This window comes from Squalius cephalus (assembly GCF_949319135.1).
Source record: "Squalius cephalus genome assembly, chromosome: 7".
NCBI classification, from domain to species: Eukaryota; Metazoa; Chordata; class Actinopteri; order Cypriniformes; family Leuciscidae; genus Squalius; species Squalius cephalus.
The window spans coordinates 35889894-35961982 of record NC_137128.1 but is presented as its reverse complement, the minus strand read 5'-3'; the positions used below and the strand labels follow the sequence as shown (position 1 = coordinate 35961982).

Genomic DNA, 72089 nt, shown 5'->3' with positions numbered 1-72089 from the left:
GCTGGAGTGTGAGGAAACAGGCTCAGAAGAATGCTGCTGATGAGAGTGATGCTGACCAGAGACATTATGAAGCGCATTTCAGACAGAGATGTTTGCTATGGCAGTGCAGGGCCTTATATATTTGTGAGTGATAAGATCTGCACGTGTATCGTAGAATCACAAATCAGATACAGGCTCCAAAATGGGGACGGCAACCACGGAAAACTAGGACAGGAAAGCCAATAATGCCGATATTACATTGCTTACAAAGCAAGTCCCAACCACAGATGTGCAGAGTGATCTGAGACTGTTTCCGCTTGGTATCTTGAGCAATTACGCATGTCCCATGTGAGAAGCTGCTGTGCAAATGTTAGTTTTTGTAATACATTTTACAGTATGACTGAATTTGTTGTGCCTGATGATGCTACTTAACATCATGTGTGTTGAATATCTAGGAAAAAAACACATAGTTTCTATTCTAATCTATTCTATTCTGTTAATTTTACATCTCCTTTATGGCTAACAATGAAATGCATGTTATCTCTCGTCATCTATTTTGAATCTTTTGTTAGCTCTTTGAGATTATTTATGTTATCTGATGGTATTACATGATTACATGTATGATTTAGAGTTAGACAATTTGAAATTGAAGACATCAATTTGAACCTTATCTTGAGCTACCAAATGTGTTTACTGGGGAAGTTGTTTATTATGCAATGTGAGGATTAGCTAAACCTCTTCTTTACCATGACCCATTTAGTGGTGAGAATTTTCCCCTCTGAGCAAAAGAACAAATTAACATGCACAGCTTCCGTGACCTAGAAAACATCTCAATACGGGAATCTAAACATCAACGGGGGAGAGTAAATGTAAAGATCATATATTTACTTCATCTTGCTTGTATGTGTGCCTTTGAGTGTGACACACTATTAATTGTGAAATATATCGAGGTTTTGTCATGTGAATCTGCATTCTGTGAATCTTAATGCTGCATATCTTTGATACAGTTGTGAGACATGGTGTGTATAATTTTAGAAAACATCTCATGCAAGGTGCAAGCTGTCTGTTGTGAGCAAGCTCTTTTTCTGTCGGCTGATAAATCATTTATCCTCTATATCCAGGAAATTGCAACCAGGCTTAATATCTAAGCAACCCTGTGGCTTTCAAGATGTTTTTTTTTTTTTTTTTGCTGTATTTTATCATACATTCCCTAACTGCACTCTCAACACCATGACAATGTGATTTTCTTTGTTAGTATTCTTTATTTAGTGAGAAGTTTTCATGGATAGATGAGACAGACAGACATGGATGGTTGAGTACAGTAGGTAGATAGATGGGTATGTATGTGGGTAGAAAGACAGGTAGATACACTTAGACAGATGGATCTGTAGAAAGATGAATGGATGGATTGATTTATGGACAGATGGATAGATAAATGTATGGATAAATGTAATGGATTAATATATGGACTCATAGATGACTAGTAGGATGGATGGATAGAAACACACATGCAGATACAGTGCTATGCATAAGTTTAGACACCCATGCTAAAGTTGACTAAAAAGAGGAATAAAAAATCATCTTTTGGAAATTGAACTTAATGCCTTAATTTAAAAAATTAGGAAAAATCCAACCTTTAAGGACACCAATTTTCTTTGTGAATGAATAATGTATCGTAAATAAATAAATGTTCTTCCTTAAAATACAGGGTGCATAAGTTTGGACACCCCGATGTTAAATTCCCATAGAGGCAGGCAGATTTTTATTTTTAAAGGCCAGTTACTTCATGGATCCAGGATACTATGCATCCTGATAAAGTTCCCTTGGCCTTTGGAATTAAAATAGCCCCACATCATCACACAGACTTCACCATACCTAGAGATTGGCATGGGGTACTTTCCATAAGATCATCTCTCAATGCAAATCAAACTAGCTATTAGGCTAACTGAAATAAAACCATGCCAATCTCTAGGTATGGTGAAGTCTGTGTGATGATGTGGGGCTATTTTAATTCCAAAGGCCAAGGAAACTTTATCAGGATGCATAGTATCCTAAAAAAAAATACTTAAAAATAAAAATCTGCCTGCCTCTATGGGAATTTAACATAGGGGTGTCCAAACTTATGCACCCTGTATTTTAAGGAAGAACATTTATTTACTTACGATACATTATTCATTCACAAAGAAAATTGGTGTCCTTAAAGGTTGGATTTTTCCTAATTTTAAAATTAAGGCATTAAGTTCAGTTTCCAAAAGATGATTTTTTATTCCTCTTTTTAGTCAACTTTAGTATGGGTGTCTAAACTTATGCATAGCACTGTAGATACAAATGGACAGATCGTTGGAAGGACAGACTTACAGACAGACACATGGATGGATAGACATATACATACATACATATATAGTCAAACCAAAATTTATTCAGACACCTTCAACATTTCTCATATAATCACAGTTTATTGCCTATAGTTTATAAAATGGTATAAAATATGACAAGAGTTATCAAATATGTTTTTGGCCATCCTTCTGTTAGATTGTCTCACAAATTAATTAGGTTGAATAGCTGTCAGCTGTCTAATTTAAGTACAGAATTAGATAAAACCATTTAGGTCAACCAATTACCAAGCAATGCTTAATTTTGTTCAGTCTGTGGTGTATAAAGATCGTATTAGCATTTATAGAAAAAAACACTTAAGCAAAACACTGTAGTATAGTCTCAAAGTGTCTGAATCATTTTTGGTCTCAAAGTTTTATAAATTTACCTGGTAGTCCACTATGTGAAGAATATTTGGGTAAAATATGTCACAGTTTACTTTATGTTGCTATCCTCACTTACATAATTTAACTAGTGCCCTGCACCCACTAGTAAAAATATACAACAAATGATATCTGGTGTCTGAATAATTTTTGCTTTGACTAGATGATTAGATTTGATGGATGGATGGATGGATGGAAACACATGCAGATAGATGGATACAGATGGAAAAAATTGGAAGGACATATAGACGGATGGATATGCATAGCCTATACATATAGATTATTGGATGGATGGATGGATGGATGACTAATCGATTTGATAGATAATTGAATGGATGGATGGAAGCACACATGCAGATAGATGGATACAGATGGACATATAATTTGATGGATAGATGTAGATGGATAGCACATTATGTCATCATACAGATGTGGTGCTTAAATGAAGGTAGATAATATTTAACTTGACTATAAAAACAATAACAGTTGTTCACTCATAGAAGGGATAAATGTGAATGAAGATGATGTCGATGTCCACTGAACATTGAGGTGTTCTGCATTAGTGTGTAAACTGACGCTGAGTAAACAGCAGTCTGGCTCCATCTGTACGCACAGCACAGTTGAGTTAATCATTGCTGCGACACCTTTACTCTCCCTCTCAATATCTCCACTTTTCTCTTTTTATTGAGACCTTTCTTTCTGTCTCTGTCTCCGCTCTCCCCCGCACTCTGCTCTGCAACACACGTGAATCATATTGTACGCCTGCTCTCGTCTGCCAGAGCGAGTGGGACTTTCTGCTCGTGCACTTCAATCTTTTCACATGTTTGCTCTCAGTCTGAATAATTACCGTACGTGGGTGGATGTAAGCTTCTCTCATTTTGATTCCTTCATAATGACCCAGTGGGAGGTTAACAAATTAATACCTCAAATGATGAATCTGGAGAGACGGAGAGAGGAGAAACCGACAAAAGACATGTCAGGTCACCAGCTCTCTCATTCATTGCTCTTCGGTGATAAATATTTGATGCTGAGATTAAAATTCATGGGGTAAATGTTACACCTGGGTCCTCTGAAGCCTGAAGACAGATAGATCACCTGTCAAAGTGAGTACGCTCAGGCCAGGCCTCGCATACGTTGATTGGAAATGCCTGTGAAATCGCGAGGTACAATAACTGGTTCGTATTTGACCTAGACTGACCTTGAGGTCAGAGGTGAGACAGTCATTTATCTTCGCTGTTTATTCAGAATATCTGACAATTTAAGAAAGGCAGATTCTGCATACTCGTTTTTTTTTCTCATAAAAAATGTTGTCCTTATCATTTATTTGTTCTTTTTAGCAGTGAACCTAGAAAAGTCTCATCTCTGAGACAAATATTGTTGGGTGTTTCTTTAACTATGAGGCACTTAATACTTTTTAAAGAAAAAATAGCACTTAATTAAAATGCAATAAAAAAAAAAGTTTTTGTTTAAAAAAATATATATTGAAAAGTCTTGGTCTGAGACTAAGTAATAAAATCCATGCATTTGACCAGTAGCAAAATTAAATAGTAATACAATTTAATTTAGACTTTATATATATAAATGACCTTCGTATGGAAGCCCATTTATGCCACATTAAAAAACAAACATGCTTTGGGTGAATTCAAATTATGGCGCAAATGTAAATGATGAGATCCCATCATATGAGATAAAGTGTCATAATTTCGACCTTTTTTTTATCTTAGAAGGCCTAGCTATTTCATAATTTCGATGATATCTCTTAATTATGACTTAAATATGTTTTACCATAGCACTGTATATGGACGCCCAATTCCACCCCATGGGGATATAAAAAAAAGTTTAACATTGACATTAAGTGTCCCAGCCAGCCATCTACAATTTTAAAAAGAAATCAGTCTAATAAAAGGCGTTTTCTTAATATCATTTTAAACTCCCTAAACACTCGTTGTATTGAAGTAATTTGAAATGTCAATATTTCCCTTCAGGGGGCGCCAGAGGATATGAAGATGGATATGTTTTTCCTTGTCTTGCTCTGAAGAATGAGGATATCGTTAAAACGATTGCTGTTGTTTTCAGAAAAAAAGTTCTGCATTCTGCTTACTTGGATACCATTTGTTACCAGGCTGAATAAAACTGTTTTAGTCATTTCCTGGTGGCATTTGTTCAGTTTTGTCATCTCATGAAAAACGAAAATGCTTTTAACATTAAAATCACCTCAAAGACTTTGGCCAAAAACCTGTCTGCTTAAGTAGGAGATTTGTCACAGAGGACAGACAGAGTGGACACAGAGCCATAAATATGAGAATAAATATCACAGCTGGCATAACGTTGTCAGTGACACTACATATACCTCCCCCTCGCGCTCAAATTTGGGCCGCGCTCCAACTTTAAAGTAATCAAATATTTCTCATTCTAGGGGTGATTTTTGTAGTTTGTGATAAATTCTGTCCAATAAAGCCGGCGAGATGACAGCTATGAAGGATGTAAAGGACACCGAAAAGAATGAATGATTATTTAAGGCCCCGCTTCCTGCAAGGAAGGCCCCGTGCCAGAGACAGCACAGTTCTAACTCTATAAAAGTGTCAGTGTAAAAGTCTTTTGCAGTCCTGCATTTGCAATGATTAGGAGTTCAAGACTGAAGAGTGAGCGAGTTTGTTTATCTAAAGCGGAACTGGAAGGCCCTGTCCCAAAAGGCAAACTTCTTGTTTGTGAGACCATGTGGTGTCCCATTTGTCATTTTAGGTTTCATAAGGGTGCTCGTGAGTTTCTGCCTACCTTTAGCAGCTGCTATGTTTCTTCAGCGTGCATTTTTGCTGATGTTGACAGATAGTTTATGTGTTACAATGTCATAATCAACCAACTTTCCTCATTTCCTTTTATTATTAGAGTTTGATAATCATTTTTAGGGTTAGGAAATGAAAGTCAATAGACCCTTTTCACTTTTTCCGGGTTTCTCAGAAGTTGTCATAGTTGGGTGAACTTCTATAGAGGTGAATGGAAACTACAGTTTGTGTTCCCATTTGCTCCAATTTATATGATTTTAAAAAAGAGGGAAAAAAATCTGATGTATTGATAACATTGGTCAGAAGATTTCAAATTTGCTGTCACTGCCTCAGCCGTTAACACTGCCTCAACACTCGCGCAGCAACATTAACCAGTTGCTGTTAATTGTAATTTAATGCCAAGGTATAAGTATAGTGTTATAATTGTACATTAAGTTTTTAAAAAATATATATATTGAAAATGTAAAAACGTTGCTAGTTTTACAATGTTAACTCTGAATCTCTTTAAACTCTGAAACTAATAAGCATCATCACAGTCCGTGAAAAGGGTCCATTTGGGGTCCAATGTTTTTTTGGACTCCATTGACTTTCATTGAATGGACGGATTTTTTATTTCAAAATACAGGTTTTGGAACGACATGAGGGTGAGGAAATGATGACAGATTTGTCATTTGGTGTGTGCAACTATCGCGTTAAATCTCCATACATCATGACAAAAAATGAATTGCTTTGAATTTTAATGAAGGACATGCACCCATCAACGCACACGCACTTTTATGTGTTGCTGCTGCTGAAGAGGTGTTTATGCAAACACTTTAGCGCTCTGTGCAGCATGCTAACATTTGCTCAACACTGTCCTCCTGTGCAACAGAAAACAAACATGCACTGCTGGCCCAGAGGAGCACGGGCCAGAGCGCCACAATAAATCAAAGTGCCAGCTCCGACACACAAACGCAGTATCTGTAGGCAGAATGCATCTTGACAAGAGCCTTCTCAGCGCGGGTGCGCAGTTTCGGTGTCGGGAGCAGAGGAGTTACACAGATAACAGATGGATTTATGACAGGGCTTAGGTAGGGATTAGGGCACCTCAGACCTAGATGATTGCACAGCTTATCATGTCACCTTTAGCTTTATCACAGACATACGCTTCTGAGAAGACCGCCAGAGAGAAAGGGTTCTAAGCCATGTGGGGCGTGTTAGACAAAGAAAGGAGAAATGCTACAGTATGTTAGCAATGGGATACTAGAGGAAATACAGTATGAATTTGACAATTGCTTTGCTAGCATTCAGTACAGTAAATGTGATTTCACCGCATGTTCCTGGATCAACATCTTTATTGATCCTGAAACAACATTCCAATCAAACAATCAGATTTGAGGGACAAGTTTACAGTTTATGTCAAGTTTAGGCTTACAACCAAGGTTAGGTGCTTCTACATCAGTGTTGTTCAACTATTATTTTCCTCTGATTTTAGGGATAAGTTATGGGTATGGTTATCGTAAGAGGTAAGGATAGTGTTATGACAAAATTTGACAGGAATGTTGTTCCAGGATCACTAAAATATTTTGATCCAGGAACATGTCTTATTTGGCAAAATCACGATGACCTACACACTTTCAGGAACGTTTGCGTAACATTTTTAATGGTGGGAGGAGTGACGGAGGAGGAAGATGGTGCATCTGATGAATGGGGGCATCTCGTCCAAAGAGCCAGAAAAATGAACAGTGGTTTGGAGGATGGTCAGAGAGGCCAAGAAATGATGCGATTATGTATTAGCCTCCTCCAAATGTGTGTGTTGAGGTTAATGCCCTTCATTTTCACATCACTGGCGTGTCTTTGTGGGCAATTATGAAATACATAAATTAGATATGCGCCGGGAGGTCGTTTACATATTTCTTTGGCTATCTTTGTGTTTTATTACTCAATGCTCTCAGCATGCGTGTGAATGCGCTATAACTTTATGTTGGTGTAGATTTATGACCGATTTACATTAACCCACAGAAACATTTCCCATGGACAGGATCGGATGTATTTTGTGGGCTTTTCCCACGTTTTCTCATCTTGATTTTGGGGGAAAATATCTGCAGAATTTTGCGCGGTGAGTTTAAACATGGTTAAAAGTGTTACATGCAGTACTATGCTCTGAAAGCATAATTATAAATATAGTAAGGGATAATGTACAGTCAGCCGGTCAATTCATTAAAAAAAAAAAAACCCAAAAAGGATGGCCAAGCCAGATTCACAAAAATTCTTAAAGGATTGCCTCCCAAAATATGTTTTGTGAATTTGAGTTGTTTCAAATATTAAGCATTGCAACTCTTGCTATATATAATTCATACTGTACTACTCAAAAGTTTGGAATAATTAAGATTTTTTAAATGGTTTGAAAGAAGTATCTTATGCTCACAAAGGTTGTGTTTATTTGATGTAAAACAGTAAAAACAGTAAAATATTATTACAATTTAAATTAACTGTTTAATATATTTCAAAATTAAATATTCATCTTGTGTTGGCAAAGCTGAATTTTCAGTATCATTACTCCAGTCTTCACTGTCACATTAAATGCTGAATGGCTCCTGAAAATCCAGCTTTGTAATCACAGGAATAAATTACATTTCAAAATATATTAAGTTATTTATTCACGCAAAACAATGTATGGTTTGGAACGACATGAGGGTGAGTAAATAATGATAGAATTTTCATTTTTGGGTGAACTATCCATTTAAGAATGTTATGGGAATCTGTCCTCAGGATCTTATGAGGTCCAGAAGAGGCATATTTCACGTTTAATGACCCTCTGACCGTACATACTGCATTGTGTACTGCATTGTGCATTGATTGATGATGAATTTATTATATTACAGTATGTGAACAGAAAGAAGACCTGGAGTGGAATAAATGGGTAGAACAGTTTAGAAGGTCAAATTCAGAATCAGAATCAGAATTTACAGTTCAGTCATCATTATACAAAGAAGGTTGCAATCGGCCAATCAAGTATGCTGTGTAAGAACCTAAAATATTTTATAAATTAACGCAATGTACAGTACAACTTTGTGATTGACAGGCGTTTGAAATCGTTAGTTTTCTCTGGGCTCAGATTCCATGTGGGTTTGCCCATAGGGAGGGTATACCACATTACATTGACTTTTTCTCCTCCAGAATACATGCTGGAAACTACTGAGGGTCCTGTCACTCTGTGAGAGTCCATGGGTGTTTATCATTGTGTGTGTATGGCAAAGAAACAAAAAGTGCATGCAAAGTGAGAGACACACAGCAGGAATTCCACAGTTAACTGTCACTTCCTCCCCCTTCTGCTCAGAGTGTGGGCGGCAACTCGAGATCTGTGTGTGTGTGTGTGTGTGTGTGTGTGTGTGTGTGTGTACGTGTATATATTGCTTATGTATGCAGGAAAGACGTTTTGTTCGTGTATAAAAGACCATGACAGAATGTATATTCTTTGATGCCGCTCGATCATGTGTTTGTGTCACTGAAGCTGGGAGAAAGAGACAGTAAGACAGTCAGAGAGCCCTGTATAAATAGAGGATGTCTCTCTGGTGTGTTCGCAGGCTGAAGTGTTTATAGGCTATTTGAAAGCCAGCACATTAGAAAGCTGTGCCTGGTTGAATGTGACAAAAACACGTTTGGGTTGTATTTCTTCGTAAAATCTGAAGAAAAATCTACAAATTGTATTTGTCAGAAAATGGACACATATTTATTTATTTATTTATTCAGCACAAAAAAGTCAATTGCCATAAAATTTTAGTTTTTATCCCCATGCAGTGGAATTTAATAAACTCAATTTATTATTTAATAAATAATTTATAAGAATTTAAATCCAAGTGTGTGTGTGAGTGTGTTTGTGAGTGAGTGTGTGTTATATATACTGTGTATATGTGTGTGTGTGTGTGTGTGTGTTATATATACTGTGTGTATATATATATATATATATATATATATATATATATATATATATATATATATATATATATAAATGAGAAATGCAAAAGAATAATAAATGTATAAATAAAGAAAGAAGACAATATATCAACTTTTGCCTGATTTTTGTCTTCATAGCAAAGTGGGCTTGTGCTAAACCTGAACAGTAAACCCCTTCTGCACAGAGACAGGAAATGACATTAAGGTGGTGTAGTTGCCATGCAATCTGTCTGTTTGTCAATAGGTCATCCTCTGAATAAGCACCGACCCACAAACCATAAACCTTAATGATATGCTTTAGGGTACATGGATGGACTGTGCCTGATGCTGATTACCCCAAGATTACGCAGGGTTTGAATAGGGATTGTAATCTGCTCGTAACTCATGTTTGCTCAGCGCAGATGTGCAGCCATTGTCATGAATGATGACAACTCTAAGAGACCACCCTGTATTCAAGAGCGCATGACAATCATCTGAAATGAAATGAGAGATTACAGTGGATTAATGGTCTGGGAAACGTGTAAATGAGAGACTAAATTTCCCTCGTTGATGGTGTGTGCATGCTCATGTCCTTTTGAGCACACTCAGAAACATGATCATTTCACTTCACATTTCAGGCCGAGGAGAAGAGCAGTCTAAATCTGCCATGACATTCTCAATACAATAGAAACATAAAAAGGGTTTCACATCACATCAAGTGTCTGTATACATGTGTGTGTGTGTGTGTGTGTGTGTGTGTGTGTGTGTGTGTGTGTGTGTGTGTGTGTGTGTGTGTGTGTGTGTGTGTGTTTGTGTAAAACTGTAATTGTGTTACATGTGAAATATATACTGTAGAAAATGTCTGTTAAAAATAATTAATAAAATCATATATTTAGTGAGCATTATGTTTAAAACAAAATCTGCCACTTGAAAATATAATAAGAAAATTAAAAAAGATTTAAGTTTTATTTATTGTATTTAAATGTATGTATGTACAGTATGTATGTATGTATGTACAGTATGTCCAGGTATTCATATCTTGTGGTGTGACTTGTTAAAATGCACAAATATTCCACATGGTCTCTCAATTTATTGTCATAAAAACTGCATGTATATATTCTAAAAAATATATTTCAAAAATAATTCGAAAAAACATTTTAAAGTAGATTAAAAAATAATGTTACGTAGCGCTTCACATTGTTTGACCTGTCATGTCAACTACACAGATGTGCTTTGAGTACACTAAAACTTCCTAAAAAAAACATGAAAGCCAAGATATTTTCTCAGGTAAATGTTTATCTAAGAGTAGTTTTTTTTTTGTTTTGTTTTTTGCAATACAGGGTTTGTAAAAGTACATTTATAATGCCTCTGTGTTTCCACGTCCGTTGTGTGTGTGTGTAACACATTTGAGTTTATTTTGGATCAGCACTGCTGTGGTTTGTGTGTTCCCCTCAGACCACATTCCAATTTTTCGACCGCTTGCCAGCTCTAGTCGAGATGGAAGTGGTTCTTGGTCTGAGTAGAAATACGGGGCTCAGACCAGGCCTGTGTTTGTGTGCATGTGTGTATGTTTTGGCTGAACACACCAACGTCTAGTGGCATCAGTGTTCGTTGTGCTTATAATTCAGCTCTATGACTGCGTGCGCTCTGGTCTGAGTGTTTGTGTGAGTGTGTGCCTGTGTTTGGGTCTCCATATGGAGATATTTACTCAGATGTCATGACACAACTGTGGAAAATTGGTCTGTAGATCTGAAAGCACAGATCCGTGCTGAGCCAAGCGCTGCCTCTCACAGGTACTCCCACGTCCTCCGAAGAGAACCGCAGGGGGGAGGCCGTTCTTTGTTACCCCCCCTCCCTTCAGGAAGAGCTGGGACAGGGAGTGGGAGGACAGCTGAAAAACCCCTATTTTCCCCCTTTTGGTAGCGAGTAAAGCTTTAAGCACTCTGTCCAGAACAAAACAACCCCACAGTGATCCTTCTATCTGGCTCTTTCACTCTTTCTGACTCCGTAGGAGCCTTCATACAATGTGAGATCAAGGTATCAGACTAGGGTGCGGATTGAATTGGAAGTACACACTGGAAAACACACACTGACCCCTAGACCACATCTCCCCATTCGCAGATTACAAGCCCCTCTGTGGCCAGGGCATGCCATCAACATTATTAATGGCTGCTAAAATGTGGCTACCTCAAGGTCCTGAGCAGAATAAATATCATTCATCACAGGCACAACTCAAACAAGCTAGACAGATGAGTGTTAAAGTACATTCTTTTAGCCAGTGGGGATGAATGCACAGTGTGTATATTTGGAAGGGAGATGTGTAACGAGAGAGGAAAAGTGAAATGTTTGACTTTAAGAGTAAAGAGTGCAAACACACTGCCATGGAGAATATTTAGCATTCGAGAATATATGTTCCAAATAGCCTATCACTACCTGGTTTATTCGCCACTCAAGATCCTTAGAGGTCTATAACAGCCTTAAATACGGCACTTTTTTCTCAAGCTTTGATTCACTAAAGGGTGTCCAACTGTTTTTGTACATCTGGAAGAGGCTAATTTAACTCTTATTTGGCTCTCACCTGTATGTACACCAAGACATCTATTCAGTATGTGCATGGTTTTCAGCAAGTTGCTATACGTTCCTTGTTGAATGTTATAGCAACATTGTTTTTGTGATATTTGATGTTAAAATGCCAGTTCAAAGTCTTTAAAAGACATTTGCACTGAAATATGATGTTTGAAACCAAATGTGATGCTTTCCAGGTGTTGTAGGCCTCTATTGTACAACAATTGTAGATGTGTGCAACACTTGTGCATATTCTTTGTTAACAGACAAGGCAATGATAACATAATTCAATATTTTGTTGCTAACATTTAGTAACTGCTGTTTTAGCACTTCACTGTTAATTTTGTGTTTTCTGCACCATTACAAACAAGTACTGACACCTCAACTCTGTACTATAACATTAGCATAAGCGCTAACAGTGTGGCTAAGTTGCTATAGCAAAAATGCTAAGTATTTATTTCCACAGTTTCTTTGAAAAAAATTGTGAATTTAATACCATAGTGCTTTGATATGCCATGATACTGAATTCATATACCATTGAATTTTCTCTTCAAGGTGCTTTAAAGAATACCATGGTATTGCAGTCATGGTAGTGTCCATGTTTGTACTTGTTTGTAAGTGTACTGGCATTTGTGTGTGTGTGTGTGTGTGTGTGTGTTTTCTGTATGCACACAAAGTCATCTTTTCGGTATACTGAGTATAGTATATTTTAATCCATAAGTTGTTACATCCCTATAATGTAACAGTTTAGGTTAGTTCACTTTAGCAAAAAATGCAATGATTTTTTGGAAAGAAAGTTTTGAATCTAATACCATGGTACTTCAAAATATATACCATGATACTGTATTCTTGTAGTACTTAAGGTGCTTTATTTAAAGAATACAATGATATTACAATCATATAGTGACCAAAATATGATTATGCTACTTGTTTGTAAGTGTACTGGAATACTGTAAGGACAGAACTGTTAATGAAACAAAGCACAGTCAAACCCATGTCTCCACAAAAGTGTGTCCAAGTACCTTGAGCAGGCAAAGAAAGTCTTTCACAGTGGACCGCTCACCCAAAATTGGACTAAAGAATTTTAATGGACTCCGGCAAATGGGAGCTAATTCGAGCGAAGTCGAGGTAAGGATAGGTGGAGTGAAACAAATGGACTGTAGAAAGAGTCATGTTTCAGAGAGGCACGCTGAGAAGGATAGACACTATGGCAATTAAATGGAAACCAAACTTTAAGAGAGCCAAAGGGAAAAAGCGTATGAGAAACAGTGGAATTTGGACTCCAAGCAGAGGGAACTGCATTCCTTCAGTAAATTGCTGGTGGGGAATAAAGACGACGCAAGAAACATCAGTCAGACTTTGGAGTTAGAGATTTACAGTCAATCAAACTAAGTCCTCTGCTGTTTTCTTCTATAGGACTTTCAAGCTTGTGATCTTACAGTGCTGTCATAGCAGAGCTGCCTGTTTTTGTCATTTTGACTGCGGTTTATGTTATTTATTGCTATAGTTGTTAGCCGTGTATAGCGATGCTGAGCAGTAATGGTTACTTCTCTTACAAAAGTATGGAAGGACAGGACTAATATCTTGCACAATATTGTATCAGGCGTGATTTTGCCAAGTAAGACATGTTCCTGGATCAAGATATTTTGTTGATCCTGGAATAACATTCCTGTCCCAAAATGTAGTCCTTACCCTATCCCTACCCCTAAACCTAACCCTACCCATAACTTTTCCCTAAAATCAGAGGGAAATGATAGGTGAATAACACTGATGTAGAAGCACCTCACCCTGGTTCTAAGCCTAAACTTGACATAAACTGTAAACTTGTCCCTCAAATCTGACTGGTTGATTGGAAAGTTGTTCCAGGATCAACAAAGATGTTGATCCAGGAACATGTGGTACTTGGTGAAATCACGTTCACCATTGTGATTAAGCAAAGTCAGTACTAATACCAAATTGGGTAACACTTTATTTTACGGTGCCCTTGATACAACGTAATTACTTAATTAGGTACTTAGTAATAGACGTTGTAATAACATGTAACAAAATGTACTTAACATGTAACTAAGTTATGGAACAGCCTGTACTTACAGATTGTAATTACGCACATGTAATAGGCAGCTACTGTTACACATGTGTAACAAGCCAAGTTGGATAAGGTTTATAGATACACATGAAGTACACTTAAAGGGGGGGTACAATGGTGTTTCATGTATTCAGAGTTGTTTACAGTGTTAAAGAGATGGATTCTCATGCTAAACATGGGCAAAGTTTAAAAAAAATATTTTGGACGAATAACGGAGAATTTCTATGCTGAAAATCTTACTTCCGGGTTGGTACAAGTTTCGGCTGGTTTTTTTTAGATCGTGGATTTAATGACGTAGATAAGAGTGGAACTCCTTATATGAGCATTTCTCTCGGAAAAGCTCGCCTGCGAGCACGTCGACTAGAGGAGAGCGAGACCGCGCACATCAACGCGCTTCAACAGGAAATCATCGGCAGCGCTGCATAGGATTTGTTCAAGAATGTCTCCAAAAAAGTGTGTATTTGGATGTGAGGGAAAGCTTACCGTGTTCAGTTTTCCAAAGAACCCAGTGTTACAGGAACAGTGGATGCAGTTTGTTTTTCCGGGGCAGCAACGGAGTGTAGGAAGTGCGGTTGTGTGTTCTGGTCGTTTCAGTGACGAATGTTTTATTAACAAGGCTCAGGTCGACGCTGGATTTGCAAATCGTTTGCTATTAAAACGTGGAGCGGTCCCAGTGATAAAAGACCCCATTCATGTAAGTACAACTGGATCAGATTTCTGTCTTTTGCTGGAAATCAAGCACTATCGCTTGACTCTATAGCTCCGCCTCCAGGACCTCGGCTTTTTCCGGAGAGAATCGGAAAGCTGTATTTTTCTTTTCTAAATATAATAAAACTAAACACTTTTTTGAGATATTAAGGATGCACTACTACTCTATAGGTACTCAAGATTAACATGAGATTAGGTGAAACTGTGCATGTTATGTACCCTTTAAGTACATTCTTGATACACTTTATTTTACGTAGCTTATACCTGTGTAATATTATGTAATTACAATGTAATTAGGAAACTACTGCATGCATTTAAGCTGTGAACTAGTGAGTTAAATCAAACTAAGGCAGAGATGGATAAGGTATGTATACACAAAGTACACTTAAGTACATTCTTGATGCACTTTATTTTACGTAGCTCATCCCTGTGTAATTGCAATGTAATTGCAATAATTAAGAAGCTACTGCATGCATTTAAGCTGTGAACTAGTGAGTTAAATCAAAGTAAGGCAGAGATGGATAAGGTATGTATACACAAAGTACACTTAAGTACATTCTTGATACACTTTATTTTACGTAGCTTATACCTGTGTAATATTTTGTAATTGCAATGTAATTAGGAAGCTAATGCATGTATTTAAGCTATGAACTAGTGGGTTAATTCAGATGGATAACATATGTAGATACACAGGAAGTGCACTTAAGTACAATCTTGATACACTTTATTTTATGTTACATACAAGTAATGCTACAGAACATACACATTTACCATGTGTAACTGCAGACCTTATAGCCTAACATATTTAAGTACTTGTTGTTACATTGTGTTATACTAAGTACTTTCTTACATAATTACAGTGTACCAAGTCCGTAACACGTATGTAACAGACTCGGCTTGTTACACATGTGTAACAGTAGCTGCCTATTACATGTGCGTAATTACAATCTGTAAGTACAGGCTGTTCCATAACTTAGTTACGTGTTAAGTACATTTTGTTACATGTTATTACAACGTCTATTACTAAGTAATTAATTAAGTAATTACTCTGTATCAAGGGCACCGTAAAATAAAGTGTTACCGTGATATTTTTGTAAATTGAAATCATTTTAGTCAGCAAGGATTTTACAATGTTACAAAAAAAAAAAATCCATAAAAAAAAAAAAAAGCTGTATACTTCTGAACTTTCTATTCATCAAAGAATCCTAAAAAAAGCCTCATGGTTTCCACAAAATATTTAGCAGCACAACTGTTTTTCAACATAATAATAAGAAATGTTCCAAATCAGCATATTAGAATGATGTAATTCATTTATCTTGCTGCTCTAATCACTCTTGCAATAAAATTAAACCTCAAATGTGTTCTGATTGGCTGTTGCTTTGTGCAGGATTTGCGCTTCAGTGAAGGCATAAAAATGACTTGAACTAGCTGCATTGCACGTAGTTTGGACAGTGTGCTTTGGATGAACAATTTTGTTCCTGGTTGCAGGGGACACATGGGACAGAAGGGCTCTCCAGGGCTGTTGAGAGGTATTTTTAGAGGCTGGTCTTATCTGAACTCCCGGAGGCCTGAAACTCAGTTATTCACCTTGCCAGGTCAGGCGCTGAAAAGAGAATCAGCGGGCATCATGGGAACCGACCGAGTGGTGGAGCCAAAGGGGTCGACGGGTGACCTCACGGTGCGGCTGGGCGGCCCGCTGACAGTCCGACAAGAACAAGACCACCAACAAGTCTATTTTCACCGGTACCTCTCACTCCTTCCTGCTGTCACACAGACTTACACACCAAATCACTTAAAAAAAAAACATGAACACACACCTTCATCATCTTAAAAAATGGCTCTCCTTGTTGTGAACCCAAATAAACTCATGCAAAACTTCAATGTATTCTCCTAAAAAACTCACACATATGCTCTCAATTTCACCCTATGAATGTATCACAGGTGTTTCTGAAGCTCACAGTAATACCAAAAATAATTTGCTTGTTTATCAGTAAGCATGCCAACACAATTACCGCACTAATTACTGCAGTCGGTGCGTAAAATATTACCAAGTGTGAGGCATGCCTCCTCTCATGCTGCAATATTCATACCATAATCATGTTATTACTGTAAACGTGGCTCACTTTACGACAGCGGTAATTAAAAACGACTCTGATCGCAAGTATCAGTGGCAGCTTAGCACTGCCGTACTGTCAGTAATTAACACTGCCGCCCCATCTCTCCCTTTCCTAATGAAATCGCTCAGACAGATCATAGATTTCTCATTCATCTCAGCACACCAGGCACAGGCAGCTCACCTCCACTGCTGCTGAACCACGTTAAAACCAAGTACAATGGGGAAAAAAAACTCTCTTTCTTTCTGCCTCCCTGTTTTTCTACAACAGAGAAATCGATCATTTAAGCTGCTAAAACTGAAGCTGTGTTTTTGCCCGTTATAGTGCCGCTTTCAGCTTGTTCTAGTAAAAGAAACCATGTAATGATAGAATGATATATGAAGGGTTTGCACAGTGTAGCTATTGTAATTTCTGGCAAATTAAAGCAGTGTCTTGGAAAGCCGAGTCTTTGCCATGTTACAAGCGCTGCTTTAAAAATCAATATGCCAAGAGGAACAGATGGGAGAAGGCATTGTGGACGGAATTCTTTACGCGATATTTACATATCTAACTAGGCGACTGACGCTCCAAGAACCAGTCAACTGCTGTCTCAAGACCTCAAGCCTCACGTCTGATGATTTATTAGGCTTCTGGCACTGGTGAAACTCGCTACCTGGCTGCCTTCTGCCCTTCTCTGCGGGTGTGTGTGTGTGTGTTTGTGTGTGTGTGTGTGTGTCAGTTTGTTACTTGGCATGTGTGTCTGAATTTGTGTTCATTTCCATATGTCTGTGTTTGCTTGTCTGGGTTCCTGTGTGTTAGCACATATGTCTGTGTAGGTTTTTTGCAGTTTTTATAGGTGTGTTTCTAGCATTTTTGTATGTTTGCATGGACACTGAAGCATTTTAATAATGATAATAAAAATAATAGTAATCAGTGTTGGGGAAAGTTGCCTCTAAAAATATTGCGTTTCAATATTTGCGTTACTCCCTAAAAAAGTAACTAATTGCATTATTCAAGTTACTTTTTATGAAAAGTAATTTTACAGTATATTACTTTTGCATTACTTTGCTCACCTGGGCTGGACTTACAGTATTTTAAAAAGTGACTTAGATATTTTGTTGTAAATTTAAAAGTAATGTGTTAGTTTACTTGTTACTTGAAAAAAGTAATCTGATTATGCAACTTGCATTACTTGTAATGTGTTATCCCCAATACTCCTACTACTACTACTACTACTACTACTACTATTTAATTTATTAAATAATAATTATTAAATAATTAATAATAATAATTCCAACAATACCAATAGTTATTTTTCCTCTCCTCCTCATTCTTCTTCTTCTTCTTCTTCTTCTTCTTCTTATTAAATGTAAACATTCTATATAGTGTACAACTTTAGAGGCATACAAGGCGTACACAAGTTTATGTATCATTTGATGGTCTTACAATATTGAATTCAGCGAATGAATATGTTGGTTTTATCATATTTATTATCAGTTTGATCAATTGAATATGATTAATGCTATCACATTTATTTAACACAGTTAATGTGTTTACCTAATTTGACCTCTGATGTTTCATTCTTTATGTGATCTTTAAAGACAAGTTGGAACAATTCTGAAAGGACACACACATCGGTAAATGAGTAAAACAGCTTAATGAGTGCAATAAGTTAATGTAACGCTGTATTTGTGTTTCACTTATATTTCATACTTTGTTGAAGTTTTATTATAATGAATTTAATCCATATATAGAGACTAAGTGATTTCACTTTTATTATTCCATCTGGATTTCATTTATACAAACTTTTGTCTTTTAAAGGGGCCTTTCTCAAAGTTTATTTCTTTTGAGTAATAAATGAGAGTCCCATATTGTGTCTTAGTATTGAAATTCTTGAACTTGTTATGGACAAGGATTTATACTTTTTTAAAGTTGCACATGTCAAAGCAGTAACCGTGGTGTTGTCAATATGTTGTATGTTTCGGTCTCTTCAAAATCGGTTATTTTTCCATGGCAGAATGTAGGCCTGTGTGCAAAAGTTACATTTACACGTTTATTCCTTTTGTGTGCTTATAATTAAGTATATTTATCTAAACGTGACTTTGTTAGGACTCAGCAGCCCGTTTGAAACAACAAAAGTTCTCGCTGTCTTCCTGCCTCTCTGCCAGCACCTGCTGCCGCTTTGAGTCTCTGTTTATGTCAAACTTTACCTCTCAGCGCCATCGAGCGTGGAGCTGACTCCGAGACAAATGGCAGAGGACATTTAAACAAAGCAATATAAGGCTCCACTGAAATAATTCAAGGTTAGAGTTACAAACAGTCATGGCAGTTAACTTAGTGAAATGACAAAAGGCAGATTGCAGTCTTGCATGACAGATCAGATGTCTCGGTCTTTGAGCAATGGTACACCTAAGTCACAAAGGTAGAAGTTATGGAGCTTTCTGTATTTGTATTTGAATATTGTAATGTGTTTTACAGTCATAGATGACTCTCTTTCCCTTTCGTTCCTCGTTCATCCTGAGTTTTTCCTCCGTACAGTTGTGACAGCTGCCTGGTGCGATGGGACCGACAGTGATGCCTTCACCATTCTAATAACTCTACTTTTTTTTTTTGAAGTGCTCTAGGACGCCCCGCACCATTACACAGTCAATCCGTCTTCACCAAACAGCCACTCCGCCACATCTGAAGCCTGCTGCAGGGTTGTGGCTGGCACTAGGCTGTTATTTAAAACTCTTAAGAGAAGAAGAATTAGCAAATAGAAGCCATGCTACTGCAAACGTTGAGGCCGTGTGGCACTTAGCCTGCACCACTGTGGGATGTTTGCCAATGGAGGTCTGGAGAAATAGAGTCACGGTGTGTAACCGTTTTCTTCGTTATAAAGGTGGTCACACTTCAGGATTGTTGATTTCTGTAGTATGTTTGCACTCTCCAATGCTTTGAAGTAGTGATATAACAATAATGAATAGCTATATATATTCGCCATTTTGAGATTATCAGATCAGCTGACAAACCATGTTCACTTGGCGTAAATATAATTGTGTACAATTTACTCAATTTCTTTTTCAGATTTTTTTACATTTTTTTATTTGATCAAGCTTGTGTACATCTCATTTGCTATGATTGAATTGTATTATGTATATACTGCAGGAAATGAGATTGCCTTTTAAATTCCTGAATTTGAATTGAGGTAGCAAACAGGGTTTTAATGAAAGGAAGCATAATTAAAATTAAATTGTAAAATAAAATGAAAGTATAATTTTTAACTAAAAAAGCAATTACTTGTCAATACTTTGAATGTTGGCTTGACAAAGCTTTGTTTAAAAGTTTTGAGGATGCTTGAATGGATAGATAGATAGGTAGATTAGATGATGTAGGAATGCTGTTGTAAATATATTTCTTTCAAAATTTGGTGGAAGATTTAATTTCCTAGTATGCACTGACTGTTACATTTTTGCTTCTGCTTTCAAGATATCGACATCGACCATTGGAAAACCCCAGATACTTCGACCATTACTGTGAACCCAGGGAAAATAATGTGGGACCTGCTTTTTAAAACAGATTCAACAGTAGAGATTCTGTATGTCATTTACTGTGTAAGTAACATTTACATAAAAACTGTCTAAACACCATTCGAGTGTCCGATACATTGATTGTTGGGTATCTGATTCTGTAGTTGGGCAAACATCAGGGACTCTCCATTGCTGATGATTAGGAGCTCTTACGCTATCCATTGATTTCTCCTCTACCCTGGGATGAGCGGTTGAGAACACAGAGCAGAGCTGATAGCTTTGTGTTTGATTTTCAGAGTCTGAAATCCATTCACATACTCGAGGGGGAACAGGACTCTATCTCAAACAAAAAGGTCTTTGGGAAAATCATGTATAGAGACAGAGAAAGAGTGAGTCATTCCTCATCTTTATCAGAAGGAGAAAGAGGATTTTATGCAAAAACCTCAGCAAGGTCTTTTTGGATTTACTGAAAGACAGGCACGTTCTAACAAAGAAACTTCTCTCCTCATTTGGTTCCTCTGAAAGGCTATAGAAACATCTAGTAAGGGTACATCTTTATTGGAGACAGAAAACCAATCAATCTCTTATATTATTGGACTCGGTCACATCTCAATCGAGCTGAGGGTGAAATAACTGTCTGTAAAATAACAGCCAAAAGCTCTTCTTCAGTTCCTTTGTTTCTGTATCACAAACACCCACACGCTTCTTCAGACTGCTGAGACCGTCCTTTTAGTCCAGCCTGCCTGCATTCATCCCCTCTACTACGTTTTAACCAATCCATCACACGTTCAATGTTTGCATGTGCACAGGATGTACGCATTAGAGCGGAGTTCTTTCGGATATGAGTGTACGTTGTTTGGAAGGTTCTGAGAGAGGCCAGAACGTGGGGCGTACAGAAAGTAGAAGAGGGTTGTCTTGCTCAAAGTTGGCGATTACAGACTGCACAGTGTCCCTTGGGGGTCCCGGGTGCACTCGGTCTGGAGGCCTGCGTTAGCGTTGCACAATACAGATGTGTGGGCAGATGCCATCTGGGGCTCGGAGAACAAAACCGAGTGTGGGGGCGCCGTTCAGGGAATTCAATCAGGACTGGAGACCCGAGAATCCAGAAAGAGAATAGAAAATGATCTGACGGTAATCAATCAAAAAAAACTGTGACACAAATGACCAAACACAACGGCCCAGAGCAAAGCCTCGCAGAAACACACCCCTGCCTGTGGCGACTCCCCGCCCACTGGCCATAACGCGATCAATAGGCCTACACCGATATAAACCGCAGGGATTGGTCGAGACCGCTAAAAACGAACCGCCTCCTCCTTGGCTAATTGGGCCTTTATGATTGCGCAGTCTTTCGTGCAGATTGAGAAAATAAAACGCCATTCTTTCCGTCAAACTGAGTGACAATCGATGTTGGGCACCCATCTAGGAACGCCAGATGCTCCGCCCGACTTCATTATGCTGGCCGAGATGGTTTCGCCGGAGCAACGGCATCGCCACAAAGCGTTTCGATCGTGGCCCTAGAGACAAAGTCCCGGACGTCACCTGCTCCTCAGCCTAATGCTATTAAAAACGAGAGATCCCAGAGAGGCCCCAAACGCATATGGAAAAGAACAAAAACGTAGCTTCTCTGGCCTATACATAAACAGGAAACGCTAGCTGTGGTCAGACGAATCTTGAATTTTAAAGTCTGAGAAGGCGGTGGAACAATTTTCAAGCCTTGACCGAATCTGCTGGGACCAACTTTCAGAAAACAACTGAAGACACACCCTTTACTGGGAGCACTTCACTAGAAATGCATTGTTTTAAACAATATGGCACTTTCCATGAATAGGGTACAAAATGGGGCCTGAAACGGAAAACAAATTTTCAGTGAAGGAGGTGCCTCCTGAAAATGTTTATCACCCCCCCCCCCCCCCCCCCCTAAATTAAATTGATATAAAAAACATTCAATTGATATAATACATATATATATATATATATATATATATATATATATATATATATATATATAGCCCATATATATAGCCTATATATATATAAAATAACTAAATTTATTACAACATTACAAAACTACACCAGAATGGGTGAAAAGGTTGTTGTAGCTGATAGATATAACAAAAAACAAACAAACATGGGATTTGTTTTTAATGCTTTTTAAAAAGGGTCATGTGACACCAAAGTGTCCCTGGTTTTTCCACATTTTGTAAGTCACTGTGGATATAACAAAGGTTTACGTGCTTATTTATTCAAGCAAACACACTGATATCTCACTTTATTCCAGCCATCTAAATTTATCTTATAGTGACACAATAATAAAGTGCAACTACAACTGTTAATGTTAAAGTATAAACAGTGCCTTGTCTCTTTCAGATCCATCAGCCTCGAGGGCGGTCCTCAATAACTGAAGTCAGTACTCTCCTTTGCAGCCCATCCATATGCAAACACACTGTTGTCAAAGTTGTCAGCACACAGTCAGCCCCGACACCCGTTACAGGATGTAGATTGGCTCATCAGGTGGGCACATATAGTAAGACAGTGCAAAGCGTGAAGCGAAATCGACGCATCTGCTGCTATTGATGGAACTACGATAGAAAAGACGCAACTCTGGGTGTGGGCGTCATGAAACGCTTGATTGACAGGGGCTGGAGAGGTCGTGGAGTGTAGGCGTCCAGTTGATAAAGGCATAAAGGGTCTCACACTAACATTTAATAACTTTTAGTCTTTGCAGCAACACAAACTGAATAGCGATGCTATTCGCGAATGAATCGTTTTTTTTGTGTCGGTCAGAACAATTCGTACAAGAATCGGACTTCTTTTTCGGACACGATAAACACAATTATTTATAAAATTTAATCGAAAAATGAAAGAGAAATAATGTGTCTACATGTGGTTTTATTGTAATGCCATGCCAGCATGCAAATGACGCAATTATCTCCCAATACTAACCGACTGATTTGCGATAATGAGTCTTTCTACTGAGACTGTAGCACTGAAGCACTGCAGTTTAAAATGGTCTGGTTTACGTTTTGAAGCATCTTCCCACTCATAGTTTTAGAATTGTTTGTTTTAATTAATAATTATTGGAGAATTCTGTTTCCCCTGAATAAATTGCCTGTTCGTAATGAAGTATTTATACACGAACTAGCACGTTTAGAAACCAGCTTATGTCTGAGTGTTGTGGATTAGAGGAATACATTGCAAACACTAGACGGCGCACTTGCTCTTCCCACAATAGAGCTGGTAAACTTAACTTTAATGCCTTGCGCGTTCCATACAGTCTTTGTATGACGTATATAGATATAATAATCATGATCAGGACATTTCCCATCTATTGTGGACCAAGTTCTATATGTAAAGAAGAGATTTAACAACAGCATCTCTCTTTCTTTCTCTCGCGTTCTCTTTCACGCGCACACTGCATTATATCTCTCTCACACGCGCGAGCTTAGTTTTTTTTTATGAAACGCAAAAGATTAAACTAAGAAAGACTTTTTATACTTCTCCAATTCTCATATACCTGGAAAATGGGCTGGCTATTTCCCCGAATGGACAGACTGTTGACTTTTTGTGTCTCGCTGTGACAGGCAGGTCAGGCAGTAAAGATCCGCCCCTCGGCGGTGTTCAGCAGTGCATCACTCTCAAACGCTAATTCCACCGGGACAGACGCAACTTCGGTCCGCACGCGGAGCGGAGGAGACGCACACGAAATGACACCAATGGCTGCGCTTGTATTCACAGCGACTTTTGCGCTAATAATCTGGATACCGACTTTCACATTAACCGCACGGGTCTACCCTCCTAATGAAGGTAAGGATTTACCAAACCAAAGGAAAATCTTTCCAAGAGTTATTTTTTGTTGTTGTTTGGGTTAAGACTTGGGACGGTATAGAGTGGCACACTGCTACGACGGACGTTTATTTCTTTATTTACCATTTGTATTTTTTATTTCGAGACTTTATCCCGTCAGCGAAAAGGATTTATAGAATTTTTCTCAGAAAGTCCCTTTGGGGATCTCCAAGTGTCTGTGGTTAAATCCGCAGATCCTATGGAAGTTTAAACTCGGACTCTATTGGGAGGAAACACTGTCTTCTAATTGTGTTAAAATTATTTTTGATCTTATTTATTTATTTATTTATTTATTTGTATTTTAAGAAATGTGCTTGGATGACCAAAATGGAAATTTAGGCTAGCGCATTCGAATAATTTGATGGAAACTTGTACGACTCCTTTATTATTTTAATTTATTTGGAGCGTTTTCAGAGGCGAAATGTACGAAATTCGTCCATCATAACCAGCATAGACACGCACGAAACAAATGATTAAAGCATTTCAGTATAATGTAGACTTTTCTCTGTTAACTCGCGTAAATATCTCATTACACTGTACGCTTTTAATTTAGGGTATGCTAGGTCTTTGTTTTGGTTTATGAAGGCCATAAGCTACACACAAATAGACAAATTCTGAAACCCTTAGAAAAAAGAAAAGAAAATAACTTGTTGTAAACATAAACCTTTTATATATTCCTTGCACATTCACTGTTCACTGATTATGCTCTTCTCTCAAAGGACCGGATTTTGTTTGGACAATAGCCAAATTGGAACACTGATTAAAACAATACTTAATCATGCCACAATCAAACTTTATAAAATACTTATTTTGGCCAAATATATGTGTTATTTAACCATATCCAATACATTTCCTTAATAAGCATAAATCAGTGTACTTTGAGGAAATGGAGAGAGTAATAACTTTGTACAGTTGGGAACAAAAGGGTTGCAAAAGAAAGAAGTTGTGACTTAAGAGACAGTTTGGGCAAGTCATAAGGAGGTTGATGATCCATCTTCAGTGACTCACGGCATTTTGTCTTTCCGCAGTGACGCTGCTGGACTCGAGAACTGTGCAAGGAGAACTGAAATGGGTTGCGAGTCCGACGGAAGGAGGGGTGAGTCTACAGAGTACAGATAGTGTTGTTTTTACTTTTGTATTTGTGTGGAAAAATCTCTATTGACAACTCTTGAAGGTGCTGATCGTCTTGGAAACTATATTTGCTCATGAAAAGCAGACTAAAGAATTTAAAGAACCTTTTTTGAGCACAGCGGAATTGCTGCTCCACACTGTACATAAAACAAGAAGGTTTAACTAAGGCCTCATGCTATGCTAGAAGCACACCACAAATTGATGGAAAACGGCTTAAGATGCATCACACTGTATGCAATCGGTATTTTCTGCATTAGTGCATAGATGAAACACAGAAGACTAATGAGATCTACACAAACATCCATAATTATAAATCCTGACAGATGAAATGGCTTTGTTCTTATAATTTGATGTTTCATACAGACTGAGAAACGACTTGAGTTTAAGTGCTTGTGCTCCGGATAATTAATCTAGAAATTTTATGCTTTGTAATTATGATGTTCATTTCTTTACATTATTTATGGGCTGGCATCTTAAAACTTAAAATTTCTTGGTGCACTATATTTTGCATGTACAACAATAAAGCTAGACTTTTTGACTTAGTAAAATGAGTACAAACAAGATAATTGAAATACAGTATGAAGGCTATGTGCTGATGGTTAACATGCTGAGATTTAAATATTTTGTGTATACATTTTTCACAATTTTATATTTATTTAAAAAAAGTAAAAAAAAAAAAATTGTTGGCCACACTTTACATTAATATTTGTACTTAATTATAATTATTATGCAGTCAGCAACTGCATGTGTAAGTTTAAGCACATTATATATACACATTATTATTGTTAGTGTTGTGATTTAATTAGTACAACATAGTTTAAAAAAAAAAACACTACAACTGCATAAAATAATACATTACATTAACAAAAAAATGTACTCATTTTAAAATTTTTGTATTGAAATATTGAAATCAATCTACTCAAGTATAAGTGAAGTTATTTATCTGTGATTTGATTAATTAAACCACAATTAGTCTTCCTTATTCTCTCCGTACACACTTTGGTTGGTTTCAGGTTTAATAGTGAACTTGGCATTTGAGGATATGTGGTTCCCCCCACCCTCTACTGCTTTATCTCATCCACCCGTTTGATTGACAGGGTCCCGACAGAACCCCCTCCCTCATGCAAACGGGCCGAATGTACAGCTTTATCGGTGTGACAGCTGGGATTTCTACACTTACGATTTACAAAGAGTAAAAAAGCGAGAAGAAAAGACAGCGTCATAGATCGTGACAGGCCTTTTCAAAACTCTCCTTCATTGCATACATCTCATTTGAAACTCTCACCAGCAGGAAGCATCAAACTCTAGGCCCCATGGTATTACAATGGCTTAATATGGGATTAATGGTGACCAGGAAGTCAGGGCGTTCTTGTAAATGTTGCTGGGTACTGCATTTGTTTGGTAGATGTGCAAGGGTGTTGGTAATGCTGTATTGTTATTGAAAACCATACTTTCACCTTAGTGTTAAGAAATTCACAGCAATCAATCATTTGACATATCGCCATATCTATCTCCCAAAAACAACTGTTTTTGAAGCCTTTGAAAGTCTTAAACGGCACTTTCAGTTCTGATACAGAAATGGAGCTGAACAATGCTTCAAAGAATCATATTATCTCAATTATGTTAATTATTTAGCAATGTCCAATAAAATCTTTGTATGGCCAATGAGTTTGTTTGCAAAGAAGTGTAAAGTTTGAGTATTAAAACCGCTTGTCTCAAAGGCATGGTTCACCCAAATATGAAAATTCTTTACTCATTTACTCACCCTCATGTTGTTCCTAAACCTGTAAGACTTTTCTAATGAGGAACGCAAAAAGACATATTTGGGAAATTTTTTGTTTTGGACCCAATTGATTTTCCTTGTATGGACAACAACAGTTGAATTATTCTTCAGAATTTCTTCTGCTTTTTGCAACAGAAAGAAAGTCACACAGGTTTGAGTAAATTATGACAGAATTTTCATTTCTGGGTAAACCACCCCTACTATTCACAAAACAGTGCACTGAATCTGGCAGATGTGTGATTTAAATTCTCATTATCATATCGTAATCAATGAAATCATTGCATCATTGCAGCTGTTGGTCTGTGGTAAATCTCCAGCTCTGGGCCTGGAATTGTGTGCACTTGCTGTGACAAAAGTCTCCCTAGCAGAATCTCTATAGGCCTACTTACCTCTCTGTCTTTCCCTCCGTCTCTCTCACAGTGGGAAGAGGTGAGCATCATGGATGAGAAGAATATACCAATCAGGACATACCAGGTATGCAATGTTATGGAACCCAACCAGAACAACTGGCTCCGAACAGACTGGATTCCCCGTGGCGGAGCTCAGCGCGTCTACATCGAGATCAAATTCACCCTGCGTGACTGCAACAGCCTGCCAGGAGTCATGGGAACTTGCAAGGAGACCTTTAACCTCTACTACTATGAATCCAACAATGACAAAGAGCGGTACATCCGAGAGAACCAGTTCACCAAAATCGACACCATCGCGGCCGATGAGAGCTTCACGCAGGTGGACATAGGAGACCGCATCATGAAGCTGAACACGGAAGTGCGGGATGTAGGAATTTTGACACGGAAGGGCTTCTACTTGGCCTTCCAGGACGTTGGGGCCTGCATCGCCCTGGTATCCGTACGGATCTTCTATAAGAAATGCCCCCTCACTGTACGCAACCTGGCCCAGTTTCCAGACACCACCACCGGTGCGGACACCTCATCACTAGTGGAGGTACGCGGATCTTGTGTGGACAATTCAGAGGAACGTGAGGTCCCTAAAATGTACTGCGGAGCAGATGGAGAATGGCTGGTGCCTATTGGAAACTGTTTGTGTAACCCTGGCTATGAGGAACACGGGGGAACATGCCAAGGTAAGAGCTCGGATAACTCCCTCGCTCGAGTTTTTCCAACAGAGCGTTTCACCAGGTTCTGTTTCGAGATTCGAGATTTATGCACCTCCCACATGGAAAGTAAAAAAAAAATACCCTGATCGCCCAGCGGCAATATATTTCATAATTTAAGATGAGATCATTATAAGTGAGGCTGACCCGGATGCACTTTTCCCCTCTCAGGGATGTGAGAGTTTACTCAGATGTATACATCTGGGTACTCGGCAGAGTGTTGTTATTCGAGAGGTCTGGTTATGATTATGAATCGCCCTGTTTGATATCAAAACACCTCCCAGTGGATTTGCGCATGAGAAAAGTTGGCGCTAATTATTTTGTTGGAGCAACAGCCATGTGGTTTATGTGCAGAATCCGCTTAATTAGATCATGGGCGAATGCTCTCGTAGCCTTTTCACTCGCTCGTTCTCGTTTTGCTATCTCTCAAGAGCATGTCTGGTGGTTTTCAGTTCACATTAAAGCAAAAAGATGCGATTGGCAAAACACTGAAAGAGCAAAACAGATAAAAGAAGAAAAGGAGAGGATCAGATAGATTGCTTCTGTCACCAGAGGGTCGTTTCTCTTTCTCCATGCTGGCTTTGATTCCCAGTGTCCGTAGTCAGGCCATACGGCACTGAAAAAGCCATGATATACTGTTTGGGGTAATGCTGAGGTCAGTGCAAGCAAAAAGGAAGAGCCAGAGGACATGTAGACAGTTTGAGCACGCCCTTTCTTTCTTTTCCGTCTGGTCCAGGAGAGGGTCGTCGCTTGAGCGGGGTGATAAACGGCCGACTGGCCAGTCTAACGGCCTTTATTTATGAGCGCTATCTCAGCGGGCTAATTGCATGACAAATACGGGCTGTAATTTAGGGCTCTTGCAGGCTCAAGGGGGGTGGTCGGCATTCACCGCGGGCGATCTCTCTCTCTCAGTGAATGTGCTTGTGTGGGTGGTTGAAGGGGTACATTGGGAAAGGCCATTCTCAGGGATCTGGCCGTTTTTCTTGGCCACTCTTTTATTAGCAGAGCTCGCTGGCAGTGGCCGGGTTCCCCACTCGCTCCTTAGCTTTCCGTCTCTCTCCCTCTGCTCTCTTTTGCCGTTCAGATATGTTGAAATGAAGGAAAGAGGCTGTAATTGACCAAGAGCAGAACGGAGTTTCCATACAGACATTTGGTGAAACGTTTACTTAAATCACTTCAGGGCTTGCGTTGATGATTTCATTACTCTGAGATATTTGGAAGAGAGCGATTTTGATATTTCTGTTGTTTGGAGTCTGCAAAAGTTTTTAGATTTAATTTCCCAACTCACAAAACAAAACACACAAAAAACACTTCAAGTCAGAAAAGCTGTATTGGATCATTTTGGCCACTTGTTTGCACAGTGCTGAACTGTAAGGATGGCCTGCTGGCCCAGAGTTTTAGGTCAGTTGAACAAAACCATCACTTGCTCTTTCAGGACAGTTAGGGTTAGTGCTGCAGCCGGTGCTGAGTCACCAATGTAACATTTATCGATCTTATTCGTAAATTTTTATAAATTGAAACAAAAAGAAATTTTGTAAAGAAAATTTTGCACTTAATGAAAAAAAAAAAAATTGTATTTCTAGAAAATATAAAATTGATCATTTAACTACGGACCAGCAAAAAAAAAAAAAAAAAAAAAAAAAAATTCTTATTGTTGAGCATTGGTGCATAAAATATATTTGTTGTTGAAAAAGGAAACAACAAAGCAGTTTTTGATATCGGCCAATGCAAAAAGTTGACCAATAAAAACTAATCACAATTCATATTTAGTATTTTGTAGCCAATATTCCAATTTCCTTTTATAAATGTGCCTTCTTTACATATCCTTAGACCATCTTCTTTATATCTGTGTTATTTAAGCATGAGCCTGTCATCAATGTCTGATTAAGCCATCACACGCTGTCTTCAACCAGGCAACAGGCAGTTGTTTCCTCATTGAAGCGGGTTCAAAAGGTGGCTTTCTATCCCAGCATGCAGATGCGAGTCACTGTCTGTTTAATAAGTCTGTGTGTGCAGCCCAGGCCAGGGGAGGGATGCAGAGGTTCACCTTCAATGCGAGGGCTTAGTCGAGGGCGAGAACTTTCTCAATGGGGCGTCCCAAGAACCTTGTGAAAAATGCCCATTGAGGATAAGGGATACAAGCCCTGTACCCCAGAAAGCCTCAATGGGAGCCTCTCCCCAATTGTTGGGATGTCGTGATCGGGGATGGGGGTGAGAGGGGAGGAATACTAGACAGGGTCAGGGGTGACCCCTGGCTTTATCCTCCTCTCCTCCCCAAGAGACGGGGGTCATGGCCGAGATTGATTAAGACGTCAAAATTTTGACAGCTGCAGCCTAGATGGACAGGTCCAAGAACAGAGGAGCGAGAGATGGCCACAAAACAGCCGTCGTTCGGTTGGTGAATGGAGCGGAGACTTGGCCAGAGGATTTGGTGTCTTTTCTTCTTTTTAAGAGTTTGCTGTTTTCTCACTGCTCATCTGCTGTGTTGAGTAGGAGGTGAGGATAGAGAGGAAATCTCTGCTTGTTAGTGGGCGTCCGGCGAGCTGGAGACGTGTAAAAGCCCGCTGAGATGCTAGGCTGCAATTAAGAATGACAGCCCACTCTCAGCTTTTCACTACACTGTAAACGTACACGTAGTTTCGTGAAACAGCACGACGACAAGGAGAAAAATCCAACCAACACTAGTGAGTTTTCAGCTCTTTTGACAAATATGCCTCTTCAAAAAATGTGCTACAGTATTTCTAAAAATGTACCCCCATGATAGTGTCTCTTAGAAAAGAAGTACTGGTACTGTTACCATGAAACATGTCCAAACAAGCATGGTAGTACCATGGTACAGACCATGGTAGAGAAATTCATGCACCATACTATTTAAATAGTACATCAAGATATTTCAAAAGATAATATGGTATTACTATAGTGCATTTCCAAAAAACATGATAGTACAGTATGATACTTCTGTAACATTTACAAAAAAAGTATTAGAAAAATACCATGGGATTTTAGATATGTAGCATAGTACTACCATAGGATTCTTGGAAGTACCATAGTACATGGATTTCAGCACCATGGTATATTTCAAATCCATGATACCATATTGGTACCATAGTACCACCACAGTAGGAGGTGATATAAATGTAAAAAAAATGGTACTGTTTGGTAGTTTGTTGTGACACCTTGTCTAAAAATTATATTAGTGCCATGGTTCTTTTTTGTCAGTGATACTATGGTATTTTAAATGTACCATAGTACCATAGAATATATCAAAGTACCATCTGATACATCACTCAACCATTGTGCCACCGCATTATTTTTTTAATGGGTGCTAATGTAAAACAGCTCACACATATTTAAGTAATTAGAAAGGATAAAGGGTTTGAAAACTAGAGCATGATGGGAAGGTGTGATAATTTGAAACCATGTTCTTTGAATCAGAACAGACAGCAGTTTGTGTAACTGGAAGGAAAACGATGCTTGACAAGACATTATTTATGTATGTGAGCTGGGATAAACTCTCAAGAGAACGCCGTTTGTATCGACTTCACCATGCAAAAGTACATTTTAGCTTTAATCACACATTAAGCAAATTGGCGTACTTGAGGAGAGGTATTGATCCGGTTTTCTCATGTGTTATTGTTGAGACGCAGCTTTTTTTCCCTGTGTAAACTTTGCACCTTAGCACCTGTATGCGGCTGTGTATGCCTAATTAGAAAAAGCTTGCATGTGTATCTCTTCGCTGTCATAATTATGAGCAGGTGTATGAGACTCATCATCCTCAGCTGTGAGTCGTTTTTTGCTCTTTTCTTTGTTAAACAATAGCCGCCGCCTGCCAAAATGCTCCTACGTATGAATATTCATCACTTCCTTTTTGCTTTTGATGGCAAGCACATATGTTGATTCCTGTCACGATCCTCCTCAGTTCTCCCCTATGAGCCCCTCCATCGGCCCTTGAATGGACTGTCAGCTGTCCCAGGAAAGAGAGATGGAGAGAGGTGTCCTTTGATATCAGACAAATACACCATTTGCATATTTCGTCCGTGAAATGCAAAGCCAGCAAACTTGTCTCTCAAAGACAATGGGCGGCTCGTCCTTTCAGCGAGATCGAGCGAAGGTTGGGTCCATCCTCTTCGCTCTGTGATCATGGCAGCATGCTGTATATGTTTGAAATCATTTGGATAATATGATTCGCATGATTAATTCCAGATCTTTTGAATCGGCGGAGTCTGACGTTCGTGTTTCGAGTTCAGACACTCTGGTCTGTCTGCATCTCTCTCGCTGTCTGTATGTGTGCAATTGCTTGCTCATGTGTGTGTTGTTCTCCTTGACCTCTTCCTGTCTATCATCATCCGGTGCTCCCATACGGAAGCTCCCCTGACAGCTCGCAGCCCTTCAGTTGTCATGTTGTGATGGATGGACCGGGGGCGGAAAACGGCCTGAAGGACAGAACTGGTGGGAAGGGTGAGGGATGGAGGTGACTGTCCCCCTCTTACAGAACTGTTAGCATCCATGCTAATGCAAGTTTATAGGTGACAAATGCCCTTTTTTACTGTTCGTTCAAATTAAATCACTGCATTCAAACTATCATATTGTAGCCTATTACCTTCTGATGCAATCGCTGTGCCTTTGTGCAATCACAGTCATTTCTATAATAGGATATTTTCTACTTAATTTTAGTATATAACATCATTGATAAATTTACATTTCTCAGGAGGAGTTTTTGAAACTACTTGCTTTTGCTAATGCAAACTAGTCAAACTGTTTGCACCCATGCTAATGTTATCTGACACGAAAAAGATTATGAAGAAATACTTAAAATGAAAATGGAGCATGGTGATACCATAGTACTCCTTGAAATACCTTGTAAATTGTCTGTGTTTTCCAGGAGATTCGTCTGTCTCCAGAAATGCCCCCATTCATGGTACCGTTCAGTACCATGGTATCAAAGTACCATAGTATGATACCATCACTGTACTTTTTTTGTAAGGCAAAATGCCTGAAATAACCAGATTAAGTAGAAACTATCCAGCGTCTTTGATAAATTCACATAATTTCCCAAGAAAGTCTGTTGAAACTACATGCTAAGCAAAGTTTTGCTAATGTGAACTAGCTCGCTTTCCCTTTTGAGAAATTCTGATAGCGCTAGTCTCATCTCTCTGGTGTTTAATTATATTTTAATTACACCGTCTGGAACACATTCATTGCTGGATCCCTAAGATCAGAAGAGCTGAGCACAGATCTCCTTTAGCGTCGCTGGAACAGCGGTGTGGACAGCACTGTCTCAGCATCCACATGCCAGCGTTTATCTTTTCGAGTGGATGAACCTTATTGACTCACTGCTTGAGGGTCTGTCCTCCCATTTTTCCTGATTAACCCAGCATCCATTTAGCCGCTGCTCTCCACACATGCTTCATGCCAAAGAGTTTGTGTTCTTTTGACAAGATGTCCATCAACGGCGGACGTGAGCGGCCAACCCAGCTACTTTATGCGATCCTCCCCATCAGTTAGTGCCTTGCTCCTTTCTTTTCCCGCTTCAAACGTGGAACCCTTAAGTTGGCTTCCTTCCAGAAAAGGTCATAGGTCAGCCTGAGCCTGTGTCAAAGGCAGGAAGGCCCGAGCCATCATTTTCTTCTGAAAGAGATGTTGAAAAGGCTGACCTGTTTTATGTGAGAGGGGCACGGTTAACTTTACAGTCAGCATGGCTGCTGTGTGTCTTTGTCTTCGGGTTTGATTAGGACGCTGCCAAAATTTTCTCTGTACAAATGCACCAGATGGAGCCCATGAATGCAGTTGTTCTTTTCTACTAATGAAGTGTTTATGAAGGCCTAATATGAAAGGTTTGATTCATGATGATTGATGTCACAAATTAATCTTAGTGCTAGTAGTTTGAACAAAATGACAAAACTTTTTTTCTGCAGTGTGAATGACAGGAACTGAAGTGGCTCAGTGTTTTCTCACTTAGGTAAATATGCAAACGTGAATGAAATAAATGTTATTCATAGACACACACAAAAGCACTTTTTGAACTCTCCATTGCACAAACATGCATACTCGCCTGCATACTCAGGGATTCCTGACTGAAGTGCTCTTCGCAAAACTCACTCTCGGCACTTCTAGATAGGACGTCAGTTAACAGATGTCAATTAGCTGAGACCGTGTCTACAAGAACGGGAGCTGGAGAAAGGACAGACTTAGTAATGGGATTATTTTGGGGGTTGGCAGACCTGTTTCCACAATGCAAGGCAACACTAGTGATTAGCGCAGAGTGGTCACAGCGGCGACTTCACAATGCACATTAATACTAGTAATTATTTGGAGGGGCTGAAGCATGGCTGGATCTAATGCTTGCCATTAGACTTGAGGGTTTATTCCATTCCTGGGGTTTTCGTTGGAGTGGATTGGTCTCTCTCAGACCAGCTGCTGTGGAAAAAGCCACTCGGTTTGTCACTGAAGACAATTAGTTGTGACTTTATGTCTTTGTTAGCGCTGAGAGAAAGACACAGAAAGGCCGGAGGGGAAGATGAAGAGCGTTTGCTGAAGCACTTCGGTAGACGTAAATCTCATCAAAGAATTTCGAAACATAGGAATGGGATCCTTATATAGAAGCATTGTAATGTAGCTACACATTGTTGCTTTGCAGTTTTGCTTCCAAAAAGTAACTGTGAAATGAGAGAATAATTTGGTGTCCTTGAGGAGTAAAAAGTAGCAAAAGTAGCTAAGCTACTAACTTAGCTACATTTTTTAGCTTGACAGTGGCTCAACGGTTTTTAAAATAGGTTAGCAACGAGTTACTTTTTCATCAAGTAGCAGTTTAGTGTGACAAAATGATACATTGCTGGCCTTTATTTCACATTGAATTCCAAACTAAAGATTGTGTCAAACCCATAAACAAAAAAGCTTAATTAATGAAGTACCTGCATGGCATTTTACTTCAGTTTTTAGCAAAATATTTCATATACTAAGTATTTAATGTAGTAATTAAGTCATCCTAATTGAGATTTATACATAGATTAATTTATTATTTTTCTAATATTTTCTAATCAAATCTTATAATTATGAAGTATTTTTCTTAAAATATAATATAATTTTAGATATTTACAAATTTCTGTCTTTAATAGCTTCAGTGTTGTTAGCTACTTTTTTGTTGGTAGCTTGTTGTATAGCCAACTACTTCTTTTCTTCTCTCTATCTTTTTTAAGTAGCTTGAATGATTTAACTTATGAAATTGATAGTTAGTAAGGAACAAAACTTATGCATTTTATAATTAGAACACACACACACACACACACACACACACACACACACACACACACTCACACACACTCACTCCTCCTGGCCTGTAAATGACCCTTAGCAGCATTACAATGTTGCGTGCCTCCTCTAACACATGTGGCTTACTTAAAAAACCTGAGTATGTTTCCCTTAACAGACTCAGCGCATTTATGTGTGTGTGCACACAGACTTTTGCAATCCAACCACAGATGCATTTCTCTTGATTATATTTGCACTTCTCAACCTTCAAAAACGAACATACGTGACAGAAAGCAAAGCAGTAATTTGAAAAAGAGACTGTTGCGAAGTGTAATTCACTCATCGTTGCCGTGGTGTTGACACATTTACCCTTTAATATCCCTTGCTGGACATTAATCCGAGAATCCAGAAACTCTTTCTGCCCCTTCACCACCTCGTCGGCACACACCTCTGCTCTGAGGCACGAGCTTGTGGCCGCACATTCATAGTAACCACAACCCATAACCCTTTGCATGTGCATTCAGTAAGTCTAAGGAATTCTTGCGCTGTGTTGAATTTTGGATCACTTGAGAGGGGGAAAAAACATCTAGTCTTAATGTTGCTTATTTTCACTGTAAGTTGTTACTGCTTTATTTGGCTCTGATTTGATGCATGTAATCAAACTGTTAGATTTTATCCGTTCCATTTGAGATTTAAAGAGTCTGCCTGTTTCTCCAGTGCAATGTTCTCTATGTCATGAGCTGTTCTTGGTGTTTTTTAAGGCATAGATTGCGCGCTAAGCGAGAGCGTCCATTCAGCGGGCAGCACAGTGCATTCTCCCTGTCTTTGTGTGGCAGCCTCCCTTTGAAGGCCCTTGGCTAAGAGGAGGTGGGGGACCGAAGCCGACAGCGAGAGCATTAGCATGTGAAAAGCTCCTAGAATCAATAAGGGCCTTTCTCTATCTCTCTTTTTCCCTCTCATTCTCTATCTCTCTCTCTCGTGCGCAATATCTCTACCCAGAGGCCACGACCCTCCCTGGCATCTACCAGCACCGAACAGACCTTACCTTCATTTTTTCTGTGTTCACCGTGGTGCTCACGGGGCAACTTTAGCGTAGGTTCTATCTGGAAATCTGATGCTGTAACTGAAAGACCTTGTGCATTATATGACATGAACTTATGCAGGTTTTAAGTTGACAAATTTTGAATTTTAGTTGAGAAAACAGGAGATCTGCAGGAGACAGTGAAATAGGATCAGGAGCAGAACTCAAACTTAAATTTTCCACATGAGCATCACAGCTCAGTGTGCAAACCAATAAGCCATAGCTCATATTCAGGTTTTGAAATGCACATTTCTTAAGGCGTTTGTTTTGGAGAATCTCTTTTTTTTTCACCATGAGCTGTCAAAGCATGTCCCGCCGCTACTGGCTGCAGCCCAGCCCCGAGTAGCCCCTTTGCAGTCTCTGCGGTCTGGCCGCTGAACAAAACAAGTGGACGGGACACGACCTGTTCTCAGAAGCATCAGCTCTTCAAGAGAGCACCACTTAGCTAGGGTTCATGCCGAATACACCGCCTCGACCCCTCAGCAGAATTTAATATAGCGGTCCAGAGAGAGCCCATTGCCAAGCCTCCTTGAAGCGAGTGATATTTGCTAATGATTGTAAGAGTAATCCTGCCTGTGAGATATGTTGAAAGAGACAGACAGGGCTGAGAGGGGTGGTTTATGGGGTGCCAGAAAAGCAATTGCAGGCCAGAGTATTTGCAGTAAGGGGGAAAAATGTTGGCTTTGCAATGAGGGGACAATGATTCTGCGCCCTATGGAGCGAGGCAATTATGACCATGAGTGAGTAGTGGAAAAAGACAGAGAGAAAAAAAAGAAATCGATGAAGAGAGAACAAGGGAGTGAGACAGTGTAAGAGAGAGAACCTTCAAGGTGAACGTAAATATTAATTTGATGCTTATAGAGGACAAAAACTTTGCCATGTTTTTTTTGGGGGGTACTTTTACCATAGTTTGGAAGTACCTTTATGCACCATGCTCTTACAGACAAATTCCAAGAAATACCATGGTATTACCACAGGATTTTAGACTTTTAGTATAATAGCTCCATGGTATTTTTGGAAGTACCACTGAGAACCATGTAGCAGCCATATCACCCTGTAGCCCAAGTGTGGTTGCCCACTGAAGCTAAGCAGGGTTAAGCCTGGTCAGTACCTGGACGGCAGACTTCCTGGGAAAACTAGGTTGCTGCTGGAAGAGGTGTTAGTGAGGCCAATAAGGGGTGCTCACCTTGTGGTCTGTCTGGGTCCTAACGCCCTAGTAAATTGATGGGGACACTATACCGTCAAAGAGCACCGTCCGTCTGATGAGACGTTAAATCGAGGTCCTGACTCTCTGTGGTCATTAAAAATCCCAGGATGTCCTTCGAAAAAGAGTAGGGGTATACCCCCAGCATCCTGGCCAAATTTTCCCATTGGCCTCTGTCCATTATGGCCTCCTAATCATCCTTATATATACTGATTGGCTTCATCACTCTCTCTCCACCAATAAGCTGGTGTGTGGTGGGCATTCTGGCACAATATGGCTGCTGTCGCATCATCCTGGTGGATGCTGCATATTGGTGGTGGTTGAGGATATACCTCCTTTCATATGTAAAGCTATCTGAGTATGCAGAAAAGCACTATATAAATCTAATGAATTATTATTATTATTACTATGTAAATTCAACGGTACATGAATTTCAATATATTTTAAAGTACCACAGTAGTATGATACCATCACTGTAAAATAATATCGCCACAGTACTTTTTTTTTGCAGTGAACAGAGTTGTAATTGCTAAATAAAGTAAAAAATTAAAAAAATGTATAACTTTATATAAGTACAAGTATAAAATAAAATATTAGATAAACAAATTTGAAAATTAGAAATGTTGTCATGTCTGATAACCGAAACTGTTTAAGTTGAAGTGCTATCCGAGCACAATTATTGCAAAAAAAAAAAACAACTAATGCAAGTGACAAGCGCACATAACAAAATTACTTTAATTACTAAAACGATACTAAAATATTCTCCAAGATACATAATGCAATGCTTAAAAAGTCAAAAATTAGCATAAAGTAGTAACACTATATATCAAGACTTGGTTTCCACCAGTTCGCAAATCTCACTTCTGAAAGTTCAAAATTGCGCATTCTTATTTGACTATAAATTGTAGATAGTCAAATATAGTTAGATTTGTAGATATCTAACCCTACATGTTTTTAGCCACATGAGAGTGCATAATATTGATTGAATTTGCATCTTTCGGGTGAACCTCCCCTCTGCATACACACACATTGCAAGGCAGTTCCTCCTTGTTTGCTATGCAGGAATTGTTAGGAATGTGAGATGTTTGGCCCCCTGCCTCTCTCAGCTGCCCGCTCCCCTCAGAGGACAGTAGACAAGACAATGAGCTGCATTTCAGAGAGACTTCACCTCCATATCCCTGCTGCTGCACCGTCCCTGCCCCCACAGCAGACTGAGAGGAGAAAAGAGTGTTTTCTTGTCACCTGCCTGAGCCAACCCTTCATCAAGAACTTCCTGAAATGCCGTGTGTGTAGTGTAGGTGGAGTTCCTGTCTATCAGATCTGAACCTCTAGCTGGGATCTTGATATGATTCAGAAAGACCTACCCTGGAGTTGTTGTCTATGCTGCTTTGCCCCCTTCTTTCTTTTCCTTCAACGCATTACGTAGCTCCTTATATAAAATACAGCAACACACACACACTTCTGTACAGCAGATGGCCACGTAATAATTTACCTCAGAGCGGAGCTCTCGCACATAAAGGTTAACACACGTCATTTGTGTGCATTCGCCTCTAGCTGTACCACCGTACCTTACTTTGGTAAGACCTTGGGACTGTCTTTAGAAAAGTTTCAGGAAACTTTTGACAGGTTCGGGGGGGATCAGAGAGCGAGAGAGGGCAGGAGAAGGGTACGAAGAAGCAGAGGCAGACAGAAGAGCGATAAATAAAACCTAGGCGAATATATATAGATTAAAGCCAGTAGGGTTTGATGCAGCTTGGCCCCTCGCTGACAAACAAGCTTCTCAGGGGTTAGAGCCACATCAATCACAGCATCACCTTGCACAGGCACAGTACAGCGATGAGGAATGTTTGCATGCACTGAGAGGATCAAGGCATCAGTCACTGCAGATGTAATTAATAAGCAGAAGAAGGTGGGAACCGATCAATGAGGGAATTGGTGTGTTCGTGCTGGAGGGCAGAGATGATAATCATCTCTCTTTTTCGCTGTATTTCTTTTTCTGTTCATTCAGATGTTGCATCAGATAAGAGTGAAAGCAGTGTTTGAAAAATTCAAAAAAAAGTATAACTTAGGGAATTTTGGTCAGGTATAAACGAGTGGTCAACCGAGTAGTGACTGGTGTGGTGGTAATGTTTTAATATAATTTAGTAAGCATATAGTAATGACAAATAAGTGTGTAAATACTAAATAGGAGATAATATAGATATTATTTAACTATATATTTAACAGGCAGTATGTGTGTGTGTATATATTTCTATTGCAAATAACATAAGCCTGTTAAGTGACAAAAGGGGCAAGGAACTGCATTAAATACCATGAACTAGATAAATGTCCTAAAATGACTCTGATTTTCCAACTTGAACCTGGCAACTCATGAGATAATGTGAGTGAGTGTGCGTATGTGATGTGGATTAGCTGCTGTTGATCCTTCTGAGCAGCGGCTTCAGAGATAAGCCGGCATCATAAAAGTGTCATAAATATGTTAGCCATTAGCTCAGGTCTTGACTTCACTTTCTCTGCCTTCGGAAAGTCTCTCTCTCTCTCTCTCTCTCTCTCTCTCTCTCTCTCTCTCAGTCTCTCTCTCTCTCTCTCTCTCTCTCTCTCTCTCTGTGTGTGTGCAAAAGAGACTTTCTTTTTGAAAAAAATGCTGGATAGAAACATGCAAAGAATGATGGAAATAAATGTTTCAAAATGTACAAAAACCTTCAAGACTGACACGTAAACTGCTATTTTTTTTCTTTTTTTTGCGTAACTTTGTTTTTTTTTATAATTGTTATGACTTTTTATTTTATCTTTTTTTTTTATTACTCCGAGGTGCAGGATGTGGTGGAGAAAAAAAGGGCAGAAACAGAGAGAGATAGAGACGGAGAGAGTCACACTTCACTTGTGTTAGAAATATAACCTGGCAGAGTTAAGTCAGTTTTGAATTTCTGAGAGGACACACGCACTCTGAAGACCACCCAGTGCTGAAGCTCCATTCACTCTCATTTTCCTGTCCCCCTCTCGGTTTTTTTTTCCACTTCTCCTCACATTACTATTTATTTTTTCTGCAGTTTTACCTCTTTGTCCACTATTTATTTATTTGCGATCATCTGAATAGAAACCACCAATGTCTTTATTGACACAAGTATCAGACCTCTTTACGTGTCTAACCGAACGTCCTCGGATTACATGCATCTAAATGAAGTATTTTGTTCCGTTTGGAAAATCTTTCAATACTCATAAACCACCACACATACCTTGCAGAATTCCATGATTCATTCGCTTCCCAACACAATGCCTTATCCGCTTTTGTCCTCAACTCCACCCTGCGTTTTGTCTTTCTATGGAAGACAACAGGTGACTGTTTTAAGGTCTAAAGACTATAGAAAGCATTCAGTCTGAGATGGTGTCTTCATTGAGATGGACATTGTCCCTGCAGTGGACGGCAGGACGAGAGCGCTGACCCTGAATATTAGGGCATGGGCTGGTAATTACGACCCTATTATGTCAAAGGCAGTAAGCTCATCTCTTCAATCGTCCACCAGAGTGGACAATGAGACTGTGATTGTCCTGCTATTGTCCAGCCCATTGGTCATAGGCTTCATGGAGAGAGAGTGGAAAGGTCAGACCTGTAGGGGGGACAAGATTTGTGTGTGGAATGGAAACCAGGATCTGTTAGGGGTCTCATGAGGGATCTAGGATGGAGGACTTAGGAAGGGAGAGGACAGCTGGTCATCCTCTGTAAGGGTCTGGGACTGAGAAAACACTCAGGCTCTTAAGCAGGTGGAGGGTGTTAGATATCCTAAGTGCTTGAGAAAAGTGCTACAAGTCAATGAGTGCATTCGCTTATAAACAAGACCGAAGCTCCTGCACTCGAGGTCTTCTGGTCTCTCAATCACACCCCATACCGTGGTGTTAAGCTTCCCAAGAATCCTCTTCAATTAACTCTGTCCTTCAGCTGGTGTTAAGATGAACCAAAGCTGATCAGATGAAGCTTCTAGCTCTAATTCCCATCCTTCCCCTCCAATGCACGGCAACAAAGCCCTCCGTCCAGTGGAGGTCGCGACCCAGGTCCGCATCTCTTCTCCCTGAGCTCGTCCTATCTTTCTATCCCTCAACCCCCTACTGTTGTTTTATGGACCTTGTTTAGAAGATGACAAAACTGTGTTAATCTCCTCTCAGAAGATGTACGTTAACTCTCTCGGATCAAACTTGCTGTTGCGGCTGATTGCGAGTGATTGGCCCCTGGGTAGTCTGTGATGGAGAGAGAGATAAAACGGAGAAATGGAGGAGAGTGGAAGGTGGTGATTCCCGAGGGCGAGCATTAATGCAGCCCCGGGGTTCCTGACACTTATGTGAGATTAAAAGAATTGGCCAGCAAAGAGAGAAAATAAGAGAGAATGAGGCAGAGAGTGATGAGGGACACTTGTTTGAAGTACTGTTGGTCTTGACCTCCTGCATCTTGTCAATCAAAAGCAGAGAACTTTTCTGTCCTCACTTGAAGCGGAAATACTATGTGATGCAACAATATCAGAGCAATCAGTATCTTTTTCACATTTAGGGCCAGATTTACTAACAGCTTGCGCCAGGTGCAGACCTTAAGAGGAGAGTATTTTAATGTATCATGCAAGGTGATTTACTAAGGTTTTCGCTAGTCAATTTACTGGTATTTGTGCCAATTGTGTGTTGTTAGAACCCCCTGCACCTGATTATCAGCTTCTCTGCTTGTTTGCGACCCAACGCTAATTTGTGCTGTTCTTGGTAGATTGCATTGGTCACTATGGAAATGATCCGACTGCGTCGTTAATTTGCGCGTCGTCAGTAGATCACACAGAGAACTTTCCACTCCCATCAGCGCATTTATGGAATTGCGCTCTCACGCTGATTTGCCCTGTAAATCTGTGCCCTGTGCCCTGTAAATCTGGCCCTTAATATAGAGTTATACTTGCACTTGTGATATTTCACTGCGGGCAGGTCTACATGGCTGGTTGGAAGCCTTGTAAAGGGTAGTCACACTAGATTTTAAAAAATGTAACAAATTTAGGAAACCGGAAGATGTCACGTTCCATCACAGTATGATGCATGATATATTGGTACTGGTTCAGGTTTTGTTTTGTTGTGTTGTGTTGTGTTGTGTTGTGTTGTGTTGTGTTGTGTTGTGTTGTGTTGTGTTTTGTTTTACTTTACTTTTTTTATTTTAAGATTTAAGTTTCTAATATTGATGCAAATCCACCAAAATGAGTTTACCCATGTTTGATTTTCACCCAAGAGGCCAATCATTGATGTCTATATCCCTTGTTGGTCTAACATATTATATGCATTGCCAACTTGCAGGTCAGAGTTCACCAAGCACAAACTTTTGTACCCAGTGAAAGTCAAATAATATTCACATTTGTTCGCATTCATATGAATGTAAGTGAATGGCACACAAAGCCCATTTTGACTTGCCCATCCTCTCGACACACGAAAGCTTGTTTGTCCTATTTGCCATATAAAAGCTTTGTGTTTCTTTCCCATAATGCTTTGCTAAGAGCATGTATGATTATCGCTAAAGGCATTATATTATGATTTGTGATATTCTGTACAGAGCGTTTACATTGATAGGGCCTTTTAGGGAAACACATCTGCACACTATCTACAGATCAATAAACTCTTAGATAAATGTCATAAGTAGTGCGGCTTTATTCTTGTTCATATGCTATCTGTACTTCTGCGGGTATCGATGGCTTTGTAGAGGGAAAAAAAGTCAATAAAAGACCTCAAAGCATTCCTTTGTCTCTGTCACCATAAATAGGAAATTATGCTGTGTGTTTGTGTGTGTGTGTGTGTGGCATATTAGGAGCAACAGAAAAAAAAAGAAGCAAGTAGAAAGGCAAACAAACAAAGGAAGAAAATAATAAAGCTGGAGGGAGATGGACGAGAAATAAAAGAAAGCGGACAAACTTGAAAAGAGAGATTGAAAGAAAAAACTGAGCTAGGAACAAATGCTGAGAGTGAGCGAGAGTGAGAGAGAGAGATAGAGAGAGAGGGCTTGGCTTGGGTGTTAGGATTAATGACAGTGCATTCCTCTGGTATCACTTCCTCTCTTCATTAGAGTGTCATAAAGCTGTGCACTGCTGTCTGTCATTCAGACATTCCACACCACTCCCTTACAGTGTCTTTCACAGGCCTGACATAAACATACACAGACAGAGTGTCTTTATGATTGCTGGAGGTTAAAGACTACGTTTTTTTATCACAAAACTATGAGCTACTATAGCAGGATATGTTGAATAGTTTATGATCATTAACGTCTCAAATTTCTCCCTCTTTCTTTCTCTTTGCAGCCTGCAAGATCGGTTACTACAGAGCGCTGGCTACAGACGACAGCTGCTTCAAGTGTCCCCTGCACAGTTACTCTGTGAGAGAGGGATCCACTTCCTGTGCCTGTGACAAAGGCTTTTTCAGGTCCGAGACGGACCCTGCCTCTATGCCCTGCACACGTAAGTGCATTTACTTTGATTTGGGTTCACACTGACTCCATGGATTAATATGCACATCGTGCATCACTTCTGTCTTTCAGGCTTGCATTCATTGCCAATTGTAGTCCGATGTACACTACTTTTCAAAAAGTTTGGGGTTGGTAAGATTTTTAAATGTTTTTGGAAGAAGTCTCTTTGACTCTTATGCATTATTTGAATAAAAATGCAGCGAAAACAACTGACTTACACGAATTATAAATAACTGTTTTTTATATTAGCATTTATTATTTAATATATTGCAACATGTAATGAAAATAAACGGCGTTTGTTTATTTACTGTCATTTTTGATTATTTATTTACTATCAATTTATTACTTAATCAATTTAGGGCATCCTTGCTGAATAAAAATATTAATTTATTTCCAAAAAAAAAATATATATATGTATACTAACCCCAAACTTCTGAACGGTAGTCTCTAGACATGGTGGACAAATCCGAGAAATATTTGGTTCTGTTATTCCGGCTTCACAAAGATAAGACAATTTCAACAAGTAATTTATCTTAATCTGAATAATTTTGAATTTTTAAAACATGAAAACATGCTAAATTTGAGTTAGTTTGAAATACCTAGTAGAAAGTTTAAAAGTTTTAAAGACACTTTTAATGTCACAGGGTAATTTTACATTTCAGTTAGATGGTCTCTTCCGGTCTAAGTGTGCTGTTCTTGGTCAGGATAAACTGTAACATGAACCAGATTAGGCTTGTAGTCAAAAGTCTAAAAACACAGACGTAAACAAACCGCCCTGGACATGAGCAATCATTAGACCAGGTCAGGGTTTTTGAACTGAGGAAGCACATATCACTCAGGAGAACCAGCACCGCCTGGACATGTATCAGACTGCAGCTGTTCACTTCACACACCATTGGAGCTGTTTCCTAAAGGCTGCTTACCAAAGTTAAGGACAAAAAAAAGTGCTTGACAGTGACAAATTATTGGACGTTTAATTGCAGCAGATGTTATTTTGCGTCTTTTATTCCTGCATTGTCTTATCAAAAAGTTTCGTGACAGACTGAAAATGTGTGTAGCAGTGAGTTGGGAGGAGCCCTGTCATGATGAGTAAAGATAGATATGTGTGTCAGACCTTGAGGTGAGTCATAGACTTGATAACAGTGTTCTGCTTGTTAAATAGAGACCAGGACAGTTGACATGGCACAGCTTTGAGCCAAGACGACAGGGTTAATCATAAAAAAAAATACCGAACACACGTCAAATCGTTTATGACACACTGTTTCTCACATGCGAATCACTCTTGTTTTTGCAGACACACACGCTTAGGCTGGGGCGATCTAAAAAGCGTTATGTAATAAATATATTAAAGATCTGTGGGAAAGGGGCAGAGAGGCACCCAGGCCAGATGTGTTCATGGTGTCAGATTTAATAGGTTTTCCAGATCTGAATGATCAGGGGCGGCAGGTTGGGGGGGAAGGGCTCTCATGCACCTATCGGGCGTCCATTTTACGTATCGGATTGTCTTTCTCGCTTCTATCTCCTTTCTCTAGCCTCTCTCTAATTGGAGCTCTCTTTCATATCACCGTCTGTCGTTCACCCAGAAGCAGCCGTCACATACTCAACAGCCAATGCACTAAAAGGCGCATTCAAAAAACGAGATAAAAAGGCGCTAGGTAGCAAGGGAGGGAATAAAGCGAAATGCGAGAAAGTGGGGAGACAGACAGCGAAGAGGTGCGAGAGAAACGACCCCATTACGCTTGCCGAGCTGAGACTCTCTCTCACCTTATCGTATTAAAATGCAGCGAAGCCAGTCGGCTTAATCAGCTCCTGTCAATCACTGAGCGTGTGGCACCGAGGCACCGTGGGAGCGCGCTCGGTTCACCCCAGTCTGCCGGGTGGGTACACCAGCCACATACTTAATGCAGGTTAAACAGAGTTTAAAGACCATTTACACTTAAAGCTCAGCCAGGAGGAATTCAATCTAATCCAGACCTGTGTCAGATATGTGTTTGAAGTGTTTAACTGATTTGGAGGATATGGAGATATTTGAAAATGGCTTTTGCCATATGGGGAGATCTTGAGGAGGGATAATGAGACACATCCTGTTTGAATGTTTGTCCTCTTACTCACTTCTCTGAGTTTAATGTTGAATGTGTGGTACGCGAGACCACCCACAGGAATGAAAAATCTCAAACGAGATATTTTAAAGAGTGAAGGGAGTTATTCTTTCTTTATGGTTAAAGTAGTCTTGTCTATCCGAGCTAAATATGCCAACTTTGGCTTAACCAGTGGTGCGAGTTGGAGGCGGGACTGCCTGCTTGTCCGGCCAGTGGGAGATGAGGAGACATACTTTAGCTTTAATATTTCAATTGTTTTTCCTTGAGAGCAATGAAATTAAAATGAGACCCTATATTTAATGCCAATCCACCTTATTTTTAACAACAGGCAAGTGCAGCCATTTGTAATTCTAATGTACAAGGCTTTTGGTGTCATCCACTACCAGTTATTTTAGTTGTACAAAAAAAGTATGTTATGCTGCTTGAAATTGCAAACTGGTATTTGTTATCTTGATTTTTTTAGGTAGTCTCACAGATTTACAGAAATTTGCTTACTTTCAGGTTGAAAAATAAGGTGGTTATCTCTAGCTTTTCGGATTTTGTCATGTTAATGAAGACCTTAACAATCTCAAATCCTCTGGAGTTTCAAAAGAGAACTCAACAGTGTCTCAAACTTTGCTCAAAGTTGTCAAGCTACCGAAGTCTTGTTTTCTCTTAACGAAATTATAATTTTTGAAAAGCTCTATAATGTATGTTGACAATTGTCACACTTCTTTCTATGTTTATTTCTCCTCAGGAATTTTAGGAGAAACCTCTAATACTTGAATATACATACCTGAGGACTCAATTGAGCAATAAAAGAGCAACTCCTGAGCAATAAAAAGTTCCTCAGAGTAGATTTTATGAGAATGTCAACCTGAGACTACTGATTTAGAGAACCATATTTATGACAAGAACGTCATTGCTTTGCTGTACCAGAGATGGCAGCGAGGGTGACCAAATTAGCATTTATGAGATCCCTATCAGCAAGTTGCTCAATTATGGAGATGTAATCATTCTCTCTCTCTCTCTCTCTCTCTCTCTCTCTCTCTCTCTCTCTCTCTCTCTTTCTCGCGGGTTTAGAGTATTTCCTTTTTGCGCAGCTAGCACTGCGTCGCCTGTGGTGCTGGTTTGTCATAAATGTAATTATCTTTAAATTCAGCAGCGCCTGGTTTACGAAAACACCACAGAGAAAAACAGCGCCAATACACACAAGCACACAAACAGACTTGTATCCGTCATCTGCCTGCAGTGGCAATAAAAAGGTGTGTGTGTGCGGGTGTGTATTTGCTTTCCATTGAAGATTCCCTTGCCAAGGGTGTATTTTGAGATCAATTCTTGCCAAAGTCATAATCCTGTTTTGTTTGTTCCAAAACTTTCAGATATCACTGCAAATCATGTGCATATTTTGTCATAGAATCTCTTAACTGTTTATTTTTCCAAAATTGTCTTTTCATAGAGCCCCCATCTGCTCCTCAGCACCTTATTTCCAATGTGAATGAGACCTCCGTGAATCTGGAGTGGACGACTCCAGCATCCTCCGGTGGCAGGCAGGACCTTGCTTATAATGTCATATGCAAGCGGTGCAGCTCGGACGGCCAACGCTGTCAGCCTTGCGGCAATGGCATCCATTTTTCCCCTCAGCAGCTGGGCCTACGCACCACTCGGGTGTCCATAAACGACCTGCAAGCTCACACTAACTACACCTTTGAGATATGGGCCGTCAATGGGGTCTCCAAGCAGAGTCCTGGACCGGAACAGGCGGTGTCTGTGACGGTTACCACTAACCAAGCGGGTAAGTGTGTGGTTTATGTTAAAAAATTATTGTTAAATATGATATTCCAACTATTATGATTTCATTAAATACCAGGATGATGTCGTCATGTGATCTGGTCACAAGCTAGTGTGTTGAATTTGTCACCACAGTCTAACAATGAACATAGTCATCAACTCCGTAATCAGCTTCTCGTCTGTGAAAGTGTTCTGTCTTATATCACCACAGAGAAATTTCTAATTACTTATTGCCTGTGTCTGTCAGAATGGATTTTTATGGCATTAAACCGCGTGTCGGGTCAAATTGCACATATGTGCATATGTTGGCTGTTCACATTTGTTTGCGTTGAGTGGACTGTTAACTTTTACAAGGTGTTTAATTTCGGGTTCTTGAGAAAGCGTGAGACAGGAAGTGCCTTTTTGTCTGGCTTTTGGGACTGTGTGTGTAGGGCCCCCAGGAGTGGGGTCTTCCAAGTGTCTTTCTCACCATCATTGTCTTGGTGAACTCTGATTGTAATAGCCATGACACCTGTACAGAACACTCTTCAAACAGACCTTCACTCTTGACCGTCTGTTCTTAGCTTTTATGACCCCGTATATCGGGGTTCTCAGCAGATATTGCCCTACAGCACTGAAGCCAGATCTGCTTTTCTCTACTGGTGCTTGCTAAGGGCTATATCAGTATTACCCTAGTAACCATATAACATTTCTCTTGCACCCACTGAGAACTGTATAGCAGCATGTTTTCCTGATTTTCGACAGGAAATGTAAAAATCAAGTTAATAGAAGATACATATTAAACATGGATCTGTTTCTGATTATAATTTTCATCTGTGCTGAGAAACTAGGCCAGAATCGTCTCAGGATCTGGCTTAAATTCCCCTTTGGCAACTGTAGAGTGTCATTGATAAAACCCTAAAGATTACAGATAAGCATGTGCTCCCTAGATGACTACATCAATGGACCTTCTGTAGTAGCAAAGTGGAATTATGAGAGGAGGAAAAGAATCAGAAGCACTCGCCCGATTCTCAGAGTGGATCCGTAATGATTATGATATAATGGGTGCATTACTTTGGTGATTCAACCTTTTTCTGGGAGTTGCGAAGCTGTAATCACTACAGTGTCAGATGCTAACCTGTGTAGCTTCCAGCGTTTAGTTGTTTTTCTGGTTTTCTCAGTTTGACAGCATAAATATCTCCAATCTCATACCTTTTCATTGCTCTATGGCACTATTATGTTTATGTTTCTCTGAAACAGCTTGGTGGTCGGTGCTCCTAGAAACACTAAGCTTTTTCTCTTTGTGATTTTCTCTTATTCCAGCTCCCTCTCCAGTTACCACCATCCAGGCCAAGGACATCACTAGACACGCTGTGTCTTTGGCATGGCAACAACCCGAGAGACCCAACGGAGTCATTCTTGAGTACGAGGTCAAGTACTACGAGAAGGTGAGATGATTCATGTGAAAGTAGTTTCCAAAATTTAGCCCTGATGAGATCTTCCTTGTTGAAAAGACTAGCATATGTGGTCAACAGCATATGTTGTGTTCTGGATGTTGGTGTACAGCCCAATGAGGCTTCATGACCAGAAATCTTCGTCAACCAGCTTCGCCAGAAAAAAACAATGCTGGTTAATTTTGCAATCCGTGGTGGTTTAAGATGGTCTTTTTGGCTGGTTGCTCATCTTGACAGCATGCGATTAGGGATGTACTTTTGGAAATGTAGTTCAGGATTAGGTCTTGTGACATCACATGTCAGGGACAACAAATGGGAAATATGCTGCTTTGAAACCAAAGTTTAAGGTGTAGCAATCAACGTGAAGCCTTCATTTAAGTCCTTTACATGAGCAGTATGATGTCAGGTACTGTACATCAAAACCAGAGAGCTGCATTTTAGTTCAAGACCAGACCAGACTCACTCACACTCGCAGCAGGAGTCTGGTGAACCGGCGGGTCAGAACAGCATGGGGTGGATAGACAGATCTAGGGTGGAGCATGTGGGCCGTTGGGATAGAGAGAGGATAACAGTGTTCTCCTCTCTCTGCTCCTGCTGCGTCTTCCTCTGGCTGACTGATTACAGATTGCAGCAGTGGTCAGATTCCTTTCCCTTACACGCTGATGTTTTCCATTGCAAACACACTCTGACACACACATAAGACCAAGACACAAAGGTTATTGTTTCGTGATCCAACAATTATAAGCCAAACATTAGGGGACATTGAAAAAAAATAATTAAACTTAGTTCCTTTGCTTGTTTTGGTTCAAACTCGACATTGTTTAAGTGGTTTGGATGTAGTGATGAAACGGGGGAATTTTGAACAAGCAAATTCAGGTTACACCCAAGGGAGCGAGTGAAAACAAAGATGGCAGCCTTGTTTTTGTACAACAAGGCTGCGGTTTTCCCTACAAAAGCCTGGCTGTAGTTTCTGTATCAGACCTTAGACAAATCCCTCTTCCGTTTTGTTTTATCAGAGTTTGATTCCAAATAAAACAATCCTAATGACCAATCCCACAAGTTGGTTCAAGTGTTGTTTCCTTTTTCTCTCATCCAATCAGGATCAAAATGAGCGCAGCTATCGCATAATGAAGACCACATCCCGAAGTGCCGAGATCAAAGGCCTGAGCCCACTCACCTCCTATGTATTTCATGTGCGTGCCCGTACTGCCGCTGGCTACGGAGACTTCAGTGCCCCCTTCGAGTTCATGACCAACTCAGGTAGGTTTCCATGTGCATGTTACCGAGCCGACAATAGCAAGTCTTTGTTTCCACAATTAGAGACTCATGTTGAATTTTAGGGTGGATCACCCATTCATCCGGAAACTATTTCTCTAAAGTAACATAATTATAGCCTATGTGTATGTTTTCCTTTTCTTTACGATAGTTTCTTTGTTTGCTCACTACAAAGTCACTGGTATTTTTAAAAGCACTTTAAAGCAAACTCTGTAACGACTGGAATGTTTTCGAGCTTTGATACTAGGTTGTTTCAGCAGCTTAAAAGAAACAAGATTTGTTCCTCCCTGATGAAACTAGGCTGACAAATTCAATCTGACACTTTAAATGAGAATTATACATTAATATTGTTTTTTTCTCTTAGTTCCCTCTCCCATCATCGGAGATGGTGCTAACTCCACCGTGCTGTTGGTGTCTGTGATTGGCAGCGTGATTCTGTTACTCATCTTCATCGGAGTCTTCATCATCAGCCGCAGGTAAGCCACCCGTCCCAACTGGGTGTCAGTCGTCTCACAGATACTGTCTGAAACAGGAAGCATTCCTCCATCTCTCCCCGTCCCTGTGGGCGTCTCCATCACCTCTCCCTCACCCTGTCTGTCATCCTGAATCAGACTTTCTATCTGTTGTTCTCCTGCTGTCTTCCCCTCTCTCTACCTGTCCATCAGTCTGGTTCTCACGGCTCTTCCACCTTCTCTTTCCCGCATTTTCGCTCTTTTTTTTTCCTGTGGTGTAGCTAGTGGTATTGTGACAGGCCTTTGGCAGCTCTGCCTGATTAGTCTCCGCTGTGCTGCTACGGGTCTATGTGCCATGTGTGTCGGAATCCGTAGGGAACACGTACCATTCCCAAGAGAGCTGAGACGCACGGCAGGACGGCATATGTGCGTCCGTGTACCGTACTCAATCAGAGCAACTGTCATACTCCCACGGGCGAAATGTCATGTTTGCTTTACCTTAATCAAACAACTTTTTCTTGCCAAACTCTCAGCCAGCTACGCTCTTACTCCATCACGGTTATCATCAGCTACGTTTCCCTTTCTGAAGGCCTCCTCCTTTTGTGTCCGATCTGAGTTTCCCAAGACCGAGGTTAGAGTGTCTATTCTTGCAGTGGTTGACATCGTATCATTATCAGCCGAGATAATTATCTTTGCATCCTCAAAGTACCCGAAAGAGAGCCATCACCCTCATTCAGGGTGAAACTAACAATTTGAGCTAATGAATGGGGCTTTTGTTTTGGCCAAGCAGCCATTAAGCACTTCCTCAGTGGAGCCCATCAGTGGGAGATAAGCCTACACCTCACGAGTAGCTCTCACCTTTGGCCTGCTCCTCTCTACCTCGAGGGGAAACCAACCGCTCGATCGTGGAGGCGAAGAAGGGGGGTTACAGCTCTGCACAAAGCTGTGACGTTTATTGCTTCTGTACTTGGATAGCTCACCTGATAATCTCCTTGTTCCTAAAATAAACGTGTACTGGCTGCTCGCGCTGATGGCAGGGCCTCCTCCAACGAAGCCATGGCCCCCTGCAGGCAGAGCTATTTCTAGCTTCTGCGGAGCACTCAAGCATTAAAGCCTGGCCCTTTCCTCCTGTTCTACCTGTGGATATGCCCCTCTCCCTCCCCCTAACCTTTTCTTCCTTCAGTAGCCCCAAACCTTGGGATTCTTTGTCAGCGCCAGAACGCACTAGAAAAACAGTAACAGCAGTTGTGCATTCCTGAATGAGCCCCCCTTTCTATATACAGGCAGGTGACCCCATCCCCAGCAGGGAGTCTTGGATTTGGCAATGTCCTGGGCGGGGTTGTTATCTGTTCCATTGCCTCTGTTCTGCCCCCTGCTCCCATGTAGAGGGGTCAGCGGTTGACCCTAAGGGGTCAGCAGGTGATAGGGTGAAATGGTAACTTTGAAGGTGGCACATTCTAGATCCTTTATGTCATTGTGGACAGGCTGAGATTGATGTTTTAGAAGAGGGGGTGGGATGGTTTTAAATGGAATTTTGTTGCCATTTTGGCCACTTGATGAGTTTGTGTTTACTCATCTGTCATTCTCTCTACCTCATTGCTGTTTGCTCTTTATCTGTCAATCTCTAAATGATTTTTAGATGAGAGGCCAGTGGAGTTGGTTCGTGAACAGACCTTCTTTCTGTTTTGATGATGTAGTCTCTCCCTCTCACTCTGTGCAGCCTCATTGGCTTTACAGATTTTTACAGCCCAACTTTTATGGAAAAGGTTTGAGGTTATTAAAAAGTTTCACCTACTACATTGACTGGCCCACCGTGTCTCACACATATGCCAGTTAGTCCGTGTGTAATTCTTGAACAAATGTTTCAGGTGATTTCTCTGAGAATTTTTCTTTTATTTCTTATAAGTGATTGTTTCATATATCAGGAGACTTAGAGAGCTCGGTTATGTTTCTTGTTATAAATCTCAGATTTGTATCCTAAAGTGCCTTAGTATCTGAAAATCTCAGATATATTCCCATTAAAGTGTCTAATAACTTGTATGCAGAACCACTGTTTTTTATTATTTGTTTTAATAATAACTAAAACATTCATCACCAACCTCTGAAGGTCAACAGCCCGCTTTAGGAGGTGTTGTAAAAATAATAAAAAGTCAAATAATTTATGCAAAAATATTAAGTTAATTTCCCTCGCTGACTTTCACATTGCTCACTTCTGCGATCTAAAAAAATCTGAGCACAGTTTTTGACATTGTTGAATCTCAAAGAATTAATTCCTGTTTGAAAGAAACCAATGAAATTTGTGATTGTTTTTTTCTTCTTCTGTGGATTAAAGTCTCTCTCATCTCTGTATGTTAACAGGAGAAGCAAATACAGCAAAGCCAAACAGGATTCTGATGAGGAGAGACATTTACATCCAGGTAATGCAGTGGCCACATAAACAAACACAAACATTAAGTGTAGCGTCAGTTCTGGCAGGTCACGTTGGTCAAGCTCGCATCAGCTGATTCGCGTTTCTCAGGAGCTAATTAAATGGCGAAATTCAGCAGGCAAACCGCATTATCTCACAAGGAATAGTGCAATCGGGAATTTAGCAAGAGGAATTCATTCCCCACAAGGATTTCACCTCATTCATTCAAGTTCGTGAACACGAGATTCGCCGCATTGATCATAAGTTGCCTGATTTGGAAATGACCTCTGTCTGCATTGCTGCTCGCATTGCTGCATTATTGACACAGGACTCGATGTGATTCACTCTCCATTCATCTCTGAAAGTCTTCATGAAGCTAAGCTATCAGGTTATTGGCAACATGCTTGTTGCTAATGCTATCCGTGTTGCTTGATCTTATCTAGTCGTTTTCATTCAAATGCTTGTTGGTTGTATAGGAGAAGAGAAGGTTTGTATGTTCTCAGTGTGGTGGAGGACAGACAGAAGCCAACAAGAGAAGGAGGAAAATAGAAAACAGATGTTGTATATTCATCATGTTTTCTGTCTGCCAGCTATCCTCCCCTCCTCTTCTTTCAACCTCCTAACATGTAGGCACCTCTATTCGTTTCTCCACAGGGGTCCGGATCTATGTGGACCCCTTCACCTACGAGGACCCCAACCAAGCAGTCCGTGAATTCGCTAAAGAAATTGACGCCTCCTGCATCAAGATTGAAAAGGTCATCGGCATTGGTGAGCAAACGACCTGCTGTTTTCCTTTCCGTGTGTCTCAGACTGAGTGTAGCTAGACTGTTAAAGTGAAATGTTAGCCCACCGTTCCAGAGATATCTCATGGGTCATTATGTACCGCTTACATTTTTGATTCAAGCCTGGTTTTTCCGTTTAAAGGAGAATTCGGGGAGGTGTGCAGTGGCCGTCTCAAAATGCCTGGAAAGCGTGAGATCTGTGTGGCCATAAAAACCCTCAAAGCAGGATACACTGACAAGCAAAGGCGGGACTTTCTGAGTGAGGCCAGCATCATGGGCCAGTTTGACCACCCCAACATCATCCGACTGGAGGGAGTCGTCACTAAATGTGAGTCCTTTGAGTGTTTAAAATGTGAACAAGCTACTCATTTACTTTGACCACATCCTTTCAGACAGATTTGTTCTGGTTTTGCATATCTTTTGCAAATCGTGACCTTGTTGATTCAAGCTGTGCTACTCTGCCTACAGCCATCTTTCATGAAAAGTCTTTTTACAAAGTAATGCATGATGATTTTTGTAGTGTTGTGCAACAGAAATATCTATATGAAGAGTTCAGATGCAAAAGCCTCTAAGTGCCTTCTGAAATTTTCTTCTAGAATGATCATTTTTATCAAGCTCGTATATTTAAGTTCAGCAATTTCCCTTAAATGGCAATGAAAATAACCTATTAATTGTCATTTAAGTGAAATTACTTAACTTAAATATACAAGCTTGATAAAAAATGATCATTCTAGAAGAAAATTTCAGATGGCACTTAGAGGCTTTTGCATCTGAACTCTTCATATCTTCTAAAGTTTTTTAAAGAATATATTTAAATTGTTCTTAAATAAATTAAATTCAATCTTTTTCTTGTTTTAAGCATGAACCTCCTTAAATTATGTTGGATTTATACTTTGCAATGAAAAAACTAACTTCAAAAATAAATAATGGAAAAAAAAATCTTATGCAATTGTGCTTCTCACAAGGGCGAAAGAGATGTTTACCTATTTTTACAGAAAAAAAGAGACAAAAATACTTGTTAAGAAAATTATTGTTTGCTGTGTTGTCAGCTTATTTGGCCACCCATCGAAGCTCTGCTGTAGAGCTGATGGTTTTAATTTCTTTAGGTTTTCGACTTTTTCTTTGAGTTTTAGCCATCTAAAGCCTTTGCCTGAGAATCGGTCCACTTTGCTTCAAACTTGTTTACTGTTGATGCCTGCCTCCTGTTAGCATCTTAAATGCCTTTTGGAACCATGCTGAAGGAATGACGCACTCCCTGTTCCCCGATTTGATGATAAATCAACCCTGTCTTTTGTAATGCACCCTTCCCACTACCAGAACGGAATCTTGGCTGACTGGCAGACCTGACATCAAACCTTTTAATAACTCATTATTGATTGAAAGTTGACTCTCTCTCATATGTGTGTTTAAGAAACCTCTAGAGTGTAGTTGTGGCCGGCCCTCACTGTGCATAACAAATATGCTGAGGACCTGGTGTGTGTGTGTGTGTGTGTGTGTGTGTGTGTGTGTGTGTGTGTGTGTGTGTGTGTGTTTTCATGTGTATGGAGCTGTGATTTGCATTTGATGGCTTTGCATTTGACAGCTGGACTGAAGAACACCCTTAGTGTCTTCTCACGCTGATGGCTCTTGTGCTGTCTGGCAGCTCGAGAGCTCTAGAGAAACACAAAGATGTAGATTTTTTTTAGTTTGTTTTGGTAGACTGCATGGAAGAGAGCTGCATTCATATGCAGGGGCTTCTGCAGACATGTAACAATCCCACAATCCCACTGAGTCACATCTTTTCTCCAGACAGCCCTGGCAAATCCCCATCCTCTCTGATGTATTAGTGAAGACAATGCCAACAGATGGGTTACACACAGAGAAAGAGAACAGAAGTGAAACAGAGAGCAAGACAGAGACATTACAAGGACCAGGAGAGAAACCACTCGTGGAAAAATAAATGAGGGAAATTGTTACACTCAACTCTTGGTTACAAGAGCCAAGTGCCATTTTCATTGAGTTTGTTTACTTAGCAAGTACATTAACTTGACCAAATTTAATTTAATTTAATTCATCTTTAATTTTTTTAGGATGGTTTGAGATGAAAATGCATGATACTGTACAATGTGATCAGAACTTTTCCTATAACAGGGCTGGTGTTGCAGAGCCAGCTTAGTGTGAAGCGTTAGAGTGCTGTTTATTATTATCAGCCCTTCTCCCATAATCCTTAGCATGGCAGAAGTAGTGTCTTCAGGAAAACTGTTATTACAAACAGACTATGGCTGCCCTCTCTCGTAGCCTACGCCTCCAACTGGGCCAATTAAACCTGTTAAATAAATTACTAATGATGTAGAAATTGTCCTAAATAAATAAAGACAAAATGCCCCTAAGCCTCTGAGAGCGGGAGAGAAACATGATGCCAGCCGTCTCTGTAGAAAGCTTTCACAGACGGGCTTGGTGGGCGCAGTCTTTTATGCGCTGGCATTAAATGCAAAATTGTATTTGCATAATGAAGGCACCGCTAGAACACTGCAATGATTCCTCTGAGGTGAAGTGTGTGCGTGTGTATGCGTCTGTGAGCGGCTCTGTGTAGGTGTGTGTGCGTGTGCCATTGTCCTCTATTGTGAAGCCATTGCACTCCATCCTTTTGGCTCCATGAGAGGGCCTTGCGTTGCCATAGCATTGCCTTGTCTCTGTACTGACTGGCAGGTAATGTGGGAATCCAGTCCTGATAGCCTCCAGCAACGGCTGCATTCAGTAAACAAACTCACACAGAAATCCCACTCGCAAACAGGAGCGAAGAGGAAGGGGAGGGGGGGGGGGGGGGGGTGAGGAAGGAGGGGCTTGCAAACTAACACTTTAGGGCTTGATTGGGAAGTGGCATTCAAATGTGCTGATGTGTGCCTTGAGTGCATACGACTACAAACAAAATAGAAAATTTTGCATTTTGATCTACTTTGAGTTTTGAATCACTATTTGACTGTTTTTGTTCTTGAAGACAGGTGATTTAAGCAGATAATTGGTTCAGTACCCAGATTTACCAACTCTGATTGGTTCTGAGTAGGGCAAACTGCATCCAATCAGGTGCTATTATGTAGCTACAAAGGATCCGCTGGCTTTAATGTTGCTTTCTGAACAGAAATCAGATTTCCAACTTGGAAATTCAAGTGAAGGTTAAGATTAAGCTAATTAAATGCATCCAAAGATTTAACATAGACATACACTACCGTTCAAAAGTTTTGGGTCGGTAAATGTTTTTTAAATAAGTCTCTTATGCTCACATTTATTTGATAAAAAATAATTTCGTTTTCTATTTTAATATATTTTGAAATGTAATTATTATGGCAAAGCTGAATTTTCAGCATCATTACTCCAGTCTTCAGTGTCACATAATGCCACATAATATGGTGCTTGATCTTATTATCAATGGTGAGAACAGCTGTGGTGTTTAATATTTGAGTGGAAACTGTGATTATTTATAAATCTATTTACTGTCACTTTTCACTTACATGCTATAAAATGATAAAATGTTAATTTATTCAAATCTTTTTTTTTTATTTCTCCGCGCAGGTAAGCCAGTTATGATAATCACTGAGTACATGGAGAACGGATCCCTTGATGCTTTTCTCAGGGTGGGTTTTGTTTGTGAGTTTTTTCAAGCACATAATTTTGACCCAGCAGTTGTTTAGTACTGTATTGGCTTAAACATCTTTTAACTATGAATGTTATTCCTTCCATAGAAGAACGATGGGCGGTTTACAGTAATTCAGCTGGTGGGCATCCTGCGTGGTATTGCTTCAGGAATGAAGTATCTGTCTGACATGAGCTACGTCCACCGTGACCTGGCGGCACGAAACATCCTGGTGAACAGTAATCTGGTGTGCAAAGTGTCCGACTTTGGCATGTCTCGAGTTTTGGAGGAAGACCCAGATGCTGCTTACACTACCAGGGTAAGTCTGACACCTACGTTTGAAACTCATTTGTTTGTACTTGTGTTTGCAGCCCTAACTAAGCTTTTTAACCCATTATCTTCAACATTTAACCCGCATGTATGTGGTTGTTCTTACAGGAAGTGTTGTAACTTTTCAAGTAGTATAGAAATGAGCAAACTAACCCCAATATTGAGTGCAAAGCATGTGTGTGTGTGTGTGCATGCGTGTGTGTGATTAACCTCGATGCATGTGTTTGCTATTTCTTTTGAAAGGAAATAACAGGAACCTATCAATCACAGGGAGGCAAGATTCCTATTCGCTGGACCGCCCCTGAAGCCATTACATACAGAAAGTTTACCTCCGCCTCCGACGTGTGGAGTTACGGCATCGTCATGTGGGAAGTGATGTCATACGGAGAGCGGCCATACTGGGACATGAGTAACCAGGATGTAAGTGTTTTATAAGTAATGGACGAGGTTGATTCAGAGCTTAAATGTTTAAATTTACCGCTGTTGTGTTTAACTTCCCGTTTGGATCCTTCTCTATCTCAGGTGATAAAGGCAATTGAGGAAGGCTATAGGCTGCCTCCACCCATGGACTGTCCAGTTTCTTTGCACCAGTTGATGCTGGATTGTTGGCAGAAAGAGCGCGCTGAAAGGCCAAAGTTCAGCCAAATTGTCAACATGCTGGACAAACTTATCCGCAACCCCAACAGCCTGAAAAGGAAGGGAGGAGAGATAGCAAGGTAATAAATTAAATCTCTGTCACATAAGCCAAAGGGCAACATGCACCTATTTTTCGAGGGTGCACCAGTTACAGTCCTGGTGCACTTCTTTTCATGTCTGAGATGTTTCTATATCCGTTTTAGTTTTTTTTTGTTTGTTAAAAAAAACACTTTTTGGAAGTTGCCAATAATTATTATATGAATTATTATGATAATTTGTACAGTTGATTTTTTTTTTTTTTTTTTTTTAAGTTGTATTTATAATAAATAAATACAAATCCTTACAGTTACAATAGGGTTTCAGTGCTTCGCATTTTTTTTTTTTTTTTTTTTTGGAATGCAGCCTCCAATATATATATATTTTTTAAATAATATAAGTTGCATTTGTTATTACATAAATTATTTTGACAAAAATATGTCAGTATTTTTTGAGAGAGTATCTGGTTTAAATATTTAAAGTTTGATGTAAAATGTTTATGTATAATTAGTTTTTTTGGAAGTTGCATCCAATTATTATTGTTATTAGTGTTATTTCATTATAATAATAATTTCATTTTAAAATCCACTTGGCTCAAAATCTTTGCTCAGTTTGAATGGGCATGCCGCTTCTCATATAGGCCAAGTTCTTGGGTCCAGTCTCCAGTGATTACGTTGCTGTAAATGTGTTTTCAGCTGTGGCACATAAGTGCATGTTAAACGCATGACTGGCAGTGTTATATAAACGTTTTCCAATGAAGTGATGCTCACAGCAATAAAGTCTTTTATAGTTCTTTCATACGTTGTTCAAAGTGGGCAACACATAGCCAGCCCAAGCTCTTGGGGCTCCTAACTAAGTCTTTTCTCCTTTTCTAGACCCAACACCACCCTCCTGGAGCCCAGCAGCCCAGAATTCACATCTACCCTGGGATCAGTTGCCGATTGGCTGCAGGCCATCAACATGGAACGTTACAGAGACAACTTCACTGCTGCTGGCTACACCACCCCAGAGGCTGTGGTCCACATGACACAAGAGTGAGTCACGTGACCAAATAATGGGCACTATTAAGGTGTTAGGAGATGCGTGATGTGTGTATGTTGGCTTCGGGCATACTTTTGACTAATACAAGGGAAAGAAACCCAGCTCTTAAATCAGCGCTCAGGGACACACGGTCCTGACGTATGGGTTCAGTAGTCACATGTCCGTGCAAAACTCCTGTAGATGCCAACGAAGCATTGAGAACTTCTACTTTGGCATTCAAATGTTCAGCCAGGATCAAGTTCTTAGATTTCATGTTAAAAGCAAATTAGGAGAGGGACAAAAAAAAAAAAAGAGTTTGCAGAGAGAAAATTAAACATGTTCTCATCAGCTCTGTCTTGTTTTTCATTGGAACAGAGACATGGCCAGGATAGGGATCTCCTCTGCCGCACATCAGGATAAGATCCTCAACAGTGCACAGGGAATGCTGTCCCAGATGCAACAAATGCAAGACAGGATGGTTCCTGTCTGAACCCATGGGATCAGAACACACAAACTCGAAACATACTTTTGGACTTCTTTTTTTATTTTGGTTCTAAGAAAATCCATTTACCTCATCCATGCACTTTAAATTAAATTTTGGGGGAAAAAAATAAAACAGAAAACAATTTCAGAGGAACGATACAGCACTTTTCTTTCAATAATGCCATCCCCGCGGCCGAGTCAAGAGGATCGTCCCGCGCTGTATTGATGCTCTGGATATGATTGTAGGAAACTTTTAATTTCAGTGAAACTACGAAGAAGTTTCTCTGTTCATTAATTTGATTTTTTTGTATGTATGTGCCTGTAAGTAAATGTATAAATAGTACTGGATTTTTGCCATTTCATGGTTACTTGAGTCAGCGGCACCTGGCGGGAATTTAACACACAAAATGGAGACGTCGGAGATAGAGATTATATGCACTCTTTACCGCTTTTTTTCCGGGGATTTCACAGAGGCATTCATCTTCCAAACGTCCACAATGGAAGACCAGTTCTGGAAGGTCTCCAGGTCTCCCCACCCTCAGAATGGAATATCTGTCTCCACTCCGCAATTCTCCACACCGCTCTGCTTGGCCTGGGTTGGAATAGAAAAATCGGCCCTCAGTTTACATCTTTCTCTCTCCACCTCGGTCTCCACGGTTTTTCCCTGTTCAATCCATGCCCTCTCTCTCCTCGCCTCTCTGTCTCCGGAGACCTTTGGCGGGCCGTGAAATCAACACATGTCTCCCTTACTGGAAGTTCCATCAGAGCTGAGCTAAGGTAAGCACAAAGTAACAAGTTCTACCCAATGTTTATGGGATCTGCTCTACTTCCTCTCTATCCCCTACAGTTATTTATCCGCTCATTAGTTGGGATTAGAACCAGTACCGATGGACACAAGGGATATATATTGGTGCTGTTTGATGGGATGAGCTCAAAATGAAAACAGCGCCAACGATGTAAAATGTGTTTTTCCCAGACTCCCCAGCAACAGAGCAAACAGAGCAATTTCAGTTTCCATACTCTGTGGATTACTTCAATTAATGCTGCGTTTGTGTGTTCTGGTCTGTTTACAGGACGCGCTTTGAATCCCTGAATCATAATCATTTTCTATTCTCTCTCTCTCTCTCTCTCTCTCTCTCTCTCTCTCTCTCTCTCTCTCTCGCTCCAGAGTCACCTTCACACATCTGCTCCGCAGTGATATCCTTGCATCCATTGCGGTTTCAATAACTACATTTACTTGACACCGGGACAAAGGACTTCAGTTCCCATGATTTTCAGCAAATGCTGAACGCTTCCACAACTGGAGACTGAAAACATGACAAACAACCCGAGGAGCGGTTTAGGGCCCTTCGGTTGTCTCCTCAGAGATTCGATGAGCGATATAATGAACATTTTCATTTGGTCTCACTCTTGACAGGAAAAACTCTCCGTTCTCACTGCAGCGTGTTGCTGTTTTCTTTGAAGGATGACGGTTTGTTTTGAGGCGCATACACAAAGGACAAGAGCACATGATGTGTGCCAAGACTGCAGAACTTTGTGGTTGCTCTCTGGAGACCGACATACTGGATTTGTTTGCTATATACATACACTAAGTCACTGCTGTTCTTCGCTTCTTACCAATGCTGGAGATTGTAACTAAAAAACACGCCACATTTATTTGGGTCCTTTGACTCAAATGAAACTATTTCAATGCTAATTCGAATGGTCTGAATGCGGACTGCAAGAAGAGGCACGTTATTTGTACCTAAAATAAACTTATTACAGAAATGTTTATAAAAAAGGGAAAAAAAACGTAACATTTCAAGTGTGCTCTGTTTCACGTCAACCACATCCATCCTTCCAATCTGAGAGACTTCTTGTTAATGTGACGCATTCTCGTATGAAATGCTTTTGACTTTGCTTTCTTCCTGTTTCATCTTTCGATATTCCCTCCTTACCTGTTTAGGACCTCTTTGGAATATGCAATGAATGTGAGAGGAGAGAAATTCAATAGAATGTACCGTGCCAAGTCTCCTAATGTAGTTTATTCCGAAAGAACACTAACAATTCACATTTTTGCCCAGATGATCTAGACATTTTAGGTTAAGGTTGTGCACAATTGTGTCATCGTTTTCCCTCTCTTCCATTTTTTATTTGATGAATTTAGGTACATGAAACGTCATTTATTTATGGTCTTTTTTATCTAGTTTGTAAATTGTAAAATAGAGCTATGAGAGAAATAAATGATTGCCAAGTGCATTGTTATTAATGTCTAAAGTGATTTATGTGGCTAATTCCACTAATTCTCCGAAACGGATTGCTGGAAAGGTATTTGGATGAGGAGTCTGATGAGGTATTCTCACATGGAGAGAAATGGATCCTGTGTTTATAGCCACATAAAGTGGCAGCCGAGGGTGAGAGCGGACAGTTGGCTCCAATGCTGGTCACATATTTCTATTACATTTTGGCCGCAGTTGAAACGAAACGGTCGAATGTGGTGGTATAAACAGGTTTGCCGGTCTTGCCAGTAGCATTCAGATTATTTTGAGTTTCCTCTTCTCCTTTTCACCCATCATTCCTCTCCTCGTCTCTTTCAGCTCGAGCTTGGAGTGAGTGTTTGTGTAAACGCTGATTGGGAGTAAAAGCAGCTTGGCAGGGATAACCAACACATTAAAAGCGTATCAAAAAAAAGAGGAAAAAAATGAGAAAATTCGCCCCCGAAGAACAATTTCAACAATCAAACCGTATTATGGTTGAAGCAGCGGCAGAAGAGGGGGCTGCCCTTGAGTGTCTGCGTTTCGTCAGCCTTTCTTTTTTTTCCTTCCTTTTTTATTTCTTTAAACTTTTTTTTTTTCTCCTGTCCTTTCTACACTTTGAATGGGCCGTAATACAGCCGCTTTGGCACGGTACGCCTGCTTAATCAGTAAACATCTGTTTCCCACAGCCGTCCCAGTCGCGATGAGGGCTGATTGTGGAAAGCCTTTGATAAATAAAGGAGGGAGGGAAAAAAACGAGGAGAAAACGTAATTTTAGAATCCCAGAAAACCCTGCCGTGAGCCAAGCAATGTTTTTCCTCTGACAATCATTCTAATGAGAGATGCATTCATTATGCATGTATTTAGACGCCCGTCACCCAGGAAAAAAAGAAAGGATGTAGCAAAAAGAAAAAGTTAGAGGAATTACACTTTGCTCAGGAAAGACTCACCAGCCTGAATCTGGTTGATATGTAATGAGGAAGAGAAACGGCATTCCTGCAGGATGAGAGCAGAGAGAGAGAGGGGGAACAGGAACTAGAGTGTTTTGATAGTTCTTGATGAGGTTTAACAGGACCAGGACTTAGACTCTAAGAGGGTGGTGAAGGATAGAGTGTGTCCAAGGACCTAGAAACGGCTTACAACTGCAGTCTGAGAGAGGTTATGCTTTACAAAACCAACCCTGAATCCATGTTTTAAATCCTTAAACCCTGGAACAGTACAATCTGGACCAACAGGATATAAGCCAGGTCTTACATTTATGTGAATCTGTCTTATATATCTATTCTACGAGATCTCTGTGTATTGTAGTGCTGGCGTCTTTTATCAGCTAGATATCAGTCTTTTTCAATAGCCACTTTATCAGTTCTTTTCAGCAACTTCCAGCACATGGATTTAAAGAAAGCAAGAAAGTAGAAAAAAGTTTAGCAAGAAAAAAGATTAACAATGCTGTCTTTGTCTTGTTTTCTTGACATTTTTTTTTTAGCATTTTAGTATCCTGAATTTTAATTGATTTATTTACTGTGGCTCTGGCAGATTTTTTTTTTTCACTCAAGGTAAAATACAAACATTTGCATAACTGTTTTATTTATTTATTTGAAGATTGGGAGAGGCAACCCATATTATAAAATCCATATTGACCAAGGCTTTTGGGGTTATATGACCAATGACTGAATGTTAAATAAGTGATAAAAACAGATCTTTTCAGCTCTTGACAAATGGTTGGTGGGAACTTCTGCATTCTACATTTCCATAATCAGCCTTAAGCTGTACAAGACCTCTGGTCCATTAATCCCTACACAAACAGTCGTCCTGGTGTGTGTGTGAAGACCGTTGTTCTGACCTCCCTCCGAACTAAAGGAATCTCTCTGGCTCTAGATCGAGACGGCATTTCAGGACACATTTCAGTGATAAACAGCAGAATAATAATTCAGAATCAGATCAGAACAAAAAGGGTTTTTTTATAAGTATTTACATAAAAGGTGAAAGAAGAACAAGAGTGAAATCATTAAGGAATAATGTCAATTGGGTCCCACAGCATAAATCATTTTCTTAATTTTGTATTTTTTGGTTTTATGGTTAACATATATTTTAAACAAGATATATTTACTAAATGAGATGTAAAATTAGTTGGGAAAAAGTAGACTCAGAATTTAGAGGTTTATGCCTAAAACAAGGGAAAAACAACATTTACAAACAGACCAACATAAAATGTATCGTCTCAAATGAAGTCTTAATTTTACACAATTGTGTGTCTCAATGTATTTTGTTTTAAGGACTATTTGATATTTGTGCTGGAAAACAAAGCAAATGATACTAATTGAGCAAACACTTTTGCAGTGCAGACATTACAAATGTGACCTTTGCGCTTCCTCCCTCTAAATGAATGAAGCTGATTTTAACTTATCACTTGATGCTGGATTACGTTTAATACATTATCGACATTTCATGCCTATTAATATGTGAGGTGTATAAGTGTGAGTGATTGACTTTGACTGTGCGCACATGCTGTGGTGAGCTTCATACAGCCCTGCATGATTAATGAGAAAGAGATGACAAAGGTAATGAGGTTTGCTTAACAGTGTCATACTCACCCACAGGCTTTTACCGGAACCACACAACTAATGGAGAGAGAGAGTTAGACAGAGAGAGAGCAGAGGGGGTTCAATGCAATTAAAATCTTCAATTTATTTTCCTTTCCCACTGTCTCTCCACTTCTGTCATAACGTCATATGTAGTGAATGTTTTCATTGCTCATTTTTCTGTACTTTTACTCTTCATTTGCCACTCTCTCAAGGATTTCTGATTGATTTACCAAGCTTTCTCTAGGATCAAATTTCAAATCCTAGTAAGATTCCTGTCTGTCTTCTACCTAGGCAGCATACTAAATTAAATGGAGCCTCAAAAGTGACTGATTTGGATTGGAACAGTCTACATAAACAGCAACTCTGCACATAACACAAATAGGCCTTTAGTCTGAAACCTTAGGAACTCAAAGTTGATTCTAATGGACCTTTTTCACATTACCAGGTTTGTAACTTAAAGTAAACTTTAGCAGGGCACATTTCTGTACATGGGAGAGCACAACAAATATTACTTTTGCATTCCAAATTGCTCCAACAGCAAAAGAAAATCACTATTGCATTTCCACGACTTTCCGAAGAAAATAATAATATAGAGAGACGAATTACGACAGCCAGGGGAGAGAAATATGTCAAATTTACAATCGCTCCCTCAGCTTCTGTATTAGAAACACAATTGCAGAAGTGCTATTTTTTTCTTTTTGTAATTTACCAGGTTAGTGTTGCAAATGTTTATTCACATAAAAAAAGAGAAAATAAAACACTTGGCCAGACTTACCTTATTTTTTGCAGAAATATGTGTCAATACACTCTGTGAAAAGGGTCCATTTGCTGTTAGCATGTTGCTAAGCTAACAACTCAATATTCTTGGCAGACATAAGTACTGTAGAATGCACAAATATTGGTTAAATATCTTATTGTTTGATACAACCATTTTGGATAAACTCTTTCAATGAGGTTGTTGCGATACTTTCTGCGATTGTTTTCACTACAAAATGATTAATGCAATGCTCCTTTCAGAATAGAAGGTGTCTTAGAAAGATAGTCATGCTGCCTACTGTTTGAACAAGCCTTTGTGTTGGTTGTATAAATACCTACAACTCCTTAAAATGGTGTTTAGGTAGGTAGCTCACAAGGTTTTGGAACAATTAAGGCTGTTGACTTTCTCTCTAGGAGCAGGTGTTGAGTGAGTAGGCCTACACTGTGTAGGCTACATGAAAGCATTACATTTAAAGACCCCCCTGAAAAACATGTTTTTTTGTTTTTTTTGTAGTTTATTTTCATTTGGGTTAGGATGCTTATTTTTAGAAGGCACCAGTCTGACTCTGAGATGGGGAATGGGAACATGGTTTGTGTAACAGTAGCAACTGTTTGATAATGTAGTTAAGCCAATTGCTAATCATATCAATTACCGTAATGTGTCCAATGTTGAAGAGAGCGATACATAAAACGCATTACCATTCTAATACATGGACTTGTAGACGACCCTGTATAAGTCGCTCTTCCTCTTCTCCTGAATCAGATTCTGATTCAAACATATATAGCTGAATTAAACCTGTATTTCCACTTGCCCTTGTATAACGTTTACTACAGTTGACCAAGTGGATCTTTGAGCTGGTGTGACTGAGTGGAGGCGAGGACTATTTGCATATACATGAAATGGAGAATACTAAATGAAGCAAGAGTTACAGAACATTCAAGCTATTTTAAGGCGTTTAGAGATTTTCACCGAGAAAAAAAAAAAAAACTTTTAAATATGTCATTTTGATGATCAAAGATGAGGATATGGGATGAGGATATTTTATGGGATAAAATTATTGACTGCAGGAGGACTTTAAAAGTTTTTTTTTTACTTTCTATAACAATACTGTTAGTCCAACATGAGGTTCTGATACCCAGCCATTTCCCACAGCATCTGCAACACAGCATCCTCATTCACATGCCAAACGGAGTTTGGTTTTCTATCAGACTAAAACGCTGCAGACACCACTGCGGCCAAAAAGCAGTCCGCTTAATTTCTTCTCTGTCCAGTGTGTAAGTATTTATGAGATTGTGTAAGAAAAACCCAGCAGTATAAATCAGACGCGAGCAGGGGTTTAGGCCATGCCAGCAATCTTGAAATCCTCAACTTAGGAAAAGTTCAACAGATCCATCTTTATAATGCAACAAAGCTCTGGAACCTTTTCAACCACAAAGTGTGATATAGAGAACACTTGTGTGATTCATCAGAAATGAGAGATAGAGATAATGATGGAGTGAGGGATAAATATTAAGAGCCAGAGAGAGTGGGGGAAATGTTTGGACAAGGCCTTGAGCTTAGTGCCTCGGTTTGCATGTGCACCACAGGACAATTCATACAGACCGCCATGCCAAAAGTCCCCTGTGCCGAGCGCAAACACATTTCTTTTCCGAGGCTTTAGGGTTCGCCATGGTCCAAGACCAATACTGAGGCGAGCTTTAGGATTTCTACAAAACTCTACGTCTTTGTCAACTTCTGGAGCTTATGGAACGGGATTTATAGACGAACCTTTCACCAAATGACAAATACGTATGAATTACGCACAACATGGAAGAAGTAATCCACAGACCGTCCTCATTATCTCTAGCATGCCAAACGCAGCTCGATCAAAACACACAAGCTGCAATCAAATGGTATTTCCATCCCATGTTTTTGTTGAAACCTGTCTTCCAAAGCGAGGTAGAGGGGATGCTGCGCTGGTCTGCAGTGGTCTGGCCGGTGTCCATTTCTGACTGTGGGGACAGGGGGCAAATGGAGGGAGAGAGAGAGAGATAGAGGCGAAGAGCACGATGGAGAGTGGGACGGAGAAGGATGCTGTGAGCCGTTCTGTTGAAACGTTCAGCGGTGGAGGGAAGCCATCTGCTGTATTACAACAACCTGCAGGAGAGAGAGAGGTGAAGGAGGTAGCGTTGTGCCTCAGGTTATGATCTCACCCAGGTTGGACTGAAACAAATGCGCACGGTATTCTGCTACAGTGACTTCAATCTGCTACTAGACATTTATGAGCAGGTGACAAAACACCAGCCAAAACAACACACGCACACACAGAGACTGAGAGATGACCGCATCCTAGTGGAACATTAAAATTGCTCAGTGGTTGATCAGGAGGCAAGTAGTTTATTTCGAAATTTCTCTGATGTTTTGCCTTAAATTCCTTGTAGGAAAAAGAAAAGTAGAAACAAATGAGACTACTGTTGACGTACATGTACAGTAAAAAAAAAGTTGGTCTTGAGGGACATTATTTGACATCTTGGTGCATTTTGAAATCATGTTGAGATCTGAAACTCCAGTTTTGGATTCTGGCTCAACTAGTTTAACCTTGTAAGATTTGATCAGTCAACCAGCAATATTTGAAAGGTTCCACAAACTAAGAAACTGATGCTGATCTACAATGGAAACTTCAATGTCATGAGGCCGGGGACACATGGAATGAAAAGGTCTCAATTCACTATCCATTTGATGCCAGTCAAGAAGAAACACCTAGTCACAATGTTACAGAAGTAGTGACAGATCTTTTCGCATTTTCTGTGTAACCTGTTATCCCAAGAAGTGATTTTTGATTTTGTTTTCATTAAACTTTCACAGCATGCGATTAGATCCAGCTCTTTATTTTTGAGTGTTTTGCAACCATCACTGACACCAGGGAGAAGTCTGAAGATCAAGTTGTGAGATTTTGATTAAAATTAGGGGCTTTTATTGATTTGATCTCAGAATAAGATCAATATGATGCGTTAGATACAGGATCAATTTCCATTTCATGCCGACTGAGGAAATATCTATGTATGTTCTCATTTAACTAATTTTTGTCTTGCAGAATAAAAAAGTGTAAATATTAAAGTCTGAAAAATTATATAAATTACATTAAATGATATCTCATTTGCCAGGAAAAGTCTCAATTTATTTTCTATTTAATGTCTTTGTTGTGAAAAAATGAAGATCTCATCTGTGATTTTCTTATGGAATAACAATCAACAAACTGAAAATCTAATTATATTATCCATTTGATCGCTAATTACCTTCCCACTGCTTTTTACTTGCAGATAAAATGCTTCACAATAAGAACATTTGTCATTTGTTTTAGGAGAAAACCCGGTTCGGTCGCCGTGTCAGCTGTATCAAAACGACATGGCCCTGACTGCACAATCGACCATGAAAAACGCAGAGATAAGGCCATTGTTTACAAGGAGGACGCTTTATTTGGAGTACATCATTGACATTCCCGTTTGGTGCAGGTAACAGAGATAATATGGAGCCAATTGCCTCGCTCCAAAACTGGCATAAATATTCACCAGCCCTGCCCGCACAAAACAAATTGATTTCACATTCAAGGTTACTGATAAGATAACATCCGTGAGTGAATACCAATCTACCTCCCATTGACTGAGCTGGAGCAGACTTTGGTCGGGTGGGGGAAATCTGCACACGTTGTGTTGTTGAATGATGAATGGACCAATTGAGTCCTATTACCAACTGAGTTCTATAACTTTCCATCATCAAACGAAAGTTGCTGAGGAGTGCTGCTCTCCATTTTAGAGCAGGAACAGATTATGAATGCAAAATGAGGACAGAATTAACCCTTGCCAACTATGACTGAAGCCTGAAGGCAGCCTCTTTGTGTTCGTTCTTTTCTTTCTCCATTATTTTCCCTGACCATTCTCTAATAATGTTATCTCGCGCTAAAATGTACTATCTTGCTATGTATGTTCGTTCCCCTCCCCCGAAATCATCTTTCCTGCTTTTCTCCAGACTTCTGCTCTCCAGTTGCTTTCCCCCAGGCTCAGACTATCTCCAATATGAGATATAAATATCCTCAGCATAATCTCTATGCACTTTGAGTCTTCTTCACGGCCGGAGGTTTCTCTTTGCTCCCCAAGTTCTTCCATGTTCTTCCCCTCCAACTACAGAACAAAGTTTGATCCACTGACTGCAGTACTGCAAGGACAGCATTTGAGAAAAATTTTTGCCTGCTCATATGTTTCTACTGCATGCTCGGGGTCACGTGTTGCCTATTTTACAAGCAGTTCATTTAACTTCTAAGAGAAAAACACGTTTTTTATGACGTTATGTTCGGTTGACGGCTGATCGAATACTGTGGAATCTCATTTACGCCATAAAAAAAAAGAAGTAAATCTTGATTATGACATAAAACGACAAAATTATAACATACTAAAAGGTCAAAACTATGACACAAAAACTTTAAATTATCATAATTGACATAAAAAGCTGAAATAATGAGGGAGTCGAAATTGACATACTAAGTCATACTGAACTTATTTATGACATACTAAGCTATTATTATGGGTTAAAAAGTCAAAATTATGAGATAAAAAGTAAAAATTATGAGATAAAAAGTCAAATTTATTCATTTCTATGTCATAACGACAGGTTTTTATGTCATACTTATGACATTTTAAGTCAGGATTTAAACTTTTTACCCTTTTTAACTTTCAAGCTTTTTAGTTCATACTTATGACTTCGTTTGTCGATTTTGACTTTTTATCTCATAAATATGACTTAGTATGTCATAATTTTGACTTTTTATGGCATAATTATGTTTTTTTTTTTTTCTTATGTGGTGGAAATGGGCTTCTAGGACACCATACTAAAATACTCTAAAACTATTCCACGCTTTATTCTGTGAGAAATATATAGTGTTACCAGTGAAGTCCAGTTCTCAAACTGACTCTATGAACCGGATCTTTTTAGTGAGCCACAAACATACAGCATGATCAGAAAAGTCTGATTCTAAATTTTGTGAGCCAGTTCTATTTAGTGAATCTCAAATAAACAATAAGACCATTGAAGTTCAAAGTGAAAGGCTCTTATGAGCCTTTTTTTAGTGAACCAGAAATGCTTACAAGTCGGTTTCTCAATTCATCTGATTCACTGAAGCGGAAGAGTTGTGTCCGACTCCATGAAACAAGGATAGGCTACTTGGTTTTTTTGTGTGTTATTTGTTCAATCAGATATCAAAGCAAAGATATCAGTGTTTTTTAAGTTTCTGAACATTAACTTCAGTTTTACGTTAACATTGCACTGGCTTAACTTTGGGACTTTGTTCTCTGTCTTTTAAAGGTAATGGCTGCGTCCAAAAACTTAGGCTGTTGACTTGTTATCCAGCTGCCATATAAGGCGATGACTTTGTAGGCAGCTTTTGCGCAAGAAGCTACCTCACAAAACAAATTTCAGACAGACTTCAGAGGCAGCATTACGGTTTAATGAATAAAGTTAGCTTTAGTAATAACTAAGCAAATATTTAATTACAGTCATTTGTCACTAGAAATGATATCAGAAGTGGAAAACGTTTGTCAAAAACCTACATTTACACACAAACTGACCACCAATCGCAACTTTCAGACGCCATCTTTATTTTTAGCTCAACTGTCACAGAATGGAAAGCACAGGATTGTGGGATATCAAAGGCAGCAAAAGATACATCTATGCTGCTTTCAAAAATCGAAGATATATAAGCAGACAGGAAGTGTATAGCTAACATTGGATTCAGAGGTGCCTTGATCCTCCGAAAAGCAGCATTTTTGAGCTTTCAGACACAACGTATAAGATTCAGAAGTTTAGGAACACCAGCCGATTTAGAATCTTACACGCCTAATTGCTGAAAGTAATTACTGCGAGTAATTAAGCAATAAAAATGCAAGT

General features: G+C 39.6%; 2 protein-coding genes and 1 long non-coding RNA gene across 4 annotated transcripts in view; 2 read left to right on the top strand and 1 right to left on the bottom strand.

Annotated features, from left to right (window-relative positions):
• Positions 1 to 150, bottom strand: part of ccl20l (C-C motif chemokine ligand 20-like) — a 2353-nt gene extending 2203 nt beyond the window's left edge. Inside the window, exon 1 of the mRNA XM_079876824.1 lies at positions 1 to 150. This exon is cut by the window's left edge and continues 5 nt beyond it. Coding sequence (XP_079732950.1) covers positions 1 to 77 — 77 coding nt within the window. The 5' untranslated portion in view covers positions 78 to 150.
• A 16179-nt stretch (positions 151 to 16329) lies between these two features.
• LOC307161767 lies at positions 16330 to 20508 on the top strand. The gene is made up of 3 exons (XR_013821802.1): positions 16330 to 16535; positions 19502 to 19740; positions 20354 to 20508. It is a non-coding gene; the product is annotated as an uncharacterized lncRNA (long non-coding RNA).
• A 3515-nt stretch (positions 20509 to 24023) lies between these two features.
• epha4a (eph receptor A4a) lies at positions 24024 to 61206 on the top strand. 2 transcript variants are annotated; one of them, XM_079876085.1, is made up of 17 exons: positions 24024 to 24198; positions 25266 to 25333; positions 27572 to 28235; positions 44104 to 44259; positions 47805 to 48140; positions 49439 to 49563; positions 50670 to 50829; positions 51209 to 51320; positions 53655 to 53713; positions 54358 to 54471; positions 54628 to 54813; positions 58035 to 58096; positions 58205 to 58414; positions 58696 to 58845; positions 58948 to 59141; positions 59973 to 60131; positions 60493 to 61206. In XM_079876085.1, the coding sequence occupies exons 1-17, from the start codon at positions 24099 to 24101 to the stop codon at positions 60605 to 60607; spliced, it is 2970 nt and encodes a 989-aa protein (XP_079732211.1). In that variant the 5' UTR covers positions 24024 to 24098; the 3' UTR covers positions 60608 to 61206. The 2 variants fall into 2 exon arrangements, with proteins under 2 accessions (XP_079732211.1, XP_079732210.1); XM_079876084.1 differs by having other exon boundaries at positions 24031 to 24198; positions 58669 to 58845.
• The last annotated feature ends 10883 nt before the right edge of the window (positions 61207 to 72089 follow it).

Coding starts and splice junctions, on each gene's coding strand:
- epha4a (XM_079876084.1), top strand. CDS start 24,099: ATGACACCAATGGCTGCGCTTGTATTCACAGCGACTTTTGCGCTAATA. Junction 25,334..27,571: donor CGAGTCCGACGGAAGGAGGG/GTGAGTCTACAG, acceptor TCTCTCTCACAG/TGGGAAGAGGTGAGCATCAT. Junction 51,321..53,654: donor GTCTTCATCATCAGCCGCAG/GTAAGCCACCCG, acceptor GTATGTTAACAG/GAGAAGCAAATACAGCAAAG.